Source organism: Culex pipiens, chromosome 3, assembly GCF_016801865.2.
Source record: "Culex pipiens pallens isolate TS chromosome 3, TS_CPP_V2, whole genome shotgun sequence".
In the NCBI taxonomy this organism is placed as follows: Eukaryota; Metazoa; Arthropoda; class Insecta; order Diptera; family Culicidae; genus Culex; species Culex pipiens.
This window is the reverse complement of record NC_068939.1, coordinates 13,755,353-13,827,441: the sequence shown is the minus strand read 5'-3', so window position 1 is coordinate 13,827,441 and position 72,089 is coordinate 13,755,353. Positions and strand designations below refer to the sequence as shown.

The 72,089-nt window shown below is 36.0% G+C and overlaps 3 protein-coding genes across 8 annotated transcripts in view; 2 read left to right on the top strand and 1 right to left on the bottom strand.

The window, feature by feature from the left end:
- Positions 1–15,865, top strand: part of LOC120419503 (mitochondrial folate transporter/carrier) — a 20,882-nt gene extending 5,017 nt beyond the window's left edge. The window contains exons 2-6 of one of the 2 annotated variants that reach the window (XR_005605732.2): positions 9,213–9,366; positions 9,435–9,678; positions 13,840–13,953; positions 14,028–14,349; positions 15,127–15,204. Coding sequence is in view for 1 of the 2 variants with exons in the window: in XM_039582201.2 (XP_039438135.1) it covers positions 9,213–9,366; positions 9,435–9,678; positions 13,840–13,953; positions 14,028–14,173; positions 15,127–15,310 (842 nt within the window). In the remaining variant the exon portion in view is untranslated. Of the gene's footprint in view, positions 1–9,212; positions 9,367–9,434; positions 9,679–13,839; positions 13,954–14,027; positions 14,350–15,126 lie in introns of both variants that reach the window. The other variant, XM_039582201.2, reaches the window with a different exon arrangement.
- A 10,526-nt stretch (positions 15,866–26,391) lies between these two features.
- On the top strand, positions 26,392–44,843 carry LOC120419500 (ras-related protein Rab-32). 5 transcript variants are annotated; one of them, XM_039582196.2, is made up of 5 exons: positions 26,392–26,873; positions 43,860–44,076; positions 44,141–44,322; positions 44,384–44,527; positions 44,591–44,843. In XM_039582196.2, exons 2-5 carry the CDS (start codon positions 43,866–43,868, stop codon positions 44,699–44,701), a joined length of 648 nt encoding a protein of 215 aa, XP_039438130.1. In that variant the 5' UTR covers positions 26,392–26,873; positions 43,860–43,865; the 3' UTR covers positions 44,702–44,843. The 5 variants fall into 5 exon arrangements, with proteins under 5 accessions (XP_039438130.1, XP_039438128.1, XP_039438126.1 ...); XM_039582194.2 differs by having other exon boundaries at positions 26,395–26,869; XM_039582192.2 differs by lacking the exon at positions 26,392–26,873 and adding an exon at positions 27,007–27,289.
- Positions 44,844–60,391: 15,548 nt separating this feature from the next.
- Positions 60,392–71,902, bottom strand: LOC120419513 (protein brown). The gene is made up of 8 exons (XM_039582213.2): positions 71,643–71,902; positions 71,533–71,581; positions 71,286–71,469; positions 70,853–71,226; positions 70,577–70,795; positions 66,356–66,467; positions 65,896–66,271; positions 60,392–60,884 (listed from the first exon to the last, which is right to left on the bottom strand). Exons 1-8 carry the CDS (start codon positions 71,824–71,826, stop codon positions 60,475–60,477), a joined length of 1,908 nt encoding a protein of 635 aa, XP_039438147.1. The 5' UTR covers positions 71,827–71,902; the 3' UTR covers positions 60,392–60,474.
- Positions 71,903–72,089: the final 187 nt, after the last annotated feature.

Here is a 72,089-nt window from a genome sequence, read left to right as displayed (position 1 = left end):
ACAGCTTTGGTCCATTGTGGTGCCCTACCTAGCAAGATATGGAAAGTTTCCACCTATGTGGTTAATGCCATTTTGCAAGCGTCCGGGGGAAACCCCACCTAACCATGGGCTTGAAAGTCCTCGAGATGATTTTAGATACTTAAATCGCACATCTGTGTTAGGGAAGCTTGACGCCATCGAATTCAGTTAGCGAGTACCAACAAACGGGTAGAGTGTGTGTGTGGAAGTGTAAGTACGCTCATTTTCAATTCTCTCTCCCTGAAATGCACGAAATTCTAAAACGCAAAGTTTGATACCCATGTTGAGGCAAATTCCTAGTTTCGGAATATCCCGGATCTCAGCTATTCCGGCTACCCTCTATCGGTTTGGCGGCTACTTGCCTTCAGGTCATCTGCTTTTCGGCTTGGTTTAGGCTACTAAAGCTTAACATTTTTTTAAATCTGTCCCACCAAAATCAAATGGCCTTTGAAAATCTTGAAGTAAAATAATGTTGCTGCAAGTCACAGGGTGGCCACTCAAGTCGGGAAATCGGGAAAGCCGGGAAAAAGTCGGGAATTCGCCAAAATCCGCAAAAAATCGGGAAAAAGTCGGGAATTTATGATTTTTTGTCAAAAAGTCGGGAAAAGTCGGGAAATCTAAGCATACTTGTTTGAAAATTATTTTTTAACTTATAAATAATTTTGTATTATTTTGTGCAATTTTCAAATTGAATTCACTCAATTCTGCTTTAGTAACTTACTTTAAATTTAAGGTTCTTTTCACTATTTCAATATATTTGAGTATAAAAAAGCTGTTTAAGACTTTCAAAATCTTATTTAATATTGGAGTCTTTGACACAGATCTTCACAACATTTTTTTTATTAATCATATGATCGCTATTAATTTTTGTTTATCAAACAAGAGGTAAAGTTGACAAACTAATATAAAAATAGAGCCTGATGGCCAGCTTGAAGTTATGATTTTATTTTGAATATTTTTTTAATTTTTTTTAATTGTCTGACTAAATTTATTAAGTAATTTTAAAAATTGTTTTTTTTTACGTTTTGAAAACAAAAAGAAATATTGAAATTGCAAAAAATAATAATTCAAGAAATTTAGAGTTATTGCAAAACTGTTTAAAAAAAATTGTCTCTTCGAAAACTTTGCCTAAAATAAGTAGGAAAACATAAAATCATATCAAACTGAATTTTCATTGAAAAAAAAAACAGTTAAATACTGACCACTAGATAAATTAACATTGATTAAAAACAATATCAAAAATTACAAAATTAAAAAGGGAACATGGCAATTTTTTCATGAATTCCTTGACATTTTTCTAAATCCTTTAGCATTAGCATTAGCATTTTAGGACGCCCTATCCACGGATGGCTCCACAACGCTTATCCCACTGTTTGGTCTGGTTGTGTTAGACCCTCATCCGAACCAATAATCCAACACGGGAGATACCATGACATTTTTCTAAATCCTTTCAATAAATAATATCAGCAATTATGTTTTAATCATTCTTTGATTTAAAATGATGATGAAGTTTAAAAAATAGGAACGAAATTTTATGTTCAGTTATCATTAACTTTTTGTCATTTCCAGTTGAAACGAAGTATCAAAAACTATACTTTTGATAATTTAAAAAAAAACATGGAAGTAAGAAGTATTGTTGAACTTTCGATATTTTATTCAAAGACACAGTTCGTGTTTTTACTGTGAATCATAATAATGAAATTTCATTTTAGAAGTTTTTTTTATTTGTTGTTTAGTTTCTGTATTTACAAAAAAATGTCTATAATTGGTTTTTTTTTCAATACATTTAAAAAAAAATCGGTGGTTAATATTGACTTTCTTATAGAATGTTTTTTGTTTGAATTCATTCTTTAGATCAGAAATGCGTATTATTTGAGCATTCTGGAAAAGTCTGGAAAAAAAGTCGGGAAAAAGTCGGGAATTTGAAAATGGGATTTGAGTGGTCACCCTGAAGTCAGATTTGGCCAAAACTTTCTTTTATAGAGAGATCAAATTGGTAATGTAGATTTCTTTCTTCAACTCCGCCTCTAGACCGGCTTCGATCTAAAAATTCGCAAAAAAAAAATCATTTTTCTACAAATTTAGGATTTTTCAAAACATCTTCTAATTTTATTTGAAAAAAAAATTGGTTGGATGTATGACTTGTTTTATGTGACTTAGCCAATGTTTTTAGGATTTTTTTTTCTGTGGTCAAGTTTGGCTGTGTTTTTTACTATCATTTTCTTTATTTTATATAAAAATTTAAAAAATGCCTAATCGCATTTTAATTACAATGCAAACGGTAATGGTATAATTCTATTGTAGAAAATGTGAAAAACAAACAAACAAACAGCATGAAAAAATGGAAAAAATAAAAAGGCAAAAAGTAATGAAACTAGGTGGTAGAATAAGCCAAATACTCTCAAAAACATACATAAACTAAACAAGATAAAAACAAAATTGAAAAAATAACAGGAAATAAAACAAGGAAAGTAATGCTTTACGAAGAAAATTACCTCTTGAACATGAACAAATTAATAAAATTCGAAAAAATATTGTGCGGTAGAGAATTTAAAAACACAAAAACTCAAAAAATTGAATCCAAAACTTTAAATTACCCTTAACTATTTGAATTAAATTCTCCAATTTTTAAATTCTTAAATTCTTAAAAACTTAAATTCTTAAATTCTTAAATTCTTAAATTCTTAAATTCTTAAATTCTTAAATTCTTAAATTCTTAAATTCTTAAATTCTTAAATTCTTAAATTCTTAAATTCTTAAATTCTTAAATTCTTAAATTCTTAAATTCTTAAATTCTTAAATTCTTAAATTCTTAAATTCTTGAATTCTTAAATTATTAAATTCTTAAATTCCTAAATTCTTAAATTCTTAAATTCTTAAATTCTTAAATTCCTAAATTCTTAAATTCTTAAATTCTTAAATTCTTCCATTCTTAAATTCCTTTTTTTTGAAGTTATGTTTCTGGTTAGAGATTTTGAAATTTTGAGAAGAAAATAATTTAACCCTCTACTGTGTTCAGGAGGTCATTTGGAGCAACTTTTGTTCTACGTAAAACTTTACTTCTCTTGTTTTATGTTTTTCTTGTTTCATTTTTAGTATTTTAATTTGCATTTATCTTGTTTTGTTTATGTTTGTTTTTGGTAGTATTTGGCCTATTCTACCACTTAATATAATTACATTTTGCCTATCTAATTTTTTCACGTTTTTACAGTTACTTTTTCAATTTTTTGCTTGTTTTTCACATTTTCTGCTATACAATGGCACCATCATAATTTAAATTGCAAAAAATGCGTAGTTTGTGACACTAGAAAAAATTACTGCATACTTTATTGTACTGAAAATATAGGAAATGTTAGTAAAAACACAGCCAAAGTTGACCCCTAAAAAATAACATTTTTAAAAACATTGGCAAAGTCACATAAAACAAGTTAAACTTCCAACCCTGAAATTTTCTAAAATTGTATAAGTTCTTCTTTCTAATGCTTTTTAAAGATCAAAATTCGGTTGGAAAATTGATTTCTGGCGATTTTTTTTAGATCGAAGCCGGTCTAAAGGCGGGGTTAGGTTGTAGAGGGTTAAATTTTGGAAATGAAATTTCTTCCGGAGTAAATCTTTAGCGAGGATTATGGAATAAAAACTGTATTAAAATTAACAGAGTTTCGAATTTTAAAATTAAATCATGTTAAGATTTTAGATTTTGGTTTACTTTTGAGCCAATATTTTTGAAATAAAATTTTGTTTGTTAGATTTTTTCTTTGACTTTTCTGTTTTAGTTCTTCTTCATGTCAAAAAAATAAAATTTCTTGAATGTATGGCGCGTATTTCGCGTGGATTGTAACAACCCTGAAACCGCAAAACCGCAACAGTTTGCAGTTTATTAGGTACTCTTATTTGTGATCATTTTGCTATACAACAGGTAAACAAGGCAAAATGATTCGTAAAACTTATGATTATGTGTAAAAAATACTTGGTGGGACCATTACGCGTAGAAGTCTAGCGAGGGGACAAACAAACATGGTGTTGTTTTTAATGAGTTTCCGACATAAGTACCGAATTTTATGGGGTTTTCTTAAAGTCAACGACAAACATAAGGGAAATATGTCCTTTCTAATCAAACACCTGAGCAGTTCTCTCAGATTTCGGTCATTCGATTTTTTTTTGTATTTTTTTATCCGACTGAAACTATTTTGGTGCCTTCGGTATGCCCAAAGAAGCCATTTTGCATCATTAGTTTGTCCATATAATTTTCCATACAAATTTGGCAGCTGTCCATACAAAAATGATGTATGAAAATTCAAAAATCTGTTATACACGGTAAAACATTTTTACTTACCAGTAAAAGCACCGCCTCGAGTAAGCACGCACTTACTGGCCAAAAAGATCAAATTTAATGCACTTTGGTTCAAAATTTCTATTTTGCGAGACCATTTTTCATCATTTTGATTGCACACACATCCACACGCAAAATGAGAGCTTAACTGCTTAACGAAAGTCGCCAACAATAGGTCTTTTCCCGTACTTGCAGAATTGCATAATTTCTGCAACTTCTGCAGAATTCTGCAGCCAGCATAAGTCACTTTTTTGCAGCACGTTCCCGTACTTTTCAGTTCGCTCTCTTCATCTTTCTCTTTTGCAGAAGTTCTGCAAGAAGAGAAATCGCAAAACTTTTGCCTGTGTAGCGCGTTCCAGGATTTACTCAAATTGGGTATTAAAGTTTTTTAGTTATTTCAACATATTAAAAAAATGGTTCACAAAAAAAGTAATTGAAAGAAGTTTACCTCTATAACGGGGATATTATTTTTTATGCAGTACAACGTTTTATTTAAAAAATCAAGGATGTATTATTTATTAAGTAACTAGAAATTAATTATGCTTAGGTAGAAATTAATATTAGAAACAACTCAAATTTTGTACATTAGGTAAACAATTTTACAAATTAGAGTGGCAGGTACGTTTAATAAATATGATTAAAAAAAGACAAACATAGGTTTTATATAGAAGGGACCAAAAACACATGTTTTAATCGCAGAATGTTTGAAAGATTATTCATAATAACATAAATAAATTATAACTGGATGTCACATGAAAGAACAACGGTGACGCAGCAAAATTGTAAAATTTGAAAAAAATGAATCAACAACTCAAAATTTTTGAAAAACTTAAATTAAGAAATCTGGAAATTAAGAAATCCATAATTAAAAATATAAAAAAAAATATTTTCAAATTGAGAAACTTTCAAAAACATAAATCAGATATTTGAGAAATTTAAAAATGCAAATAATTATATCAGAAAAATATAAAAAAGAGTAATAAATCACAAATTCAAAGCTTAAAAATTCAAAATAATTGTAAACTAGATATTTCAAAATGTTTAAAATTTCAAAAGAATCTTGATTTTGAAAATTCAAAATAAAAAATAAAGGTTGAAAAAAATCGAAATAAAAAAAACAATAGTTTGAATATTTATGAGTTCAGAACACCAAAATTTTTTTTCAGCAATAGTTAAAAATAATAAGAATGAAAATTAAAGAAATTATTATCCAAAAATAAGTAAAACTAAAAAATTCTGTAAACCAAAAATTTTAAAACTCAAACATAAATAAAATAGATACAGTCCAAATTTCCAATCTCTAGATCCTCTAAATTTAAGTTTCTAACCTAAAATATGACTGAAAAAATGTGTGTTTTTTATGATTCAAGATTGCGAAGAATTTGAGAATTTAGGAACTTAAGAATTTAATAATTTGAGAATTTAGGAATTTATGAATTTAAGAATTAAAGAATTTCAGAGTTTCATATTAGTTTTGACAAAATTACATCAATTTTTTTGTTTATATAAGAATACAAATTGGTAGCACCGTTAAAGGTACAATTTATTATTTGCCAATTAAATTTACATATTATTTCAACACTACTAAATATATACTAAATTCAAAATCAATTTAAGATCAAAAGTTATTCCTAAACAAATATTTATTTGAAATTATTAAGGCCGATGCAAATATTTAAAAAAGTTTTTGTCCCTCGGCCCTGGCCGAGGTCAAGGGGGGGGGGGGGCAAAAAAAAAATATAAAAATTTAAATAACAAGCCATAGTCTTCACATTTAAATGAAAAAAGTGTTTTAAAATGCATTTTACACTAGTTCAGTTGTTTTGCAATCATTAGGTTTCAAAAAATCTAAGATCTGACAAAAACAAAAATTGTATCGAAAAAAAAGATTTTGCATCGAAAATTTTCAAAAAATATTAAGATTTTTTAATAAACCCAAACATGCTAAAAATGATTTTAAACGCAGGAGAATGTATTTTAATTTGATTTCAGTTGGTTGCACTTGAATGTTCATTGAAATTTTGAAGTTTATTGTAAAAATATTTTTTTTGCCCCCTGATTTTTCGGGCCAATTTTGAAGGGGGGGGGGGGGGGGGGGTGACAAAAACTTTTAAAAATATTTGTACCAGCCTAAACTCAAAAGAAATGTGTCTTTTAAAAGTTTTTAAAACAATTTGTTTTTATAGTACATTTTGTTTTGTTGAAGTACTAGCCGTTTTTATCAGTTAAAAAAAAACACTAAAAAAAATCGCTTTATCATTTACATGAATGAACTAAGCCTGAAATCGTAAACATAAAAAATCGTTTTCAATAAAACCAGACATAAAAAAAACTACCCCAAAATAAAATGCTTGATTTCACCCAACTTGCAAATTTTATGTAAGCGTGTACTCAACATCCATCACACCAAATTGCAGTAACTTTTCAACAAGAAAAAGAAGAGAGAGCTTGCAGAAAAGTACGGGAACGGTTTTGCTGCAACTTCTACCTCTCTCACTGCAGAAGTTCTGCCTGAGAGAAAAGTTACTTTTGTTGCAGAAAAGTAGGGAACGCTCTGCTGCCGTTTTTGTGCAGAATTGCAGAATTCTGCAGTACGGGAATAGACCTAATATCTCTCACTCACTTGGAAAATTATCCCGAAATATGTAAATAATTAGCAAGCACCTGGGACGGGACGGCTGGATAGAGTTTTCTTTTTGAGTGTTTACGTTTGTATTCTTCTTCTGTTTCTTGCAAGAAAATTCGTGTTCGAATACAAATTTCAAGCAATCTGTGATTCAGATAGCTTGACAATTCAAATTTTCTTGATGATGTTTTTCAACTCAGTGCTCAAGCATGCAGATGACTTTTCCTTTGTTTGAAATGTTGTTTAGTTTTTCCTCGCAGATTTTTTTGAATTTGGCTGTTAAAATTTGCGGTTGGACGTGGGTGGAGAATCCTGAGTTTATGTTCCATCGTTTTACTGTGGATCCGTTCATAAGGAGCTATCGGTAACAAATCACTAGCAATGGTTGGCAAATCAAAGATGACTCGTCGTCACGCTCGAGGTAATTAAAACGATACGATCACTTACTTCAATCTAAAAAAAAATCTAAAAAGCCTACAAGTAATTAAATGGGAGGGGAGATTTTTTCTTATATCTACTCCTGTCCTTGTCCCGTTACGCAAAGAAAGTAAATAAATCTTTCCCACTTCCCCAAAGAGGAGCACACTTGAAGAGTATCGGGGCAAGCATTTACAAAGCGAATTCAGCGGCAATTTTTACTCAACTAATGTTGTTAGTGCAAAAGTTAACATTCCATAGGTCGCAGGCCCTAAGGTGTCAGAATCGAAATAAATGGCCAGCAAAAATTCAAATTTGTAACAATTCATTCACTTCAAAGAGTACAAAGTTTGGTATTCAATTTGTGGCAACGTGTTGAAATGAAAATGTGCCAAAAAATCAAATAGGCTTAACTGTGGCGATTTTTTTCGTTTTTAAATCCAGTTCTACGATGTTGTTCCGTCACGCCACATTTTAATTTCACGGGAAGCACAGGTTTAATATTGTTCAATCTAGATGACATTTCTATGTAACGCGCAAAAAAAAAATAACAATAGTTTCAAATGGACAAAAGAATCGTCAGTTTATGAAATGTATTGCATTTTAAAATGAAAATGCAGATAGTTCAACATTCGGTGTACGTAGAAATAAATTCCTTTCAATCGAAAATATGTTAATCAATCTTTTAATTCAATTTACAATTATTTGTGATTGAATTAAAATTGTTTTTTTTTTCAACTCAAATTACAATACTTCTCATTTTCTCCTCATAAGAAAGGACTGGTTTAGGTTGACAGAAGCGGCCATGTTGAAAGTGGTTTAGTTTGACAATAGATTTTTTTCTCTTTGTTTATCCCATCCCAGGCAAGCACCATAAAAAAAACAACCGCGCCAAGCCTTTTGACGTTTGACTTTTGACGACCCATTCCAATCGAATGCTGAAGAAAACCGAGCGAGAAGCGAAGGCAAATAAATAACAAAGGGTGGCCACCAACACCACCAGCAGCGCCTGTTGGAGTGACCCAGTGGTGCCAGGAAACTTTCCCTATAAATGCTACTTTTCGTTAGTGTTTGCTTAAAATTTCATCAATTTTGGCAGCACTAACCAGACCCAAAAGAGCGCTCAAGGAAAAAAGAACTAAGCTAAAAATAGGAAAATGGGCGTGGCTCAATGCATTCTCGTTTGATTAGAATACATTTGGGAATTTTTTTTTAAATGCGTGTAAAAGGAATAGAATAAATTTTAGTAAAAGTGAAAATAAACGGAAATGTTCACAAAAAGTTGCTCTACTCGTTGGTGTACTTGGTTTTAGTAAATTTCAAGGAACACTCCAGATTATCCAGCATCATTCAAACACGATCGCTTATTAGGCTTAAAATGGGTATATTTTCCCCTTACTTAACAAATATGCGTGAAACGGCAGACCTTTTTCCGTGAAACTCACACGAAACTTGACTTAATGATTTGTTAAACATTGATGGAATTCTATAGCAAACGGCAGAGTTTGACACATTTCCGAATTACTGAATCCAACGTCCCAAATATATGCAATCTCTATCAAGAGAGTCTGGACAAATTAAATTGAATTGTTTACTTGACAAAGCCCGAGTTCGCTGCTGGGAAGATACGCCACTCGATCGAGCCGTAAATCTGTTTACGCGAGATACGACCATATTCAAAACCTGTAAACAGTCAACAACAAAGATAACCGTTGCGGCTGGTTGCGTTACTTGGAAATGTAAACATCTCAAATTGCTCACCTTTATCGCTTCGCATAGAAATCTGCTAAACTGCTATTCTTTCGTTTTATGCCTTTACAGTTAATGATGGCCGAACGGCAGCCGTACCCCAGTATCGCGGCCTGACCGGTGCATTCCTCACCATCTTCCGCCAGGAGGGCTTCCGGGGACTGTACAAGGGCGTCACGCCCAATATCTGGGGCTCGGGCAGCGCCTGGGGATTCTACTTTTTGTTGTGAGTATCAAATTGTTTTTTTTTTTATGGTAAAAGAAATTCACGATTGAAACTCTGCGAAATTTCAGCTACAACACGATCAAAACGTGGATCCAGGACGGGAACTCGGCCCAGCCGCTGGGACCGGCGCTGCACATGTTGGCCGCGGCCGAAGCCGGCGTCCTGACGCTGGCCATGACGAACCCGATTTGGGTGGTGAAGACGCGGCTGTGCCTGCAGTGCTCGGAACGGCCGTCGGCCCACAGCTACGCCGGCATGGTGGACGGGCTGAAGAAGATCTACCGGACGGAGGGCGTGCGCGGGTTGTACAGTGTAAGTAGTTTGGTTTGAAAGCATTTGAAATGACGTAAAATGGCTTTTTAATGTTTTGAACAATTGAAAATTTGTTCCCATCAAAAGGTCGTTAATTTAAATAACAAATTAATATAGCACAGAGCTACTGACATTTTTTTCTTTAAAAGCACATCTCGCCAAACCAGATCATTAATCTTTTAGCAAGATGTCCCTCGTGATTCGCGTTATTCTGGTAGTATTGGCACTGTCCCTACCTCCCAGAGCCGCCGGAAGTGCTTGTCATATTAGCGACTGCTCACTTCCATCGAGTTCAAATTGTTCGTTGAATCATAATATTCATGGTGAAAACTACATTCCAGTAAATAATCTATCGCATACGTCTCCACCAATGGACGATCCTGGGCACCTCTTCAATTTACTTCAAGATCCGCTGGAAGAAGACTGTGTTTTTTTGGGACTTCACAACAGTAACATTTCGGGAGAGTTCATCTTTTCGCTGGCAGTTTCGTGCAGATCCCAAATAGGTATAAGTTCAAGGATTACTTTTCAAGTAAACTCCAACAGGTCCTACAGTGAAGCCGCGAATTCCTGCTTGGAGCGTGATTCCAAATCGATGAAAAGGGCGAAAAAGTGTGGAATCTTTGCGAATGTGCAGTTGAAACTGACCTTCCTGGGCGATGACGAAGATCAGCTGCTGTTGGAGGACTGGTCCGACAAAGTTCCGAGCGGAACGTCGTTGTTGCTCCGGAAGATTGAATTCGGCAGGGAAAAGCGGTGCAGCTGTCGGAACCTTACAATGTTTTGGATCAAAAAACAAAATTGCATGCAAAGTGCATTGAAAGAAATTGTTTGATGATGGTCAACTAAAATAAATAAATATTTTGATGGTGATTTTTTTTTTTCTGAAAGGAAATAAAATTGTAATTACTTGCGGAAATGTGTGAACAAAGAGAAAAGTTCAGATTTGGAAGTCTTTTCGAATGAGTCTAAAAGATTAAAGAACTGACACCCATGTCTTAAGATATTACCACTTGAGACACTTGAGACAGGGTTTTAGGTCGTCGGTTTTAGACTCATTTCAATCTTATTTCTTTTTTGTTTTTGATTAATTACAATTACAAAAAAATAGTATCCAAAAAAGGTCATTGGTTAAAAAATTAAATCATCGCAGTATTAGTGCAAAATGTTTTTTTTTTGTTATTGACATTTTTCCGTTATTTCGCGTGGTGCATCAAAAACCACCGTTTTTTATTTTTTCAAGCAATCATATTTCGGGATCCTGTTTTAAGAACCTCTCAAATTTTGTGTATATTACGCAAAATTTCCCGAGGAACCCGAACTTCCATATGCAACTGCTGAATATTCGAAAATCGGTAACCTTTGAAGGAACTTTCTGATCGGTTTGGTGCCTTCGGCAAAGTTGTTGTTATTGATTCTCAGAAAAAAATGGTAAAACAAAAAAGCAAATATATTTCAATATTTTAATCAGCTTTTTGCCTTCCTCACCTTACTGAGGGAAGGCTATAAAATCACTCGAAAAATGAACTTCTTTGTTTGACCTCCTAGACCCACCTGCACGTGTATATATCGACTCAGAATCAAGTTCTGGGCAAATGTCTGTGTGGATGTGTGTAGGTATGTGGACCAGAAATCACATAAGACTCTTTTTAAAATCAGAACGTTTGGTTAAGTATTTCAAAAGTTCTTGACTACCTTCCGAAAGGTTGTAAAAAACGTAAAAATGAGACTAAAACTTCGAAGATCTGACAACCCTATCAAAATTGGCCCAAAAAATCAGGGGGCAAAAAAAATATTTTTACAATAAACTTCAAAATTTCAATGAAAATTCAAGTGCAACCAGCTGAAATCAAATTAAAATACATTCTCCTGCGTTTAAAATCATTTTTGCAATTCCGTCGTGAAACTACTTACTTTTCCTGTCATTCTTGAACGACGAAATAGCATACTTTTCTGTTCCAAAAATAACAGAATCGAATAGCAACACTTTTCAAAATAAATGCTGAAAAGTTCTACTATTGGCCGCCAAAAAAAATTGTAATTCGATTATCCGAAGTTTCGATAATCCGAAGTGGAATTTTTGTCGAAAAGTTTAGAAAATTTCCAAAATAGTTGCCTAAGAAACATTTTTTTATTCTTAACTTATTTTTATTAGGTTCTGTTTAGGTGCTGTGACCAGGTTAGGTCAACAACTTATTACATTGGCCTCCGTCCAGAAATACATTTGCTCAGAGAACGGTCGTTTGACATTCTACCGAGATTCCGATCATCTCTCCCATGATCGCATTCAAATGACTTCTGTCACCACGCAAGAAACAGAGAGACGAAAAACGAGAGAAAGAGCACGTTGTCTCTATCGGGCGGTTGCTAGTGTGGTGCTCATTTTTCGTTCGTTTCGTCTTTTTTTTCTTAATTTGAATTTTTGTATTCTTTAATCCGGCTGAAACTTTTTTGGTGCCTTCGGTATGCCCAAAGAAGCCATTTTGCATCATTAGTTCGTTCATATAATTTTTCATACAAATTTGGCAGCTGTCCATACAAAAATGATTTGTGAAAATTAAAAAAACTGCATCATTTGAAGGAATTTTTGGATCGATTTGGTGTCTTCGGCCAAGTTGTAGGTATGGATAAGGACTACACTGAAAAAAAATGATACACGGTAAAAAAAATTTTGGTGATTTTTAATTTCACTTTTTGTCACTAAAACTTGTTTTGCAAAAACAACACTATTTTTAATTTTTTCATTTTCTGATATGTTTTAGGGGACAATAAATTGAACTTTTCCAGAATGGGCAAAAAATCTTCGACCGAGTTTTTGAATCAGTACTGATTTAAAAAAAATCGAAATACTGGTCGCAAATTTTTTTCAATTTCATTTTTAGATGTAAAATTGAATTTGCAATGAAAAAGTACTGTAGTGAAATTTTGATAAAGTGCACCGTTTTCAAGTTATAACCATTTTTAGGTAAGTTTATTGAAAATAGTCGTAGTTTTTCATTTTTTTTAAATAAGTGCCCATGTTTGCCCACTTTTGAAAAAAATATTTTTGAAAAGCTGAGATAATTCTCTTTATTTCGCTTTTTTGAACTTTTTGTGAAATTTACCGATGTTTTCGAAAAAAATATTTTATAAATTTTTAAACCAAGACTAACAATACAAAACGGCATAATATTTAATTAAGACTAACATTTCAAAAGGGCCAAAAATTTAATATTATGCCGTTTTGAAAAGTTAGTCTTGGTTAAAAATTTTTGAAAATATTATTTTCGAAAAGATCGGAAAATTTCACGAATGTTTAATATTTTAACATTGTAAATCGGACCATTAGATGCTGAGATATCGACATTGGAAAATGATGGGTTGTTATGGTGAGACTTTAAAAACGTCAATTTTCCTGTGTATGGCAATATCTCAGCATCTAAGGGTCGGGTTCAACAAAAGTTAAAAAAGCAAAATATAGAGAATTTTCTACTTTTTGATTGCAAATTTGATTTTACATCGAAAAATTAAGTTGAATGATTTTTGCGACCAATATTTCGATTTTTCGAAAAATTCAGTATTGATTAAAAAATTCATAACTCGGTCACTGATTTTTTGCACAACCTGGAAATTTCTGAAAAGTTGGCATTTGATGTCCCCTAAAACATATAAAAATTAAAAATAGTGTTTTTTTTTGCAAATCAAGTTTTAGTGATAAAAAGTTAAATTAAAAATCAACAAAAAATTTTTACTGTGTATCATGTTTTTTCAGTGTAGTCCTTATCCTTACCTACAACTTTGCCGAAGACACCAAATCGATCAAAAAATTCCTTCAAAAGATACAAATTTTTGAATTTTCATACATCATTTTTGTATGGACAGCTGCCAAATTTGTATGGAAAATTATATGGACAAAATAATGATGCAAAATGGCTTCTTTGGGCATACCGAAGGCACCATAAAAGTTTCAGTCGTATTAAAAAATACAAAAAATCGAATGACCGAAATCTGAGAGAACTGCTCGTATGCGAAAGACTTCCTGCGAGTGGCAGTGCAGGGGAGGGAGGATGCGTGGACATACCGTACCAAACGCTTGGGTTATTGAAATTTTTGATAGTAGCACAACTGTAATGAAGTATCAATGTATTTGAAACGGTTCTTTTTTTCATTCTCCTTTTCCAGGGTTTCGTCCCCGGCATGCTGGGCGTGTCCCACGGCGCGCTGCAGTTCATGACGTACGAGGAGATGAAGAACCGGTACAACCAGAACCGGAAGCGGCCCATCGACGCCAAGCTGGTAAGGATTGTGAATTGAGTGCGATGTTTTAAGGTTGAGTTTCAATCTGACTGATTTTTTGTTGTTTTTCTCAGACCACCGTAGAGTATTTGACGTTCGCGGCCGTGTCGAAGCTGATTGCGGCGGCCGCCACCTACCCGTACCAGGTGATTCGGGCCCGCCTCCAGGACCACAACCACCGCTACAAGGGCACCTGGGACTGCGTGAAGCTGACTTGGAGGTACGAACGAGTGTCTGGGTTTTACAAGGGGCTCGCGCCGTACCTGGTGCACGTGACGCCCAACATTTGTCTCGTCATGTTGATCTATGAGCAGTTTACAAAGCACTGAAATGGATGGGCGCCCTCCAACCGCCCCGTCCCGGATCAATCAATCGCCTCTCAACCCCCCGTCTTAAGTACGTGCTAAGAAATGCGTGGTTGTCCCTTTTTTTGTTACGTTTTTTTGTCCCGCTCCCTTTGTCCTCTCCCCTCTGTCGCTAGAGAATAAGTTCCCCGCGAAACTTAACTCATTTATATTATTACTATTATTATTGGTAGAGTTAGGTCAGGATAGTCTTGTTTCAAAACAATATTTATGAATTCTTCAGGTTCAGGGTTCTGTTCTCTATCAACGCAACTCAACACTTTTCGCTCAGTCCAGAACACTTAATTATTTTTGATACTCTTTTGCAGCACTAAGCTTCTCGAAGTGGCGATAAGTTCTTTCTATTTTTTTTAGAATCACACACACTCACACAAGCTCGCGTTAGCAGCAATTCCCAGCGATTAAAAAGTAACGAAAGCAAGGACAAATAACTTTTGTAGTAACGTTAGTTGAAAACATCGCTTGTTTTGTTTTCTTGTAAGCACAAAGTTAGGCTCTAGGTTTCTGTTCAGTACAATTTAGCTGCGATTGGAAAAACGCACCCTCCCCAATTCCATCAAATTTTGTTAGTTTTAGTGCGGGAAAAAATGTGTGCAAACCAACTTGTTGTGTGAAAACGTGAAAAAGAATAAAATATTTATAAAAATATTCAAAAAAATAATCAAAACCAAAAAAAAATAATCGCATAAAAAATCCCAAAAAAAAGTAACCGATTGTTTTCTTTCTCTTTCTCTCTTTTTCTTTCTTTCGGTTTTCTTTTGCCCCGGGCCTCGGGCAAAATCAAACGAAACGAAAACCCCACTTGCAGGTACGAATCGTGGCGTGGCTTCTATAAAGGGCTCGGTCCGAACTTGTTGCGCGTGACGCCGGCGACGATGGTTACGTTTGTGACGTACGAAAATGTGTCGCGCTATCTGTTGGACTTGGGCAAGGCGGGGGCGCCAGCTCCAGGGTCGGCCACGTCGTCGTCGTCCTCCTCCTCCTCGAAGTAGGGATGATTAGCTAATTTTTTGACTAAAAGTTGTTCCTGCAGGGGAGAGCCGGCCAAGCCGGGAAGAGTTTGGAGCTTTGGAATAGAACCAAAAGAATAGAAGAAAAGCAGCTAGGAGATAAAAATAAGAAATTAAGGTTTTGCCTTTGCCATGCCGTTTAACGTTTTTATTTTTTTGCGAATAAGATAAGTTAGACTAAAGTTAGTTAGAAATTGACGGAATTACAGCTTGAAACGCGCACAGTCACAGGAAAAGTAGTTGGAAAGTACTTTGAAGCTTTGGTTTAAATTTTAAGGTACAGTAACATCACTTATAAAGTAGAATTTTGTTCCTCCCGCAGTGAAGCGTTAGATTAGGATTGATGAATAGTTTTGCTTTGCGTTTTGTCAACGTCGACCAAAAACAGCGTTGAAAAATATTGATGGAGTTTTGTCAGCTGGTTCGCATAGCTCGAATTTCGAGTTTCGACAACGATATGGGATACATCAATTTTCTTCGAAATCGTGTTGCATTGACATGCTGTGGAAAATAAAAGAGACTTTTGAAAACATCCTACTTATTTGTTTCTTTTTTCAATCGTGAATTATAAAAAAATACTGAAGAATTGACAAACCCCATCTTAGAGTGAATTGTTTTCTTTTAACACAGCAAGCTGAGAAAAAAAACAAATGCTTTGTAGAGCTTTGTAGAATTCAGTTCCTCAATCCTTATGTCAATGTCCATCGGAGTAAGCGGGATACACTCAATGTTTAAATTTGTTTTTAGAACCTTATCTTACAAAAAATGCAATTGAGGATTTTCAGACCAATTTGGTATCTTGAAGGTTGAGAATTGGACTTTTCCAAAATAAAAGTTTTTTATAGTTTTTGATTTTTCATTTCATTTGGAAATGGCAAAAAGTTAAAAATTACAAAATAAATTTCGGTTTGATTTTAATTAAAAAAGCTTAAGACATGATCACTGTTATTAATCTTTCAAAGAATGTACAAAAATATCTAAGAATTGGTTTTAAAAATGTTTTAACTACACAGTAAAAAAAATCATGGTAATATTACATCTGGGAAGGGGTACATATTTTATGTCAGAAAAAATGTGTAATTTTTCCTCTGAGCATGTGTAATTTTACTACTTTTCTGGTGTAATGTCACTTTTTCAGTCTGAATTGAGGTAAAATTACATCATAAAGAGGTAATTTTTTTTTGTTCAAGCTTCCAAAATTACATCTTGCAAATTTACACAATTCCTTCTTAACATTAAAAACTATGAAATTTTGAAAAAAATTAACAAAAAAACTATAATAGTTGAAATTCCAAGCCACCATTTCATCAGTTTAATGAAAAAAAAAAAAAACCATAGGAAAATGAATTTTAAACCGGTACAGTTGATATGCAATCATTTGTAAAAAAAAATGAAAGATTAGACGAAAACAAATTTTTAGCGAAAATAACCTTTTTGCATCGAAAATTCATTAAAATTCAACACATTTTTTGAATTAACCCAAACATGCAAAAAATGATTCTAAACGCAGGAGAATTGATTTTCGTTGATTTCTCTTAAATTTCACTGAAAATTTGATCGTTTTTGAAAAAAATATTTCTTTTCCCTTGATTTTTTGGGGCGCGGGGGGGGGGACGGAATGTTTCCTCTTGTTTGATGAACAAAAATTAATAAAAAAATCTTTAATTAATAAAAAAAAAACATTAACAAATCTGTGTCAACTGCATCAAATATTTATAAGGATTTTAAATTTTTTAAATAGACTTTTTATTCTGCAATAGACTGAAATAGTGAAAAATAAACTTAAATTTAAAGGAAGTCACTGTAAAAGAAATAAGTGAATTTATAGTAAAAATTGTACTAAATATTACAAAATTTTTCAAGAGTTACAAAAATAACTTTGAAACAATTATACTTGAGTTTCCCAAATCATTGATAAAAAAAAAATCACAAATTCCCGACATTTTACCGATCTTTGGCGGACTTCAATTTTGCATTAAAAAATATCATCAAATTTGTTTTAGCATAAAATTCCGGCTTTTTCCAAAAATCATCATTTTTTCAAAAATTCAGAACTCGGCGGCAGATTTTTTGATCATGTTTCTCTTTGGCTCAAAAGTTGCGGATTTTTGTCCCCTAAAACATATCAAAAAATCTCGAAAATCAAAAAATACGTATTTTTGGAAATTGAGTTTTTGTGAAAAAAAAGTTGATAAAAAAATCTGCAAATTTTTTTTCCGTGTACCTATTTTTTTCTCAATAGTCCTCAACAATACCTACAACTTTGCTGAAAACACCAAATTGATCAGAAAATTCACTCAAAAGTTACAGCTGTTTGAATATTTACATACCATTTTTGTATGGACAGCAGCCAAAATTGTATGGAGACTTGTATGGGTGAACCAATGATGCAAAATAGCATATTTGGTCATAGGGAAGGCCCCCACAAAGTTTGAGCCAAATCAAAAAATACAAATAAAATCCATTTCCGGTTTTGGTAGAGAATTGCTCATGTGTAAATCATTATTCCAAACAACCTGTAGAAGGAATTTTGTCAAAATATTGAAATTTATATCTTTGAACGAAAAACCATGGCAATGATGGAAGTCTTCACGTTAATGTCTTATTTTTGATTATCGAGCTCATGCCCCTTAATTTCAATGAAGTTGTGTAGTATTCTTGGTTCCATAATTTCGGTGATAAAATATAGAAAAAAGCATTTGGTGATTTTTGAGGGCAATTAATGGGGTTTGTGAATTTTCAAGATTTTGCGGACAGCGGGAAATTTGTGAAATTTGAAATTTCCCGTGAAAACCCGTGAAATTTGACAATTTCAAAAACCAATACTTAGAAATAACAAAATTCAACAATCATTTCATCCACAAACCATTTTTAATGTAAATGTAAAGTTTTTAATTGAAAAGTGCGATATAAAGTATTTTAAGAATAATAATAATTATTGATAATTATTAAGAATAATTAATGAAAGGAAAACATAAATTAAACAAAATAGTAACAACATTTACAAAAAAATAATGCTACAAATTACATTTGAGACCATTTCCCATTTTCTTCTAATACTTACTCAATTTAGTCATGTTTAACATGACTAAGACTTAGAATTTTTCTTCATAATTACATTTTAATTTTGAAAATAAGGTCTTTTGAGAATATTTTAGATTTCTTCCTGAATTTGAGAAATTTTCACGAATTTTGATGACTTGGTTTGATGATCCCCATGGATATTGGAAATTTTTGTTTCCTTTGACTTGTTCCTATTATATGTTTGCTTCTTAAATGAAACTTTTGTAGGGGGAAATGAATAATTTGAAAACATATATTTAATTGAGCTTCAAAATGTCGAAGAAACTTCAAATTATATTTATCTTACAGACAAGACAAGAATGTAAATTCTTGTTTTGATTTAGAATTCAATATAATATAAAAAAGATAAAATATAAACGAATAAGAATATACTTTTCAGCTTCATAAATCGAATATTTTCAAAAATCATTGAACAAGATCAAATTGTTTTAAAATGCATATTAAAAGACTGTTACAATCTTACGTAACTTAAAATAACAAAGAAATTTAGGAAAGATTTTTTGTGTCACTTTAAAAATTGGTGAAAAAATTATTGTTGGTTGGAGAATAACATAAAGTAAAGTATATATAAAATACTTTCTGTAATTTTAACATGAAACTTTCAAGATAATTTTAACATGTTTCACGTTCTGTGAAATTTTGTGCTTTGCAACAATTGTTCCCGTTAAATTTCCCATGATGATTTAAGTAAGAAAGTTAAAAAAAACCACAAAACAATTTTTTCATGATTCTATAATCCGAATTCCCATACAAAGCTTCGGATAATCGAGTCTGAATTGTTTTCATTTTTTTAAACCTTTTCAAGTAATCTGATAATACGATCGATGTCCGATATCCTTGTTGGGAAATTAAAAATAAGGCTGTTGCACTTGTCGTTGCAAATCTTTTCCAAAGTCAGGTGAAAAAATAGTAGTTTTGCAACAAGTTGTAAACAGGACTCCGTGGCGCGGTGGTTAGCGGCTTCGGCAGCCGATCCCTCATGTATTCTGCGGGCCCGGGTTCGATTCCCGCCCATCTCCTCTGGGTGTTCTGTGTTTGTCCCGTTTAGTTAATAAATTCAGTCTGAAAAGACGGTGTGATTGTCTATTAAATATATTTTTTAATGCAACGAGTGCTGAAAAAATCAAGTTTTGCAAATACATAGTTGCTTACATTTTTTTTATTCCGAAAGAAACTTTTTGATTGGAATTTTAGGTCAAACATCCATGTGTTAAATAAATTTACCGTTCAAAACAACAAAAAATATTGAAAAGTGTTTCTTTTTGAAAGTAGTGATAAAAAGTTCAACAAAAAGGGCGAATCGTTCGCATTTCTGGCGTTGCGTTTCATTTCCAGAGTTTTTTTTTAAAAGGACCAATAAACTATTGTCTTTCATATGTTTATACTGCCCATGATCGCATAAATGTCCCATATGCATTTTCATCACTTTTGAGTTAATGATGCAGGTTGGTTCAAAATCGTGTGCTCTTTCTAAAGAGCCTATAACATCCAGTACTTTGTTCTAGAAATCGGGAGGAAATCCAGTTTTTTCGTGAAAACTGAACACGTAGCCTTATGTGTGGGACAAACTTGCTTTGCGTTTTTCTCAGCTTGCTGTTTTTGCATATGGGACATTTATGCGATCATGGGCAGTATAGGACCTATTCAAAAAAAACTCTAGATTTATATTCTAAACTGCGCTGGCGCACATCAACCTCCCCCTCCCCACCTTGTATCATCAACCCTCTCCAGTTGCGTACACACTCCCACATCTCCAAACAACTCCAAAAACAAACCTCATCTCTCCTTGTCGTGGGGCATCCCCCTGTGAAACTCACACTCACGCCCACACACATGCAACCATGTGATTTCCCTTCTGGGGGGTTGCTTAGCAGCTAAGCATTTGTCACCATCATCCCCCTCTTTCCAGATGAAGAAGGGAGAGAAAAAAGACAACAAATCTCTCTCAGACTGGCCATCTCGCTCTGTCGTGTTGGTTGGTTGGCTCTGGAATTTGCGAGATGTCTCACTGCCAAAGCAGAACAGTTCTCACGATATGCAGTTTGCGACTTATTAATTATTAAAACTGTTGTTAAATCTCCGCTGAATGTTTTAATCGGGTCAAGTAAGCCGTGAGGTTAGTGCACCGAATGGGGTTTTCCAATTTGCGTCCAAAAGTGTAGCCTACTGAGGTGAATTTTCCTGTGAGCTTTGTGATATCCGTCCTTGAAATTAAGGTGAGAGTGCATAGAATTTGGAGTGCGAAATCAAGAGTTATGTGAAATCAATGCAAGAAAGTTTAATTAGTGAAGATTGCAGGAGAAATAACATTGGAGGAAGCCCGAGCAACTCATGTTATAAGAGAAACTTTTGAGCAGTGGTAAGTATTTTAAAACTTCATGACTTTTAAATTTGAAAATAAATTCATTGTTTACGATTGAGTCAAGTTGAAGCAATGCACAGTGTTCGGAATGGCAAAATTAGGTGGAATAAATTGATAACTCCTTTATTTGACGTCCTAGCCAAATGGTGTCTTCGGAAGAGTTGTTGTACTTGATAAGGGCTATCTTTTGAATTTATTGACATACAGGGTGACGACCTTCCAGGGTGTCAACCAAAAACTAACTTTGTTGGATGACGTTGTAGGGCTTTGGTGTCTTCGGCAAAGTTGTAGAGGAGAAAATTTTATGAAAGTTTGTTGAAGGCGCCAAATTTGTAGCTCTTAATCTACTCGAGATATACGCCATTTTTGCAAAAATGGTCCAAAAATGCACTTTTTTGGTGATAACTCAAAATGTTAGCATTTTAGCGGCCTACTATGTTCTGAAGAGTTGTTTATGACATAAAATTACACATCTTTGCCGAAGACAGCAAAATGTTTTGAGCCTTTATTGAGGAGTTATAACCATTTTTATGTGATTTTGAGCCTATTTTCAAGTTGCTATGTTTTCAAAATGGCGCATTTTGGCGCAAAACCGAACAATGCACCTGAAAGTACACACTTTCAACTACATTTCCTGAAAATATCTCCGTGTCTATCCGTGTCTATTTTTAGATATCTCGATTTGAATTTGACGGTTTTTAATCAATTTATTTAAAAATGTTAATCGAAATCATATTGAATACGAGTTGAAAATCGGTGAATTGAATTGATCGATTTTTATGGAAAATACTTTGTTTATGAAAAAATACGACAACCTTTCTAAAGTGACCAAATATAAAAGGAAATACTTAATTTTAAATACGAACAATTATTTAAAATTTTAATTTGCATTATTTTTGGGCTAAACATGTTTTTATTCATAATTTTAGAATGTGTGTCATAATTTTAAGCATAAACAATGTATTTTCCATAAAAATCGATCAATTTACCGATTATTACCACGTTTTCAATAAGATTCCGCTTAAAAATTATAAATAAATTGATTAAAACCCGTCAAATTCAAATTGAGATATCTAAAAATAGACACGGATAGACACGGAGATATTTTCAGGAAATGTAGTTGAAAGTGTATACTTTCAGGTGCATTGTTCGGTTTTGCGCCAAAATGCGCCATTTTGAAAACATAGCAACTTGAAAATAGGCTCAAAATCACATAAAAATGGTTATAACTCCTCAATAAAGGCTCAAAACATTTTGCTGTCTTCGGCGAAGATGTGTAATTTTATTTCATAAACAACTCTTCAGAACATAGTAGGCCGCTAAAATGCTAACATTTTGAGTTATCACCAAAAAAGTGCATTTTTTGACCATTTTTGCAAAAATGGCGTATATCTCGAGTAGATTAAGAGCTACAAATTTGGCGCCTTCAACAAACTTTCATGAAATTTTCTCCTCTACAACTTTTCCGAAGACACCAAAGCCCTACAACGTCATCCAACAAAGTTAGTTTTTGGTTGACACCCTGGAAGGTCGTCACCCTGTATGTCAATAAATTCAAAAGATAGCCCTTATCAAGTACAACAACTCTTCCCAAGACACCATTTGGCTAGGACTTCAAATAAAGGAGTTATCAATTTATTCCACTTAATTTTGCCATTCCGAACACTGTGCAATGGTATAGTGACATTGTTGATTACGAAAAGACACGCGGCGTTTAAAGGGTGCGTTAAGGAATCGATAATCGAATTCTTATAAAAAATTTCATTTATTATACTTCGATTTTTAAATAGCTGAATCCATCGTTAAAAATTAAATACAGATTAAACGTTCAAATAAAAAGGTCTTCTTTTGTATATCCCAGTCATGAAATATTCTAGCAGAGCTGGTTCTGCCAGAATCCTATTAGAACGGTGGAACAATTCCACTAGAATGCACCAAAAAATACTGAACATAAAATTTGATAGCGTGTGCCGTTTTCAAGTTATAACCATAAAATTTTTAAGTTGTTAAAAACGTGATTTTTGTACCTTTAGAAGTCATGACCAAGCTTGAACACCCCCTAGAACACTTTTTTTTAAAGATCCGAACATTTCCAACAAATTTTATAAAATAGATTTAAGATTTGAACATTGGTTACTGCGATACAGCCTCTGAAACGTCACTTTTTACAAGGAATGGAGTAAGCCCTGTGTAAAGAGTGTGTCATTCTAATACTTATTTTGACAAAAGTCGGTGTCAAACCATCGGGGTTTCAGTGTATTCTATTCATAGATGGAGACGCATGGTTCTTGGACAATGTTTGATTTCCACCGGCTACGAGCACTTGCTCTTCGTCACACAATCGATGTTTGTTCATGGCAGCAACAATTCAGCAAGCTGTTGTTGACTGAATGCTGCTGCTGCTTGATGTATTATCCCTTGATAAGCCAGGTTGCAGCCGATAAGACGGAGAACTGTATGCGTGCGTGTCACCACACTCTTCATCGGAGTTTCTTTTTTCTTTCGCGTTTTCCTCCCTTTCTCTCTCTCTTTCTTTCTCCGTGAGTGATAAGATAGCGTTCGTCGTCGGCTGTCATTCACGGCGTGGTCGATGTTCTCGCTGTCTTATTTAGGGTTGAATTCCGCGTTTGTCTTTGTGGAAATATTTTGTTTTTATTTTCCTCTGAAGTATAGATAACCACAGTAGCTTCCTGGACGAAATCGGTTCGATGATGACTCAAAAATACCTCGGAACGACATCAGCCAAATTGGGTCTTGCCGGCGTCACCAATCACCAATCACTCTGGGGCGACAGTGGTTGTCAAGAAATTAGTTTTATTAAGTTGACTATTAATTGATAAAACAGTTAAACTCTTAAACTAAAAAAGTTTCAAGATGCAAAAATATTTTTTTACGTTGTATCTTTGAATATGTGATACTAACCTAAACTGAATTTTAGATGCAATATAACATTTTTGGTTTGGAATAAATCAATAAATTCGATCGAAGAACTTGAATTTGATGCAGAAAGTGAGAAAATAGAAGGATGAGAGATTCTCCAGATTTTCAGCCAAGGTCAATTTGGCTTTGTGGTCATTTTTTTATTGGTGAGTAATCAAGATACAATAAGTCCTTTGAAAGTATAAACAGAAGTTTTGTTACGTCAAAAACCATCTTTGTAATAATTATTTCTTCAACTAAAGCTTTAACAAGAGTAAGCAAAATACAATAAAAACTTATAAAAATTGGGAAGGAAAGGGATAGAAGAAGAGAAAGCTCAAAATTTGATCACATTTTGTAGAGGTGCAAAGAACTCTGCCAGGGTAAAAATCCCCGGTGACCTCTTGCTGAGCTGCATGACACTATTTAAAAAAAAAATCGAAAAGCTTTTTTTTTGTTTATGTCTAACTTGAAGTGAAAATGGTGCACTTTATTACATTGCATTACATTGACTTTACATTTAAAAGCATGGTCAAAAAAATTAGGGTGTTATTTATGTTTTTTTTTTCAAAAAAAAATTACTTAGTGGTAATTATTTTGGCCTTACTTCTCTATGACTCAAAAGTTGCGAGTTATTGTTCTGTAATTAACATATGAAATATTCTAAAATCAAAATAGGATTTTGGGAAACTGATTTTTGCAAAAAACAAAATATTGAAGAATCGGTATTTTTTCGAGTGCATTTTAAAAATAAATAAAAATAATTAAAAAAGGAAATAAAAGGCCACGGTTTCAACATTTGAATGGAAAAAGAGTTTTAAAATGCATTCCAAAATTTCTAAGCATCGACGAAATTTTTTTTTTCTGGAAACAAAAGTTTTTGCGGTGCTGTACACTGTAATTTTATAAAAGTTCAAATATTTTTCAACGAGCTCAAACATACTTAATTTGATTATCAATGCAGAAAAATGCATTTTAGATCAGGGGTGACCAAAGTTTGGCCCGCGGGCCAAACGTGGCCCGCGAGGTGATTTCTTGTGATTTTTTGAATGATCATGTCAAATGACCTGTTGACCATTTGTAAAGTGAGTTATTGTTTTTCAAAATTAAATTTTGCAAATATAAAACTAATGATTTATCCATATTTTGATCCCCATTTTACGAAATAAATATTTTGTTCAACAATCTTTTTATTGAAACAATTGCACACGTCTATTCAAAATTAAACATTTTTGGAAATGTTAACACCTAAACTCCCAAGCTCGAGAAAAAGGGGGAGTTTCCATACAAAATCCTAATTTTTTTCGAGCTTGGGAGGTTAGGTCATTATGAAACGTTCAAATCTTACTTAGGTAGAAAACTGTAATAATAGCAAAAATATAAGTATTTATTATGACTCCTTTTATAAACTGAGCGTTAAACTTACTTTGCACTTAGAAATCTTCCACCTCTGAATTCAAATTCATGACGGTTGAATAACAAATCTGATTGACTACCATCTGATTCAGGCAGACAAAATGTTGAAATTGGAGGAATAAGGCTGTTGCAAACATTCTACAAAGCTTTTGTCACTCCAACCCTCCCCCATCCTTCAAAATCGGATCGAAAAATTAGAAAAATCGCAATCCTAAAAAAAGCATCAAAATTTCAATGAAAATTTAGGTGCAATCATCAGAAATCAATTTAAAATGCACTCATCTGCCTTTAGAATCATTTTGAGCATGTTTGGGTTTGTTCAAAACTAATTTGATTTATCAAATTTATGATGAACAGAAGTATTGCAAAAAGTTAATTTACGCTAAAATGCTTTTTTCGTCGAATTCTTCATTTTTTGAAAATAATTATTGGAAATCAATTGTGCTATGTGTATAATACATTTTCTTAAAAAAAATATGGAAATGTAGATATTCTGGCTAGAGTGGAGATTTAAAAACTTTTTCAAATATTTGCATCGGCCTAATTGTTGGAAAATAATTTCGCATCTTTTCCCAATATTTACACTTAATTTAAAAATAAAATTACGCCGCTACGTAAATTGTTCAGATTTCATGTCACTGTTTTTAAAATAAAAAATATACTTTAAAATTTTTGTTTGCTTTTTAAAAAAAACGAAAATGTTAAAAATAGCAGAAATTACAAAATACTTAAACTGATGTAATTTTTAGTATATTTTAAATAAAAATAACGTAATTTAATTGTTTAAATAATCTATTCTGTACAATTGGCCCACAAGCTGTTTTGAGCTTAAAATTTGACCCGGCATCCAAACACTTTGAGCAGCCCTGTTTTAGATTGTTTTCAGTTGATTAGACCTTCATTGAAATTTTTAAGTTTTTGAAAAAAATTTAGCCCCTTTTTTTTAGAACCAATTTTGGGGTGACATAAACTTTGAAAAATATTTGCAACGGCCTAAGTAAAAAAGATGAAAAATAAAGTCTGTAAAATAATTCATCAAATAAAAATTAGGCTTTTTTAATAAAATGAGGAAGGCAAAAAAAATTTAATACCAATTATTTGATCATTTTCGTTGATTTCAAACATATTTTATGATAAATCGATGAGGCTTGACGACCACTGCCAGTCCTTATCACCAATCCAGTCCGCAGTGGCACACATTCTGAGTTCTGTTTCTTGGGCTTCTGTCCAGTCCCTTGGTTCTTGTACTCCCGATTACACTATACTCTCGCACACAGTCGTCCGGTTCGGTGTAACCGCGTATAACCGCGTAACACCCCGCGCTCACAGCTGAACGTGCGGTAGTCTATGTTACATCCGAGCTTTGCTACCAGTGTGTGGACTTTATTGTAGCAGTTTAGGTTTAGTAGCGCTTCTGCAGCTGAGGCTCGTAATCCGTCCGTCCTCACTTCCACCACCGCCGCACCGTCGCCGTTGAGTTCTGTTCTTCTGTTTACTAAGCTAGAGAGTACACACTCGGTTTCGTCGTATCGTATACCTTTGCATTGTTTATCCCAGCGCCGCGTGCAAACTCCGAGTTCTTGGACTGTGTGTCGTGTACAAATCGTGTCGAAGAAACGCCAGATAAGAAGACTGACTCAGCCCGAACTAGTTCAAAAAGGTGGTCCACGAAGCCAACCTGCAGTTTTTCGGCCGAATCTCCCCAAGAATCGTCAACGCGGGACGTCCGACGACTACCACCAACAAAAGGCAACAAGCAAGTAAGTAAGTTTGAACAACATCCAACTCTGACTGATGACTGATAAAACTGCACTCGGGGTTGACGTCGTCGTAATTTATGGTGGAGGTTCACCCGGCACCCGAGACTTGGGACATTGTATAGCCGCAAAGTGCTCTCAGTACCATTGATTTCGGGATCTTGGGCAGTCACTTTTGCTATGGTCACGAGTGTGATCGCGGTCGTTTCGGCGGCGGCATCCCGGGCGGCATCGGCCTCAAGAAGAGATAGCGGATTAAGTCGTGAGCTCGAGCTGGAGCTGGGAACGGTTAAGAATAGTGGTGATAGCCGGCGAAGGTCCTCGATACTGAAGGCCTGGTTCAGACAGCGGGGTGATAATAGCGGAGGTTACGGCACGGCTAGCATCGGAAGACCGTTGATCGCGCTGAAGGTACGGGAAGAGGCAAGTGTTGATATGGGGCCGATTTGCAGAGGAAAATGTGGTGAAGTTTGAGTGATGCCAAGACGCTTCAAATTATGGAATAGAAATCAGTTGATAATTTATCAGTAAAAAAAATTAAAAAAAATCCCTAATTTATCCAACCGGCAGTCGCATACGTGTACATTGTACACACTTTGTAAGGACACTTGCTATCGATAATTAATGAAAATTTTATAAAAATGGGTAGGAATTTTTAAATTGTTATGCTACAATTGAATGCATGAGAATGCAAACGAAAGAGAAAATGTAATCACACTGCAGTAGACTTTACTAATCCTCTGCATTTCTCTTATCTCATTTGAAAGACAAGATCTTGGTATATTGGTTCTATATCTCTACGGGTGACCGTACAATTTTCTCTAGTTCTGCTGATGTGGGAAAATATAAGAACGCTAGTTATTTCTCGAAAAAAAAACAAAACGATTTTAAGAAAGGATTTTTACACACCATCACCAACCTTATTTTCTAATTTTGAATATTTGTATCAAATCTCAATTTTTCAAGTATAAAATGTTTGAAATTCAGTTTTTATACAATGTGGATTCGTTGATTTGAAATAAATAAAACAAATAATTTATATATAATAATTTAATAAAATATTAAGAACTCAAACGTGAATACCAGTCGTCAAATTGATATTAACATTTATATCCCACAGTTCAACGACTTCCGAGCACGTGCTTCTAGCTTTTGGCAGCTGTTCTCATAAATTTGGTTTTTTATAGGAGTGAAAATATGAACTTTTTTACAAAACTTTTTTGATTCAACTAAAATTAAAAAAAACTGATCCTCAGTAAGAGACGAGGAACACGCATTTCGAAAAATGTTTGAAAATGACCCAAACTAGTACTATGTTTTGTTCGGAAACACAGGAGCAACTCTCTACGAAATCGGCCGATTTCGACCATTTTTATTTTTTGTATTTTTTGATTTGGCTCAAACTTTGGGGGGGGGGCCTTCCCTATGACCAAATAAGCTATTTTGTGTGATTGGTTCATCCATACAAGTCTCCATACAATTTTGGCTGCTGTCCATACAAAAATGGTATGTAAATATTCAAACAGCTGTAACTTTTGAGTGAATTTTCTGATCAATTTGGTGTCTTCGGCAAAATTGTAGGTATTGTTGAGGACTTTTGAGAAAAAAATAGGTACACGGAAAAAAAAATTGCAGATTTTTTTATCAACTTTTTTTTCACTAAAACTCAATTTCCCAAAATACGTATTTTTTGATTTTCGAGATTTTTTGATATGTTTTAGGGGACAAAAAACGCAACTTTTGAGCCATAGAGGCACATGGTCAAAAATCTGCCGCCGAGTTATGAATTTTTGAAAAACCAGTGATTTTTGGAAAAAAATCGAAGTTTCATACAAAAACAAGTTTGACATTATTTTTTAATGCAAAATTGAATTTGCAATCGAAAAGTACTTTACAGATTTTTTGATAAAGGGCTCCGTTTTCAAGATATAGCCACCGAAAGTTTGATTTTAGCGAAATATTTGCAGTTTTTCAATTTTTAAAAATAGTGACCATAAGTGACCATTTCTAAAAATATTTTTTTTGAAAAGTTCAAAAAATTTGCTATTAAATTGTCTAAGAGACATGAAGATTGGACCTCGGGTTGCTGAGATAGAGCCGCTTTAAGAAAAAGAAACACGAAAATTGAAGTTTTCTTAATCTCACCAAAACAACCCACCATTTTCTAATGACCATATCTCAGCAACTAATGGTCCAATTGTCAATGTTAATACATGAAAAATTCATGAAATTTTTCGATCTTTTCGAAAAAAATATTTTGAATTTTTTTTAAATCAAGACTAGCATTTTAAATGGGCGTAATATTCAATGTTTGGCCCTTTTAAAATGTTAGTCTTGATTTAAAAAATTTCAAAATATTTTTTTCGAAAAGATCGGAAAATTTTACGAATGTTTCATGTATTAACATTGATAATCGGACCATTAGTTGCTGAGATATCGTCATTAGAAAATTATGGGTTATTTTGGTGAGATTAAGAAAACTTCAATTTTCGTGTTTCTTTTTCTTAAAGCGGCTCTATCTCAGCAACCCGAGGTCCAATCTTCATGTCTCTTAGACAATTTAATAGCAAATTTTCTGAACCTTTTAAAAAAAATATTTTTAGAAATGGTCACTCATGGTCACTTTTTTAAAAAAATCGAGAAACTGGAAATATTTTGCTAAAATAAAGCTTTCGGTGGCTATATCTTGAAAACATAGCCCTTTATCAAAAAATCTGTAAAGTACTGTTCGATTGGAAACTCAATTTTATATTAAAAAATTTTTTTGCATGAAATTTCGATTTTTTCAAAAATCATTGTTTTTTCAAAAGTTTATAACTCGGCGGCAGATTTGTTGACCATGTGCCTCTATGGCTCAAAAGTTGCGGATTTTTGTCCCCTAAAACATATCAAAAAATCTCGAAAATCAAAAAATACGTATTTTGGGAAATTGAGTTTTAGTGAAAAAAAAGTATCAAAAAATCTCGAAAATCAAAAAATACGTATTTTGGGAAATTGAGTTTTAGTGAAAAAAAAGTTGATTAAAAATCAGCAAATTTTTTTTTCCGTGTACCTATTTTTTTCTCAAAAGTCCTCAACAATACCTACAACTTTGCCGAATTGGTGTCTTCGATCAGAAAATTCACTCAAAAGTTACAGCTGTTTGAATATTTACATACCATTTTTGTATGGACAGCAGCCAAAATTGTATGGAGACTTTTATGGATGAACCAATCACACAAAATAGCTTATTTGGTCATAGGGAAGGGCCCCCCCCCCAAAGTTTGAGCCAAATCAAAAAATACAAATAAAATCCATTTCCGGTTTTGGTAGAGAATTGCTCACAGGCCAAACATTTTGCTAAAAAAAAACTCATGAAAATGTGATTCCTATAAAAAGTTCTATAAAAAAATATTACAAAAATCAAAAAAAGGTGCAAAAAAAGTTTGGAAACTTTTCGATAAATTTACATAAATACAGTTATTTGCTGACAAATCACTATACATTCAGTGTCGCAACTCCAAATAGGCATCCATGACTGATTAAAAAAATAATTTGGATTGAATATAAAGTTTACTAACTACTTAGGGGTTATTCTCTACCAACTCACACGAAATCGGGAAAAGTTGCCCCGACCCCTCTTCGTTTTGCGTGAAACTTTGTCCTAAGGGGTAACTTTTGTCCCTGATCACGAATCCGAGGTCCGTTTTTTGAAATCTCGTGACGGAAGGGCGGTACGACCCCTTTCCTTTTTGAACATGCGAAAAAATAGGTGTTTTTCAATAATTTGCAGCCTGAAACGGTGATGAGATAGAAATTTGGTGTCAAAGGGACTTTTATGTAAAATTAGATTTTTCATCGAAAAAAACACTACATAAATTTTAAAAACTCTGCACTTTTCCGTAACTCTACTGTATTTTTTTGGAAAATGTCATTTTAAGGGAAATTTAATGTACTTTCCGAATCTACATTAACCCAGAAGGGTTATTTTTTTCGTTTAAAACAAAAATATTCATTTTAAAATTTAGTGTTTTTTCTAATTTTGCAGCGATATTTTTTAGAGTGCAATAATGTTCTACAAAGTTGTAGAGCAGACAATTACAAAACCATTACGAGTAATCACGATTTTAGGATAAAAAAAAGGATTCGTGATCAGGGATAAAAAGAGGTCGGGACAACTGCTGTGTGAGTTGGCGGAGAATTACCCTTAGTATAAAAGTTTATATAACTCTGAAAATTCTAAATATAACTTATCTTAAATTTATTTTGCAAACTTTTAAATACGTGGGTTTTATAGAAAACCTAGATGTTTGGGTATCAAAAGATCGGAAATTTTCTGTCCTTTCCGATGGCACATAGGTTGACCTGCGAATCGTGGATCGGTTCGGATGCCGGCGGATTTTCCGACGACGTAATTCCGGGTTGTTACGAAACAAAGACCCGCAAATGGTGTTATACCCACTCCAAAATGTTTATTTAGCAATTCTATGGTAATAAATTTACATTATTTGAATTAAAAGTTTGCAAAATTAAGTTTAGATAAGTTTTATATAGAATTTCCAGAGTTGTATAAACTTTTATACCAAGTAGTAAGTAAACTTTATATTTAAATCCAAATTATTTTTGTAATCAGTCAAGGATGCCTATTTGGAGTTGGGAGACTGGATTTATGGTGATTTGTCAACAAATAACATTATTTGTGTTAATTTTTTGAAAGGTGTACAAACTTTTTTTGCATCTTTTTTGATTTTTGTAATAGTATTTACACGGCGTGTTTTCTGGGCAACCTTAAGGAGAAAAAATAGTCATCGCTACTTTCAAATGTGTCTTATAGGAATTTTTCTCAGCTTTCCAATGCTTCTAAGAGCTTAATGTTTCATCGGGAAATTTCTGAGATATCTCTATTTTAAGCATTTTGTTTTAAATCCTTAATCATTTATTGGAAACTTTTAAATAACAGTCCAGGAAACTTGTCAAATTATGTGTTTCATGTGTCATTTACTCATCAAAATGTGCAAAATAAGACAAGAAACAACTTTGTAGAAGGTTGCAATTCGCTAAACATTAGAATAATGAAGTTTTAACCGGATTTTTGAAGATATGGGATTTATTCAGAAATAAAAATCATAAAACCGTATTTAAATATGATTTTTACAAGAACAAATAGATTATTACATAACTGTTGTGTACAAATAACACCGGTCTGCTCTGATTTAGCTTGTTCAACCGAAACTTTGGTAGGTTTTTGTGATTGATAGGGTATACCTAGATTTTTATGAATAACTATCATATTTCCTTAACCAAACATCAACCAGTTGCATGGATTCAAAACATGTTTAATATTCGAAATTGAACTGCAAACTACTGTTGCAAGCTTTAGGAGAAATACTTTTCATTAGTATGAAATGATTGTTTTAGCTTTTTTGTATTAAATGATCAAGGAATTAGCAATATTTTAGAAGTCTTATAAATCTCTTCCTTTTACATTTTTTATATATACCTTGATTTTTGTTCTAATAGTTTGGAAAAGAAGTTTCTGTTTGTTTTTTTTTTGTTAAAATAATATTTAATTTTTGTTCAAACAAAAAAAAAGTTTGTGACGTTGTTTTCAGCATTCTGAGTTGAAAGACTCGAGTTTTATGACTACTTTTAAGTGCATTTTTAACAGTAAACATTTTATAAAATTTCATCTTTATTTTAAAATCATGAAAATAAGACTTTTGAAGCTTGCAACAGTATTATGTAGTATATTTACGATTTTAAAACATATTTGTATTTATGCTCCTGTTTAATGTTTGCTTAAGAAAATATCAAATTTATTCATTAAATTTCAATAACACCATGAACAATCACAAACCTGCCAAAGTTTCGGTTGAACAAGCTAAATCAGAGCAGACACGTGATATTTGTACACAAAAAATAACCCAAACCAAAACAAAAAATATGTAATAATCTAATAATTCTTGTAAAAAATATATTAATACGGTTTTATGATTTTAAGTTCTGAATAAATCCCATTTATTCAAAAACTCAGATAAAACAAAATTTTCAAAATGTTAAGCAGTTTGCAACCTTCTACAAAGTTGTTTCTTGACTTATTTTGCATATTTTGATGAGTAAACGACACATGAAACACATCATTTGATAAGTTTTCTGAATTGTTAGTATAAATTTTCCAATATTATTAATACAGGAATTTAAAACAAAAAACTTAAAATACAGATATCTCAGAAATTTCCCGATGAAACATTTCGCTCTTAGAAGCGTTGGATAGCTGAGAAAATTTCCTGTAAGACACATTTGAAAGTAACGATGACTATTTTTTCCTGAAAAGGTTGTTCTAGAAAACACGCCGTGATTTGTTATTGAACTTTTTATAGAAATCATCTTTTCATGAGCATTTTGTAGCAAAATGTTCGGTATGAGTTTCTGAACAAAACGTGGTACTAGGTTTCTGTCAAACTTTAAATTGTTTGCATGTTTCCTCACAAAATGTGCATAGTGCCCAAGGGGTGTAAATACTTTTTTTACATACTTTATACTCAAAGCAATTTCTTTGAATTACATTTAAATTGCTTCCGAGAATATGCGTTATATGTCGTTTGGCCACCATCAAAGCCAATTCAATGAATCAGTACCCAACATAACCATGACCTCACTGTTAATTCATTCATAAATAAGCACTTATCAGGGTGGTGCGCATATTTCAAACCAAGAGACTCCAAATTGTCTCATTGCTTGAACGTGCTGATTAAGCATCATCCTCCAGGGTCGATTCACAAAAAAAACTTTTCCAATTTCACAAGATTACCAACTGATGTAACCATCAAATTCAAGGAGTTTGTTCTCGAAGGAATGTCGATCGATTTTTTGTGTGTAATTTTTAATCACCTAACCTTTAGCTCCATTCCGAAAAGCATGCACGCTCGTTTATGTTCAAACAGTCGAGAATGAGCAGATTAGTATATTCTTAATAGCCACTGAAAGCCAAATCGAAAGCAAACAAATTGTCGTTGATAAGTCTAGTCTTGTTGACTTCTTCGTATTTGTGTCTTCTCTTTCCACGCGCGTTCCACTTGATTACAGGTCCTTGCTGTTAAGGTTTGGCGCGAAGCGCTCACTTTCTTGGGAAAGAAACCACTCTGAACGTATTTTCATTGGCTTCCTGGCTTGGCTTGACTTGACTTGGACATTTTTTTTTTGTCTGGCGACAAGTTTTACCTTTTCATGTTCGTTTGATGGGTTTCGCGCGCAACCAAAAACCGCCGACCACCGCCGAGAAAGTCACTCACCTTTAGCTGCGGCAAATGAAATGGAATTTTGACTTGATTCTTTTCCCCTCTACTCTGGTTATTGCTTGAAACCGCGTAAGGGCAGGTGAGAATCACTTTGTGAAAGAAGTTAAACCAAATTGAAGTCCTTTAAAGGGGGATCATGTTTCTTGTACATTTGAAGTCAGTTTTGACAGAAAATAAAACCGGATTTAATGATTTTTCATTCAGAACTCATTAATAATTTGAAAATTGTAATTATAACAATATTCAAAATTTAATTAATGAGGTATGAATGAAAAATAACGTACAAGAAACATGTCCATTAAAAGACTTATATTTGGTTTAACTTTCTTATGATTTAAAAAAACCTACCTAAAATAACTTAAATAAAGCAAAAATATACTCAGAGCAGTTTTGAGTCACCACAAACTGTTTTAGAAATTAATTAATTAATTTCTTTGTAACCTGAATTCCAGCACATTAGGGGAAGGTGAGAATTTGAAGTCATAGCTGATTGAACACTCGGCTTTGAAAGTCAAGATTTCAGCACGTCACGCCGTCGTCGCCGACTGGTGGTGGAGAAGTAGGCTGGTGAAATTTGATCCTTTTTTTGCACTTGATTGCGTTTGCCAATGCACATTTGGCACCACAGTATTCTGTGAGGGAGGGCGCGCATTTATTGTGAGGTTTCACTGTCGCCAGGAATGTTTGTAAGGAGAAGGAGTTTCTGCAGACGTTCAAAGTGCAGCAAACGTAATTTGTATTCTTTTTTAAGAAGTTATTTAGTTAATGAATGCTTGCAATACGAGGCCTTCTAAAGACTTTGAAGTAGCTTCAGACAAACTTAAGCTTGTTGTTACCGAATATCCTTTTAAAATTTGAATTTAAATGTATTCCTAGCAGCTAAAAATCCGATACTAGAATTGCTTGCAAAAAAAAGGGACCTTCGTGAGAAATAGAACCGAAAAAGATGGTTTACATCAGGGGTGCTCAAAGTTTTTGAATGGCGGGCCAAATTTGAAGCTCACATGAGCTTGCGGGCCATATGAGTAAAAAATGTGTTTTTTTTTTATTTCAATCTATAAAACTAAAAAAAAAAACAAAATATTAGTAAACAAAACAAAAATACAGTTTTGTACAAAAATGTCTACAATCAATTGGTTAAATTTTATTAAAATAAGAAAATCAAAAAAAAAAATAGTAACATAAATATTATTCATCTGCTTTTCATTGCAACTTTCGTGCCTCAACTATCGTGATTTCACAAATATAATGAATGTTTTAAAGTTGTATTTCAATCGATTTGTTTTATTTATTTTTTAAATATATTTAAGAAGGGGTGACACAAACTTTGTAAAAGTGTGTAATTATTTTTTTAAATTGTATGCAATCTTAATTATAAATAATTGCTTGAAGATTTTTCAAAATTTATTCCTCCAATTTTAATAAAATTTCAATAAATATTTGATGAAAATATTTTTTTAACACAATATTTGTTTCATATAATCGGGATCAAAGTATGGCTTTTCGATACTTTGATCCCGATTATACAATTAGTTTTATATTAACAAAATCTAAAAAGGTTCACAAAATAGGCATAAACTTAACCTTAATTTCTAGGAATTATAAAATTACTTAAAAAGATGCGTTAAAGGGCCATTTTACATGATCATTCAAAATGGGTTCGGGGGCCATACTTTGGTCAACCCTGGTCTACATGTTGGGGTGTGTAATTTTAACACGAAGGCGCATATAATAATACCAATTTAATTTTACAATGAACTATTCTACACACATGCGACAAAATAGCTGTATTGCATCACACATAACGTCGACCGAATATTTATATTACAGTCCAGACTCGATTATCCGAAGGCCTTTGACAAATTTCACTTCGGATAATCGAATCACGAAAAAACTTTTTTTTTCGTTGTCTTATTTTTGATTGTTGAGCTTTAGTATGACCCTTAAACTACTCTAAAGTGATTTAGAATTTTTAAATCCAAGATGGCGGCCAAAATGATGATGATGAAATAATGAAAAATGCATTTTTAAATTTTACAGGCAATCAATCATTCAAATTTGACTAAAATGGGGTCGCAGAACTCGAATTTTTGTTTAAAGTAAGAAAATGAAAAAAAAAATGCGATTTTTTTTATTTGTTCGTGATTCGATTATCCGAAGTCCCATACAAACCTTCGGATAATCAAACTTCGGATAATCAAAACTTCGGATAATCGAGGCTTTGGATAATCGAGTCTGGAATGTATTTTATTTCTAGAGGTAAATTTCATTTCAATCTGTATTCTATGGTTTTCTACATAGATGAATTTCGAAAATCGAAAATATGGCCGTACAAAATTTCAAAAATTAATACAAGATGAAAGTCAAAATTGCAATCAAGCTACTACACATATTTTTTTCATAAATTGCACGGTTTTTAGATTTTAACATTTCTTGAATTGATAAGACAAAACTATATTATACAATTTATGTTATGTTAACTATTTACGTACAATTAGTCATTTGAAACATGGTAAAGCTAGTAAAAGCTGACCAAAAGTCAAGAGTGTCAAGAGATTTTGAGACTGAATTCAAAATAATTTGTCCTTTCGCCCAAATTTCTATTTTCCGAAGTCCTCGCACAAATTTCACTTCATACAATTCAGACTCGATTATCCGATGGCCACTTCACTTCAGATAATCGAACCACGTAATTTTTTGTTTTCGTTTTCTAATTTTTAATTGTTGAGCTACGCAAAAGTGACTTAAATTTTTTAAATCCAAGATAGCGGTGACGAAATATTGAATAAATGCATTTTAATGTTTAATAGGAAATCAACTATTTAAATTTGACTAAAATTGGGTCGCAGAACTCGAATTTGAACAAGAAAAAGGAAAAAAAACGAAACCTTCGGATAGCCGAAACTCCGGATTGTCGAAGCTCTAGATAAACGAGTCTGGACTGTATTCATATCAATTTTTAATAACAAAATATTTATATAACAAAATATACCTTAACACTCTTCGATTTTTTTTTTAATTTTTTTTTATTTGTTAATAAATACAAATTCAAGAAAGGTGTTGAAAATGCTAGTTTTTGGATGTCATATTTTATTTATTTGCAATTGAGGTGAAGCCGTCAACCATATTTAAAGAAAATTGATCATTGTGAAATTTTGATAAAGTGCACCGTTTGCGACTCATTGCCATCTTTTGAAAATAATATGTTCAATGACATTTTCTACTTAAAAATCAAATGAAGAAAGAATCAGCGAAATCAAAAATTTACAAAATTATTTAACCGTTTTTTTAAAGAAGAGCTATAGGAAATTTGAATGAAAATGAATATTTCCAATTTGGAACCACACTTCTGCACTTCGTTGGAAAGGTAATTGAAAGGTTTTTTCAATGAGTCATAAAAGGTAATCATCTGGCGTCATATTATGAGATTCTTTTATATTGTTATTAAATTTTAATAAATAGACAATGTTAACGCGAAGAAGGCCTCAAGAACCATAGGTTGATTGGATAAACAATTTCATCAACAAAATGCAAACAATTGGAAAACATTGTTGTAGTCCAGAAACAAACCTATTTTCAGTTTCAGGAGGCTTCGAGGCTACGATCTTTTGTAATAATTCCTCTTCAGCAAGTATCAATTCCCTCCCCGTCTGCTAACCTTGTACTCGAATCTGATATCTCCCACAGCATCCCTTCCTCCCAACCCTCTTTAACTGACTCCAACCATCTCGTATGGGCGTGTCCAGATCACCAGGCTCACAGAATTAAGTTGAAAGATACCCTCAGGGCCCGAGGAAGACCACCAGAAATCCCGATGCGAGACGCGTTATCTCAACTAGACCTTGATGTTCTCTATCCGATCTATCAGTTCCTCGTAGATTCCAAAATATCCATTTAGTTTTCTTCCAGTTAGTTTTCCTTCAGTTAGTTTTCCTTCAGTTAGTATAACTCGCCTTCACACAAAGCCGTCGTTTCTGGATTGCACCGGAAGCAAAGCAAGAACGCCCCAGCAGCTGGACACCGAGTTGCGGCTGAGGACACAAGCAAAGGCCAGAAGAGCCAACCAAGACCCCTACACAATCCCCCTTCCCATCCCACGCCTTGTCTTTAACATCAATCCCTTCCCTACTAACCCCGAGTAGGCCGCGGGTAATCGGCTCCCCTCCCACTAACATTTACACACAAGATCCTCTGTAATTATTAAGTCAAATGTAATTACAAAAGCCGACTCGGTCCTAACCAGGTCCCAGTACCGAAAAGGACCTAATAAAAATAATTTTATGAAAAAAAAAAAAAAAAAAACTGACTCCAAGCTACACGCATCATTAAGCACCAATCAAGTTACTTGACATTTTTTTGCCTTCCCCAAGGCGACATTCTTGCTTGCACGATCATTTCATCAAGCCGAGCTACAATCAATTCAAGAAGGATGCTCCACTTCCCTAGTAGCTATAGAAGCTGTTGATTAGCCAAATTCCACCGACTCTCTTATCAATTTGGTCACCGAATCCGAAAAAAAAATGGAGGCAAAAATACCGTTTTTTGTTTCGTTCCTCGATTGGTCAGGAAACTGATAGCCTCTGTGACTCCTTCGCTGGGCGCTTTTTGCCGAAACTGCGGAGCCGGAGCTTAATCAAGCGCGAGAGACTTTTTCGGCCCAAACGGAAGGATTCCACGCTCAGTACGGTCGGAAAGGTGGACGCATCGCGTCGTGTTGTTTTTCAGTTGTCGCCGCCAAGTGACCTTTTCCCGAACTCTAGAAACTAGCTTAACTGTCTGATTCCGCCTTGGTCGCTGGCGTTTAGTTTCCGAAGAAGACGACGTCGACGAAGGGGCGCGCGAAATTTGATCGCTCATTTGCCACAGCTCACATCAGTAAAACCAGTATCGTTCCGTACTCTGCGGTTCTTGGATGTTTCCCCCACCTGAGTTTTGTTATACAACGTTGTAATCGAATTAGAGAAGGGGAAACGAGGTGGAGAGGAGCAGCACGTGGAAGGGGGTTTGAGGTTAGGGACGCATCCGCCGTCGGAGCAAAACAAAAACATTGCAAAACGCGACCAGCTCAGTGTTTTCTGGCGCTCGGAACGGTACGGAACGGACGATGAACAGGACCAGGTCCGTCGAATCCGCCGAGGATAGTCCGGTCGAGATGACGGTGGAGACGGTTTCGCCGACGGCGTCCGATGTCGGCTCGATGTCGGACTCGCCGGCGAAGGCGGCACCGCAGAAGAAGAAGAAGCGCGGGCTGTCGTTCAAGAAGATCCGGAACAATGCCCAGCGGTTGATTCCTGGGCGGAAGAAGGAGAACAGCAAGGAGAAGGTTGAGGGTGGTGGGGGTGAAGAGGTTCCCGAGGGAACACCACCGCTGGAGTCACCTCCACCAACGCCGGTGTTGAAGGAGATGAAGTCCACGGAGAGTCTGCCGGCGATTAAGGAGGAGGCCAAGGAGGTTCTACAGACCACAAAGTCGATCGACGAGATCCCAAAGGTCAAGAAGACCCGCAAACCGAGTCGTGCTGCGAGTTTCGTTAAGAAGCTGGCAGGTCGTAAGGCTAAGGTGGCCCCGAATCCACCAAAGGGGGAGGACGAGGCGTCCGCGTCTACGACAGAGACTCCGCTCAGTATCAAGCGACGAACGCCGGAAGGGGCCAACTTGAGCGTTTCGGAGACCAGCCTGTACGAGGGGGACAAACCGATTGATAGCTTCAAGATCGAACAGCTCGAAAGTGAACCCAAAGTTGTGCGAACCATTTCACCCAAAAAGACCGAAATGAAAATTACCCTGATTAACAACGCCAGCACCGCCGAGGGAACCTCGTCGTCGTCGGCCGCAACTGCTAGGGCTTCCGGCAGCGGCGGCGGTGTCCAGTTACCAACCGCATCGGCTTCGCTCGGTTCTTCGTCGTTGTCGTCGTCGTCGACAACGACCTCCTCGACTTCATCGCCGACCAGCGGTGCTGATAAAGCCAAACCCGGCTCAGTCGCAAGTGTTGGTGAGCCCAAGTCGGACGCACTTCTCCGTAGTTCTGCCGCCCCTTCAACGATCGATTCTAAGCCAATTAAGTCAGCGATTACCACGGCCATCGACCAGGAGTTGACCATCAGCGCGCTCCTAGCCGGCGATTACAACCGCTTCTCCATCGACAAAGTCGACGAGGAAACGCCCGCATCGCCGCGGGAAAAGTTCTTCCAGCCGTTGATCAACGCCGTAAGTACGGACCAGGACCAGGACAACGCCGCCGAGACGCTCGAGGTCAATGACAACGTGGCCGTCGTCACCCCGCCAACAACGCCAACCTCAGAAGACCCTGCACCGTCCAACGCCGGAAAACTGAAAAACATTTTTATGAAGAAGGACGCACAGAAAAAGGCCAAATCTGCCGCTGCCAAGGCTGCTGCCGCCGCCGCCGCCGCTGCAGCTACCGCTTCGGAAGGTTCCTCCTCCTCAACCACCGCCAACGACCCCAAACCGGCCACCGTTCGCACCCAGGAGGCGGCCAAACCGTACCAACTCGCCGGGAACAACATCAAGAACCCCAACCTGCCCGGCTTCAAGTCCCTCGAACCCCCCGGCACCGAAACCATCGTGTTCAACATCGGTTCCACCGTCCGGCCGGATCGTACCGGAAGTGCCAAGAAGCCCGTCACCACCACTACCGCGAACCTTCTCCCGCCCTCGCTCGAGGGTGGTGCCGCCCTGTCCGGCAACTTCAACCAGTCCAAATCCCTCGAAGAGTACGGTTCCATCGAGGGCGGAGGTCCGGACAGCAGTCCCCTGAGCAGTGAAAGTTCCCGCCGAAGGATTGCGTACGTGGCGCAACCGACGGACTTTACGCCGGAAGAGGAGGAGCTGGTTTCGGGGCGGCCCTCGTTGTTGAGCAGCAGTGCCGGTGGTGGGGCGGGAAGTTCCAGCCTGGAGGAGTCGGCCGATTTTCTGGAGACCAGCGGCAGCAAGATGTCGCCGCACGGGGATTTGCTGCTGGAGAAGGGAGGGGAGCAGCTGGTGAGTTGGGTGGGGAGTGCTGAGGAAAATGGTGTGGAAATTTGCTGTGAAGTACGGCGTTTGAAGTGGTTTTGTTGAGTTATTGGTGAGCACGTGGTCGGGCTTTGAGCGATGGAGGCGCTTGGTGCTTTGTTTGACTTAATTGAAATGGTTGATATTTAGTGCAAATATGTGACAATACAGTGATCTCTTCCATGTTTTATACGTTTAGTGATGTGTTTCGTCACCCGGAATTAAAAAGTGAATTTGAAATGATAAATATCGTCTCAAAACTAATGTTCATTGAATAAGATGTTTTCCGAGCCGGAATCAAATTTGACGGATCGTTGGCCATTAGAAAGGAGACAATATGAAATGTGTTAGGCTGGTACAAATTTTATTTAAAGTTTTTATCCCCCCTCCCCTCCTACAATGTTGGCCCGAAAATTCAGGGGGCAAAAAAATATTTTTTCAAAAAACTTTAAAATTTCAATGAAAATTTAAGTGCAATCAGCTGAAATCAATTTAGAATGCATTTTTGGCATGTTTGGGTTGAATTTAAAAATTTTAGAATTTTTGAAAATTCTCGATGTTTATTATCGCAAAAAGTTTTTTTGGCAATTTTTTTTTTGTTTTCGTCAAATCTTAAATTTTTTGAAAACTTATGATTGCAAAACAACTGAACTAGTGTAAAATGCGTTTTAAAACACTTTTTCCATGCAACTGGTGGAAATATGGCTTGTTATTTCAATATTTATATATTTTTATTTTTTGGCCCCCCACCCTCGACCCCGGCCAGAGCCGAGGTACAAAAACTTTGAATAATATTTACATCGGCCTAATTTGCGGGTTTAACTCTCTACATCCCAACCCCGGTCCTAAGTGGGCTTCGATCTACAATAGATACTAAATCATTATATAACCAATAGATCATTAAAAAGCATTGAAAAGAAGAACACCTCGGATTGAGTTAAGTTTAACTTGTGTTATGTGCCTTTGTTAATGTTTTTAAAATGTTATTTTTAGAGGCTAAACATTGGCAGTGCTTTTTAACAAGCATTTTTCAATTTAAATAATAACGGTACCATTCTATACGCAAAATGTGAAAAATAGTGCGTCCATCCCGGGAATTCCCGGGATTTTTTTTTTCAAAATCGGGATTTTTTATATTTTGTCTCGGGAATTCCAGAAATTGAAAAAAAAATACAAAATTTGGTCTAAAAATTCAGATGTGGTTATGTTAGTAGATGCACAGTAGAATACTTATTTATCGGTAAAAATTTTAAAACATTTTTTTTTAGAAAGCTTCAAATAAATTTTTATGCTCTTGTTATAATGTCATATAAACAAATAAAAAAAATAATTTGAATCACATTGGACATTATTAATTTGAATCACATTACATTATTCAACTATTTCAAAACTGCTTTTTAGTTTTTTCTAAGTATAGATTATCACCAACCACCTGTATTGATTTAGTTCTATGATTTCAAGCTTGAAAAACTTAACAAATATAATGAAAATAAAAAAATACTTTTCCAGTTTCTCGGGAAATTCAAAACCCGGCAAAATTGGACACCCTAGAAAAACAAGCTAAAAGTATAAAAATATTGTAAAAATGGGAACAAATGTAACGGTGGTAAAATAAGATTAATACTATCAGAAACAAACATGAACTAAACAAGAAAAATGCAAATAGAAATACTACAAATTAAACATGAAAAACTTAAAACAAGACAACTTAAGTTGGTTGGTAAGGTGCTCAAAATGACATCTGGAACAGGGCAAAATAAAAAAATTAACAAGAATTAAAATTTCTGCGTTTGATGTTTACGTTGAATTCTACACGTTTTAGTATTTTCCTCGAAAAAAATCTGGAAAAAAGCGGTTAGAAAAATTCCGTTCATATTCTTAGAAAAAACTTTGATGATAAATCCAAAGTTTGCTTAAGATAAATATCATCCATTTCACGGTATGGTGAAAGTGTTTAAAGCAATATATAATTAACAAGCTTTTCCCGGCAAACTTCGTTCTGCCCTTTTCGGGTTTCCTGACGTTTTAGGCTTGTTTTCTTATTCAGCCTCCTGTGATCAAAATTTGATTTTACGCAGCTTTTCCCATACAATCTGCATCTGCATTTTCCGGAATCGGTTCCAGAGTGGCCTTAAGCTTTAGCTTACCCATAAACTACTCTCAAGTGATTAAGAATTTTTTTAAACGGCGGTGATGATATATTGAAAAAATACATTTATTAGTTTTTAAGTCAACGATTCAAATTTTACTAAATTGTGGTTAAGGAATTATAATTTGATGTTAAATGCAAGAAAATAAAAAAAAAACTGTAAATTGTCATGATTTGATTATCCCATGTCCTATACAAACTTCTGATAATCGAACTTCGGTTAATTGAAATTTCGGATAATCGAGTCTTGACTGTATAAAAACGTTACTTCATCCACCTTTAGGTGGTTGGTGCCTTCCTCTAATTTATAGTAAATGAAGGTGGGTCTAAGATGTCAAATTAAAAAGTCCATTTTCCGAGTGATTGTATAGCCTTTCGTCAGTGAGGAAGGCAAAAAATGTTTTTTTTTTTGTTGAAGAAAGTTAATTTAAAAATTGGCAAAATTTTGTTAGAAAAATGTTTGAAAATGTTTTGATAAGATTTCAAATCTAACAACTCAAAAAAGTACCAAATTAATCATAAATATTCCATCTTTTCTCCTTTGCACAGTCCAACATGTCCGCGGCGCCGACGGAGAAGCGCGAGCACCTGTACAAAATCCTGGTGATCGGCGAGCTCGGCACCGGCAAGACGTCCTTCATCAAGCGGTACGTGCACCAGTTCTTCAGCCAGAACTACCGGGCCACGATCGGGGTGGACTTTGCGCTCAAAGTGCTCAACTGGGACCAGAACACGATCATCCGGCTGCAGCTGTGGGACATTGCCGGTAATTTGAAGCGGATTTTCCGATGATTTTTCATTGAAATTGATTCTACTTCCGTAAAAAACAGGTCAGGAGCGGTTCGGTAACATGACCCGGGTGTACTACAAGGAGGCGGTCGGGGCGTTCATCGTGTTCGACGTGACCCGGAGTGCCACCTTTGACGCGGTCATCAAGTGGAAGCAGGATCTCGACTCGAAAGTGCAACTTCCGGACGGGAAGCCGATTCCGTGCATATTGTTGGCAAATAAGGTGAGAAAGATGATTTGATTCAAAAATAAGAATAACTCAAATTTATTTATTTTGTCCTCAGAGCGATCAACAGAAGCAAGGTATTGTCACGACGCCGGCCAAGCTGGACGAGTACGTGAAGGAGCACGGGTTCGCCGGCTGGTTCGAAACTTCCGCGAAGGAGAACGTTAACATTGAGGAAGCTGCCAAATCTTTAGTCAATAAGGTAAGCCATTGATTTAAAATGAAAATTAAATCAATAAAGCCACCATTTGTCATCTTTCCAAAGATCCTGACCAATGACAAGCAGATCAACGCGGGGGAGTTGATGGACACGGACCGGTTCGCCCTGGCTGGCGGAAAGACGGACCCGACTCAGAAGAAATCCTGTGCCTGCTGACCCATATGCCGCACCTGCAAGAAACATATGTCTCAGTGTCTTCTTTACTCGATATTTTATGTTATTGATTATTTTATACAAGAAAAACCTTATAATATATACAAAAAAACAGAGCATGAAGAGCATAATTATAAAAACAAAATAAAGCAAACAATAAAGTTCAACCGCGATGCACGCACGTGAGCAGAGTGAAACACACTTCCAAGTACCAAAAAACAAAACAAAAAAAGGATAACCTATTTTAGAGAAGCACGCGAGAGCGAGGCGAAAACAAAACAAAAATAAAGGTATCATCAGCTTGTATTCTTGCACACCTGATATAAAACACATGTGAATCCGATTCAGTCCCATACTTAACCGTCTGAGCTGTGTGTAGCTTTTATACTGGAAATTGTTAATATTTAAAACAAAAATGCCTGCTAATTAAATCAATAAAAAAGAGAGAGAGCAAAACAAATAAAATAAAAACCCGTTGGATATATTGTACAGCAAGGTGTGATGTTTATTTTTGAGAGAAATCCCTTGCTATCACAAGTCTCAAAATATAAATTTTCATCGAAAAAAGCATAAACAATTTTAAACCTCAGCCTTTTTTGTTATACACCAATATTTTTTTTTCTTTTGAACATGACATTTATGGGAAATTAAATGGACGTCGTAAGCGTGACAAAGTGTGACAAGGGGGAGAGCATAACGTCACGCTAGTTTATTTTCTTGCTAGAAAACAAAGTTAAAATTAAAAAAAAAATATTTCAACTAAAACTCGTAAATCAACCACGACACAAGACTTTAAGAATTTTTTTTTCATGATAGATTTAATATGGATAAATCTAAACACTAGCTTTAAAAAATATAAACCTTCTAGATTTTACTCCGAATTTAGAAAAATAACCCTACTTAGGCCATTGCAAATATTGTGTTCAAAAATGCATTTTAAACCAGTTTAGTTGTGTTGCAATCATTAGTTTTAGAGGTGGGCAAAACCGCTCATTTTTAGGAGCCGCTCATTTTCGTTCGCTCATTTAAACGAACCGCTTTTTTCAACGGCTCTTTCACTCTTTTTCAATGGTGTTATTTTTAAGCTATTTCACATTGAAATTATATAATTAATTTGGAAAAAAAAACTAAAAACGAGAAGATGGTCTTGAAAACCATAGGTCTGGATTTCTACTAGAACCTAAACGTATAAATAATTGAATGGCATATAAACTTAAATCTAAGATTTTACAGAAATTGCTATTAAAGTTAAAATTGCGTTTTATTCTGCCAAATTGAACTTATGCTGATATTTTATTTAGAATAATATTCTGTTTACTCTTTTCTACATGCTGATTTGATCGATAAAGTCAAAAAACGCTAAAGTTTATTCGGGCAAGAGGATTTATTTTTTTCCCGAAATCTCTAAGAAGGTTAGTAGATTATTGGTAATATTTTACAAGTCAATAAACTATATTTATAACAAGCTTAAAAATCATTCCATATGGGGAACAGTTCTTTCAAAAGATCGGATATTAAAAAAGAGCCGTGGTTCTGTTTTTATGAGACATGGTTCGTTCGCTCTTTTTTATGAACCGGCTCTTTGAGCGGCTCGCTCTTTTTTTGCCCACCTCTAATTAGTTTACAATAGATGATGAACAACAAAAAAATTGCGGGAAAAAAATATTTTGCGTTTTCATTACAATTTTATTTTATTTTTTTGGTTAACCAAAACATGCTGAAAATGTTCCTAATCGCAGGGGAATGTATTTTAAAAATATCAGCTGATTGCACTTACCACTGAAATTTTGAAGGTTATAAAAAATTGCCCGATTCTGTTTGTTGACAAAAACATTGATATTTGATGCAAAAAAAAATAAGCAGCTTTATCCAAAAATGGCGAATTTCCATTAACAAGATTTTGAGATATAAATTCTTGAAAAAATAAATTTTGGTACATTTATCAACAAAGCTCAACCTGGGTGCAGAATAGTGGTTCGCAAAGCGGCCTCAATTTAGAACTGTCAAAGCGGAACCAATTTACTGTTTGCAAAATGATACCAAGAAGTGGCAAGTATTGTAATCGATCTATAATTTATTTTGTCAGGATTAAAAAATTAAATCGAGCTTGACTGTTGGCACCTGTCAAACAATATTGAATAATCTTACTCCGATATTATCACTGCGCTTCAAAGATACATAATCTCTAAACTTTCATTCGGTTGTTCTTCTTATTCACAAAATTCCACCCACTTCTGACGCAATTTTTCGTCACGTGGAAAATAAAAAAGGCCTTTTTTGGCCGCCCATCGTTTAGTCTACGAACAAAAAATGCGCGAAGCACTTAATTTTTCAGCGAAAACTTTAACATCAACAGATCCAAAATGTTTCAAAACAAGTCACTTCAGCAGCAAAAAATATGTCACGCTTGAGCTTGAACAAAGCCTTCTACTTTGTTTATGTTTACAGCTGCAGTGCAGTTGTAGTAGTGAGGAGCAGTTGGGAGCATTCGAAAATCACGTAACGCATTCTGTCTTTTCAGCACCCAGAGCTCAACTAAGCAGCTTTCTTTTGCAATGCGGCGAGCTCAAATTGGTTTATCGGTTCCGGAGGCATGTTTGTTTTTAATGTGGTTTTTGCGAAACTTGTAAAAAAAACGTTATTTTGGACCACCCTATTTCGGATAGGACCACCCTTATCGAAAAGCAATCAAAAATACCAAATTTGAGATAAATTTGAGCACTGGATGAAAACCATTAAAATACATTACAAAATTTGGAGTGAGGTCAAGGTTATCGGTTTACATTATAACTTTTTTCTCCAGCCACGTATTGCCCCAGTCTTTCCTTCAAATTATGACAATTGGGTACTAAAGCCCTATGTCAATTTTTATGTACAACGGTAAAAAACACGATTAAAAACCATTTCTGATCATATTTTTTTTTCATTTTAATGCAATTTTTTTTTTTTTTGGCAAGAAAACATTTTTTCGATGGATCAACTATGGTCCCCTTGGAACGAGCTGTCAAGTAGGAGCTTTTCTGTCAAGAAGGACCGCGAGGTTAATTTTTAAAAATTGATTTTAAAATCCACTTTAAACTCTTTGTGGTCGTACAAAGGGTCATTGTACTCAGAAAAATAAGCTTTATCGCTGTAAACAATAATATCAGCAATCTAAGCTTCATTTTAGGACCCAATTATTGTTCTAGAACCAACTCTGCTGGAATGCTGAGCCGTTGTATCTTGCTGCAGTTTGAAAAATGTTTTGCATTTTTGATAAGACGTTTACATATTTTATTTCAAGTTCTTGACCCCCTTAAAATTTCCGTAAAAAATTAGGATTTGCCCAAATTTAAATTTTGATTGAAAATACTAGTAAAATCTATTGTAAACTATTCAGAATGTATTGTATAATTCTTAAAATAAATTTTCAATCAAATAAAGCCTTTTTATGCTTTTAACAAATTTTTAATTTGGGACCACTCAGCAAAAAATCCGATGGTAAAATCGCATGCAAAAGCATGCACATCACCTTTGTGAGAAAAAGCATGTAATATTGTATGTGTCCAAAGATCAGTAAAATATGTAACAGTTCCAGAATTTTTTTTTCGTATATTCATTGATATTTTGTAAAGTTTTGAAGCATAACTACAATGATGCCTATACCTCGGATAAAGCCGAAGGACAAAACATTTGAATAAAATTTGTATCAGCCTAATTTAATGCCAGATAAACTTCAATACAAGTGTAAATAATTAGACATTTAATGAAATTAACATGAATTGAACTCAGCTTTTCAAAACGCTTCTGTCTTGACGCAATTCCAAACTTAAAAACTTTACTAATTAGTCTAAATTGTTCCCAACTCTCAAAGTGTGTCTCGATTTAGCCTTTCATCGCGTCCTAAGAGCAATCAAATCAGTAAAACGGCGGGCCATCGCTCCGCGGCCAGCTGCGATTAGTGCTGTTGTTGGTTAAACATTGCAGATCAACGCCGCGCCATCACAATAAATCGAAAAGCATCTTTCAAAAGGGCGCTAGCCGATTTACGGCGAACTCAAAACGATTAGCAAATCATTTTAAACCCATTTACCAATATTTAGACAGTAATTGCAGCATATCGAGACGGCGATGCTTTTAGCTCAAACCGCGCTTAGCAGCTTGCACTTATTTGCCGCAAGGCTCAAGGTAGTAATGGAACAGGGCGCAAAAAGCCACCCCAAAAGCATGCCCGTGATTACGTGATATCGCGATTGATTTTCACGGACGAACTTGGAGGCGAACGCGCGCGCGCGCCTTTTCATTCATAAGCATTTTAGCAGCCTGCTGAACCATAATTTCCCTCGGCTTAAAAAGTGTGAATGAATTTGTTGGGATGGAAGAGGGGATTGTGCGTTAGTAATTTTTTTTATCGCAGTGTTGGTGCGAGTGGCTTCCAATATAATTGGCCATATTTCTCTCTTATGCCAATAATTGTTTTCTCGTTTGATGCTACTCCATTTACCGCACGAAAATGGACGGTGTTGATGGGTGTTGACCGTACCAGCTTTTGCATGTTGATCAAGATGTTGAGACTTATGTTACGGTGAGGTGTGTGTGTGATTATGAGTCAGCAACGGAGGAGACTGCTCTAAAACAAGTGACGAACGGTAAAGTGTAACTGAAGCAATGTTGAACTTTTATTTTGACTAGATGAAACTATTTAGTTTTAAGCTTTTGTTTAGTGGGTCATCTTGCAATTACTATTTTGTTCTTATTTTTAGGTTAGGTTTTGGCTTTCGGTCTGTTTGGGGAATCAAAACACTTGTATGTTCTCTTCATCCGACGTTTCGACCCGTTTTGGGCCTTTTTCAAGGAATCTAGGGGTAGATTTATTGGGTAAGGCACAAAAAACATAAAAAATGTACACTTATGCTAGGCTTACCGAAATGGGAGTGTTTGTCGTTAGGGGATGCTCCGTCAAGCACAGAACTGTCTGGTAGCGGGGTAATCTATAGTTTCAGAAAACAAATAAATATTTCTAAATCTACAAATATTTTTCTCTCCGTGCACTCACGTTTCAGCGAAACTGGCCGCTATCCGGTATTCGCTCGTCATACGGGTTCGTTTCCACACGAAACGCGAGAATTTTTGGGGCACGGATAAATTCGACACTCTTTCTACCATTGGCGCGCAAACTATGGCAATAAAACTCATTCTAGTGTGTGAGTGTGTTAAGGTGTTGGCATTATGTGTTAGTGTGTGTGTTGTCCCTACTGTTATTGTTTTTATTTATTTTGTTTTGGTTTTTCTTCCTTGTGTATATGTTCTTAATCTCGTTCAAAATCCCGGCATATGCAGCATGCAGATTATCCGTGTCTGTCCGCTTGTTGACAGTATGTTGTGTGTTTTTAATGTGGCAACTCTCCAGGATCGGTAGATTGGCCCCCTTCATTGACCGATCTACAATTCGTACGGAGTCGATCCCGAACGAGTGGTCCATAGCTGCTACGTGACTCGTCAACGCCGACTTCTCTTTTGCCCAGCTGATCTCTGCGTCTGTGTTTGTGTATCCCTTCGCTTTCAGTTCTTGTAGTTGTTTTACATTTGATTTGTGTCCATACATTCTTGTTTTCAGTTTTGTTGTTGTAATCCCAATATAGCAGGCATCACAATCGTTGCATGGTATAGCGTACACAACGTTGGATTGTTCTTGTATTGGTGTTTTGTCTTTGACCAGTGGTAGGAGGGAAGCTACTGTTTTTGTGTTTTTGATGGCTATTTGTATGTTTGGGTATTCCTTGTGAAGTGTTTTTGTTATTTTCTGGGTGAGCCCATAAATATTGGTGAGCGAGTAGAATATTGGTGTGTTATTCGTACTTGCGTCCATAGCTGTATCGTTCTCACTATTGTCTATCACTGTGTTGTTGTTTACCTCCTCAAACAGCTGATTTTGTGGTGTTCTGGAAATGACGCGGTTTATTAACGACTTTGGGTAGTCGTTGATCAGCAGGTGCTTGCGGATGATGTTTGCAGCGGTGTTGTGTTCCAAGTTTGTTGACAACATCTTTACCCGCTTTGCGAAATTGAACGCGACGTTCAACTTGTGGTGTGGGGGGTGGTGCGAGTGGTAGTTGAGGAACCTACCCGACGCAATCGGCTTCATGTACCATTCTGTGCGGACAGTTTGGTCTTCTTGCCTAACCAGAGTCATGTCTAAGAATGGGAGTTTTGTAGGTACGTAAACACACTCACACTACCAAACAGTCACATACTGGTATCGTTCGACGTCGTAGCGCTGTTCACGTCTATACCACTAGAACTCGTCACGAAGAGCGTTATCAAGCGATGGAACAAGATCAAAGAGCACACACCAATTTGTTTGGACATGTTCTGTGAGATCGTAGAGTTTTGCGTCAACCGTAGCTATTTTTCTTTCAACGGAGAATACTACATCCAAAAGTTTGGAACGGCTATGGGCAACCCGCTATCATCGCCGATTGCTGACCTCGTAACCGAGGAGTTGATTGATCATGCCCTCGAAGCTGTTAACTTTCCAATCCCTCACATCAAAAAGTATGTTGACGACATGTTTCTGTCGCTCCCAGCTGATAAAATCGACTACGTGAAAGAAGTTTTCAACAGTCAGGACAACAACATTCAGTTCACGGTCGAAGTTGAGCAAAACCGACGGCTCCCATTCTTAGACATGACTCTGGTTAGGCAAGAAGACCAAACTGTCCGCACAGAATGGTACATGAAGCCGATTGCGTCGGGTAGGTTCCTCAACTACCACTCGCACCACCCCCCACACCACAAGTTGAACGTCGCGTTCAATTTCGCAAAGCGGGTAAAGATGTTGTCAACAAACTTGGAACACAACACCGCTGCAAACATCATCCGCAAGCACCTGCTGATCAACGACTACCCAAAGTCGTTAATAAACCGCGTCATTTCCAGAACACCACAAAATCAGCTGTTTGAGCATGAGCATGAGCATGAGAGACCACCCATGGTTGTCCTTCTCCGTTGCTGAACAGGACCGTAATATCCCATCAGCACAACTGGTCACACGCTTCAACGATCAAATGATGTTTCCCTTATCAACAGCATGCATGAATGCGCTGAAAAGATAAAACATCACGATCATCAAAACTAGAGCCGGTGCGAATAGGAAACAGTCGTTGGCCACCAACGGCGCCCGCCATGTCAGTTTGTAGATCTCGAGGGGATGGGACGGGAATGTTAGTTAGCACAGGCTGCTACCAAGGGTGGGTTCTATACGATATCCACACCCCCGCGTGTGCCGGAAAACTACGTCTACTTGGGATTTTGTTAGTGGGAAAGGGTAATGGCCAGGATTCATCATAGAAGATGATGATGTGGCCCAATAATCAATGAATTTTGTTGAATAGGGTGATGTATTATGTATTCTCAAGGCAATCAATCGGATGATGCGGATGAGACCATTCCCGGTTATTTGGTGTTAAATTTAGCATAAATGATTCAATCTTAGACAGCCGGCTGTGGAAAGATAGGATCAAAATAATTTGTGATTAAAAGGTGAAATATTAAACTCAGCGTAACATATTTACGTAGAGTTGACCTGAAACTATTTATACTTTTAAATTATTATAAGATGAGCGACTAATTAATGACTGATGAGTTATGATGTTATCTGAAGGGTTTGAACAATCGCGTTGAAACAATATTTGTCGCCGTGATTCGCGGAAAACGAATGGTCGAATTGAATGATAATTTATATTTTGCTAACGCAATTTAAAAAGAATCTTCCCGTGAAACAATTGCAAATCATAGAAAAAAGAAATCCGACTGTGATGTGTATCAAATACAAGACTAACGAGAAAAACACACCGACGACGATGGACGAAAACGGAACGCGAAAAAAAATGCGTCCCGACGGACAGGCACCGCGAATCGAACTGGCTCAGCTCTGCTGTCATCGTGACAACCAGAGCTAGCCGCACCTTCACACACACACACACACGCACGAACTCACCCGAAATACACACCGACGACGATCGACGAAAACGGAACGCGAATCAAAATGCGTCCCGACGGACAGGCACCGCGAAACGAACTGGCTCAGCTCTGCTGTCATCGTGACAACTAGAGCTAGCCTCACCTTCACACACACACACGCACGAACTCACCCAAAATACACACCGACGACGATCGACGAAAACGGAACGCGAAAAAGAAAAAATGCGTCCCGACGGACAGGCACCGCGAAAAGAACTGGCTCAGCTCTGCTGTCATCGTGACAACTAGAGCTAGCCGCACCTTCACACACACACACACACGCACGAACTCACCCGAAATACACACCGACGACGATCGACGAAAACGGAACGCGAATAAAAATGCGTCCCGACGGACAGGCACCGCGAAACGAACTGGCTCAGCTCTGCTGTCATCGTGACAACTAGAGCTAGCCTTACCTTCACACACACACGCACGAACTCACCCGAAATACACACCGACGACGATCGACGAAAACGGAACGCGAAAAAGAAAAAATGCGTCCCGACGGACAGGCACCGCGAAACGAACTGGCTCAGCTCTGCTGTCATCGTGACAACTAGAGCTAGCCGCACCTTCACACACACACACACACGCACGAACTCACCCGAAATACACACCGACGACGATCGACGAAAACGGAACGCGAATAAAAATGCGTCCCGACGGACAGGCACCGCGAAACGAACTGGCTCAGCTCTGCTGTCATCGTGACAACTAGAGCTAGCCGCACCTTCACACACACACACGCACGAACTCACCCGAAATACAAACCGACGACGATCGACGAAAACGGAACGCGAAAAAGAAAAAATGCGTCCCGACGGACAGGCACCGCGAAACGAACTCACCACAAAATCAGCTGTTTGAGGAGGTAAACAACAACACAGTGATAGACAATAGTGAGAACGATACAGCTATGGACGCAAGTACGAATAACACACCAATATTCTACTCGCTCACCAATATTTATGGGCTCACCCAGAAAATAACAAAAACACTTCACAAGGAATACCCAAACATACAAATAGCCATCAAAAACACAAAAACAGTAGCTTCCCTCCTACCACTGGTCAAAGACAAAACACCAATACAAGAACAATCCAACGTTGTGTACGCTATACCATGCAACGATTGTGATGCCTGCTATATTGGGATTACAACAACAAAACTGAAAACAAGAATGTCTGGACACAAATCAAATGTAAAACAACTACAAGAACTGAAAGCGAAGGGATACACAAACACAGACGCAGAGATCAGCTGGGCAAAAGAGAAGTCGGCGTTGACGAGTCACGTAGCAGCTATGGACCACTCGTTCGGGATCGACTCCGTACGAATTGTAGATCGGTCAATGAAGGGGGCCAATCTACCGATCCTGGAGAGTTGCCACATTAAAAACACACAACATACTGTCAACAAGCGGACAGACACGGATAATCTGCATGCTGCATATGCCGGGATTTTGAACGAGATTAAGAACATATACACAAGGAAGAAAAACCAAAACAAAATAAATAAAAACAATAACAGTAGGGACAACACACACACTAACACATAATGCCAACACCTTAACACACTCACACACTAGAATGAGTTTTATTGCCATAGTTTGCGCGCCAATGGTAGAAAGAGTGTCGAATTTATCCGTGCCCCAAAAATTCTCGCGTTTCGTGTGGAAACGAACCCGTATGACGAGCGAATACCGGATAGCGGCCAGTTTCGCTGAAACGTGAGTGCACGGAGAGAAAAATATTTGTAGATTTAGAAATATTTATTTGTTTTCTGAAACTATAGATTACCCCGCTACCAGACAGTTCTGTGCTTGACGGAGCATCCCCTAACGACAAACACTCCCATTTCGGTAAGCCTAGCATAAGTGTACATTTTTTATGTTTTTTGTGCCTTACCCAATAAATCTACCCCTAGATTCCTTGAAAAAGGCCCAAAACGGGTCGAAACGTCGGATGAAGAGAACATACAAGTGTTTTGATTCCCCAAACAGACCGAAAGCCAAAACCTAACCTAAAAATTTATTGATACGGTCGAATAAACAGCAGGACTATTTTGTTCAATAATCCAAAATTTACTAAGAAAAATTGAAATGCAAAAACTTGCATAGTTTAAATAATATAAAAATAGTCACATCTGTGTTACTCAAAATTCTTTAATTTTTGTTTCGATTAGTCCAGACTCGAATTTCAATTCGACTCCGAATTTCAATTCGGAAAATAGTTTCATCACGAGTTTTTTTTTTAACTTTTCAGGAATATTTATTGTTTTTTTTTGGTTCTTGGGCCTCTATTACTAAGCCTGAATGATGTTCAGGAAAAGACACAAAAATCTCGTAACTTTTTTTTTGTATTTCTACGAATGTCGCCAACTAATTTTATTTTTCAATTTGCTGTTAAAAATTGTGGCTAAGAAATTTGCAAAACCAAATTTGAACAAAATAGAAATACTTTTGAACTGGATTCTGCTCGTTAACGTGGAACCGCTGTACTTCCTCTGTTTTTTTTTATTTGATAAATTAATGTAATCCGGACTAGATTATCCAAAGGAAAATAATCACTTCAGAAAATCAAATCTTCGGATAACCGAATCTGGATTAGATCATTGTTGTCTTGTTTTGGGTCGCTGAGCCGAGGGGGACGTCACTTCGCGATAACACACTAAAACGCACAAAAACGAGCTCGAAAAGCATCAACGCTACTCATCGTGCCGAGTTTTCACATAACGCCACCCTAAAACAAGTTATCGCAAGTTAACGCGCGTTAAAGCGAGTTAAAGCGGTCAGCGTCTGCTCGACTTTTGAACCAAACGAATCGATCTTGCAACCTTGCTGGCTTAAGTCGAGTAGTTTTTAATCGGTTTGGCAACTCGGTATTTGTTTTGGTTTTTTCCTGCAGTTTCGGGAAAAATAAACAAAGCAATCAGTGTGTTTTATTTTTGCCCACTCGGTGGTGAAATCGCTGCTGGTTTGTGCCGCTAGGATCAGGTGAATTCGTCTCTTGTTGTGGCGCCGACGGTGAACGTGATAATCTACAATCCGTAGTACACCGTTTACACCGATGGCGGGTCCGGCGAATCCGACGGAGCAGATGCGGGGCCGAAAAATATGCTGACAAAGTTTGTGGTGGCCGAGTGGAGATGGACGAAACGGACGGGAAGACGGAAGATTTCTGACTGCAACTCAAGGAGGAGAAGGGTAAGATTTTTTGAGGGGTCGAGTTAAGATTTTAATTGTTGATTTTGTTGGCAGATTTGTGTGATAAAATGCGCACCACATCCTGATGGACATTTATATTTTGGTGCAACTTTACTGAGGAGATGGAGCAGGCTTGGAATAAGCTTCATCACCCGCCTTTTACGATAACGAGCACCAAGCAGCGATCGCGGAAATTCTCGAAAACCTCGGTGAATCAAACACTGAAGTTAACAATTTCGAAGCTGAATCCCAACGCCTACGGGCTACGCCAGCATGCGCGGAAAGTTACCGTCCTCCAGCGAATCGCCGAAACGTTCGCCAAGAAACTGAAGAATTTCCTCAAGAGCTCGGGAACGCTCGCCAAGGCCAAGGCGATGCGATGCGGCTAAAGATCAGACAACGATGAGCCCAGCATAATCTAGGAACGGCGCGGATGCGGAACGGACCCCGCAAGCCTTGAAATTACAGGAGGAGTTGGACGTAGATATAGAATGCCTGCCGGAAGACGATCGGCGTAAGCTGGAGGCGCATTCTTGAAGGGTACGCGCAACCTAACCTAGCTGCCTTAATAAGCAGCGATTGTCGGGCCGGGAGTTCAAGGGTCGTCTGTAGCGCCGATGCAAGAGGTGACGGAATCACAACAACAGCTGTTCCACGGTGACAATAACGAGGGAGGTTGCTTAACGATGACCAGAACGAGTTCGCAGAATGGGAGGCAGATGGAGGCGGAGTGCGCGTCGCGATTTGGAGAATCGGGGCCAGATGCAAGATTGCAATGAGAAGATTATCAAAGGGGCTACGGCAAGTTCAGGAAATCATTTCTGGAAGTATAATCTGGAATAAATCGAGCAGTATAAAATTAAATCAAATAAATTATTTAAATTTATCTTTATTGTGTATTTCATCGCTATAAGAACAATTTAAAAGCTGATTATGATTCCACGACTTTCTCTCCGCACATCGAACTTTTTCGGAACTTGTGTTCTCGAGGTAGTTTTGCTGGTGTTCCGATTGGTTCCGGTTGAGCAGCTTCCGTTTCGTCATTTTCTTATCGCATTTTTTTCAATCACGGTTTCAGTCTCGGTAACAGTGTCCCGTCAGACATCCCCGGTAAAGTACTTGGCAGGATTCCGTGGGGCACTTCGGTGGTTGGCCCTCCGGATGTTCATCGCCGTACAGCACAGCAGACTCATCATACCCAACCCCGGTCAAAGCGTGCGGCCCGTTTTCATTAACATTTCATCCGGAAGCTGCTTATTCGCTGAAGCCGGGCCAGCTTGCGTTGGATGCGGTTGTTTTGGGTGGGTATCATTCGACCCACCTAGGAGGTTTGATCGTCTTCCGGAAGACCGTCCTGGTCCTGTAACTTGTTGTAAAATATATGCAGCACGGAATTGTCCTGCTTGGAGGCAGATTTCGCACTATGATTGACGCGTAACTTGGCCAACAGGTGCTTATCGATGGATCCCTTCCGCGTATGGTCCATTATCACGTTGCACGTGGAACACATGAATTCCCCGCAGTCCGGATCGTCGTGAAGCGTCCCTTCCGGATATTGCCTGAACCGTGTCTCACACGACACGTACGGCGAAACTTTTCTCGGTGGACGATTCGATTATTCTTTTCCCCACACATTTTTCAAGTGCATCTGCGCCTACCAGTGCTTATCGATTGAACCTGTCCGGGTGTGATCCATCACGACGTTGCACCGGGAGCAAAGCAACTCCCCCCGAAACCGCATCGACGCGGATGCGTGTCCCCTTCGATCATTGGCGTTCTCGTTCCTGGCAGGTCGTGTTAACGGCGGCTTTAACGATAATGTTCAGGTACTTTACTTTTATGAGAAGAGGAAGATGGTAGAGAAGAAGGAACTTCCTCCTCCTCATGGTCGTCGCGGTTTCCGGCGACGGGATCCGGTCAAGATTTTCGGTCGCTGATGATCGGTTCCAGCAAAACAAACTGCTCGACTGATTTGACAACGAGAACTGTCATATGCGTTTGACAGTTCTCGCTGTCATAAAAATCGAGCAGTCTGATGCGTGAACGAAACAAAACGCATGCCAAAAAGCGAGTTATCGCGGTTAACGCGAGTTAAAGCAAAATAAAGCGGGAAAGCAAAAGTTAGCGCTGCAAAGGTCTGGAAAGGGAGCTTTATCGCTCGGTCAACGCAGGAGTGTCATCCCCCTCGCGCTGAGCTCAAATATAACCCCAAGTGCTCAAAAGTGACTAAGACTTGTTAAACCCAAGATTGGCTGCCATGACGCCAGGCGTTAGGGTGGTTTCATACGGTTTTCACTTGAAAATTAGACTTTTTCAAATGAAGATATCTCGAGTTTAAAGAAAAACACTCTTGAGATTTTTTCACCATTTGTAGTGCTAGATCTCCTTTTTCCTGGCAACCTGGCGCTTAAAATTTGTCTTGCGCCTTTAAGAGAAATTTAAGTTTTAAATTTGCATCTTTTTTACCTTAAAATCGCTGTAACTTTTGACCCTTAAGTCCAAATTGACTCGTCAAAAAATAAAAAATGTTTATTTTTTAGAGCTCTAAAAGTGCCCAGAATACCACTTTTCTCTAAAACTTAACCCTGAATTGTCACATTCAAAAAACTGATTTTTGAAGGTTTGCTCAGATGCTTTCTATAAATTTGGTCCTAGAAGGCGTAGATTACGAGATAAAATTTTGTTGTCTTGGACAAAGTTGCTTGGATTGGCAAGCCCAACAACTTTCTAGAAGACGAAAAAAAATCCCAAAAATATTCGTGAAAAGTTAGATTTTCAAAATCACCCTAATAATGAACCACCCTTATTTCCAACCAAACCAAAAGATGCCCCTTTCCATATGCAACAACTCTTCTGAAGACACCAAAGCTCCAAAACTTCATCATCCACTTAATTATGCGATCTGGACCACTGTGCAATGGCGAGGATAAAATATTCAAAAATAGATTTGGTAAAATTACAGGCAATTTACCACTCAAATTTGACTAAAATGGGGTTGCAGAACTTGAATTTGACAGTACATGAGAGAAAATAAAAAAAAATACGAAAAATATGTTTTTTTTTTTTTCATTAAACTATTATCTGAAGTTTTTGAATAACCTTGCGGTAATTTAGTCTGAACTGTAATAAAATTAATTTAAAAAAAAACTAAATTTGCAAAAAGTGCAGCCAAAAAAAAAAAAAAGATTTCAATAACTTGTTTAAAAAATTAGGAGGATACTCAAAATATCAATGTTTCATAATGAGTTATAGTAGGAAGGCTTTCAAAATCATTTCACTCAAATTAAATAATATTTGAATAAGTTCAATTTTGTTTTCTTAAATTTGTTTTTTATTTGATGTTTAATATTTTCTCTAAACAGCTATTTTAATTTCGAAATTATTTTTACAGGATTGGAAATTAGGTTCTAAAATTAATCTTAAACTGGTGATTATATTGTTCACTAGGAAAGGGCGTAAAAATCCATCTAAATCCATCGTAAAATGTTGTCTTGCCAATTTATTTTCTTGCAAAACAAAGGGAAAAAGTTATCAAAAATTGTTTTTAAACGTGTTTTTTACCGTTGTACATACGAATTGACAAAGGGCTAATGGCATGAAACTTGATAACAGTATTTCGCATGATTTTTTACATAATTGAACATTTTAGACAGTGGTCCAATTATGGAATATACTTCTGAGTATTTTGAAATATGTTTTTTTCAGATGAAAAGAAAACAATTTAAAAGTTTTTTTTGCCTTTCTTACAAAAGAAAGGTTAAAGGTTTGCTTTTGGAAAATAAACGCTCAACTCAGAAATCTTTGAAAATTCGTGCACGTGCAAGTTTTTTATAAATATTTTTTATGATTATGAAATGGTGTGGAAAATAAAGTTTTTTTTTTATTTAAATTTGATCTCCTTCCATTTCATGCTCCTTGTTTGCGTAAGGAGGACACGAAATCCTGAATCTTTCGTTTGATAATGTGGACTGTAAATTAACTACAAATCTTTTGTTACAAATCACAAGAATATTGTTCGGTGATATCACTTTCATTTACATTTGTACAGGCCAAACATCGAATTTCAAGTATAATTGCGAAAAATTACAAATTTTAGGAAATTTCCCTTACCCTATTTATTGAGAATGCCATGAAAAAACCAGAATAGGTAAAAACGAACCTAAATCTCTTTGTTTGCAAAGTCCAACTTACCTCTCACTACCCTACACAGATAATAATCCTCTCCGTCTATCATAATACATGTAATCAAAGTTAGTCAAAAGCTCGAACTCGTGCTCGATCGCTCCAACCGATCAAACGGCAATAGCAACACCAACGGTCAAATTTAGACCGACGAGCAACTATGTAATTACCGCGTGGTCCAGACTTGCGCGGCTAGTTTCGTGGCTTTTCCAAGTCTGCGGTCTGGCACGTGTTTTTTCACACCACAACTGGCTTTCTTTTCACTTGCTTCTGAAGGAAACAGGTACCTGCATGTAGAAAAAAAAATTATATTTTCACCCTTTTTTCGTTTTCTTCCTGAATCTTAGATAAGCCCAAAAAAGAAGGGGTTCGTCCTAGCCAACAACTAGTAAAATCCGGCCTTCTTAACGAGTCTCCGCAGGCAGAAATAGGCCAGCACGTGAACGGCCACAATTTGACCTGCCATCACCAGATAGTTGAAGTACACCACGTCCAGCGAGGTCCCGTAGCCGGTGTCCTCCAGCACGGCCAACCCGTCCCGCAGGCAACTGTGGTTGGTGGCAGTTCCATTGACCGCCGTCGTTTCGTCCAAATCGCACGGAATGTCCAGCACGGTTCGCCAGTAGTAAACCGAGATGCCCTCGGCCGCGAAGAAGAAAAACGACAGGTACTTGGCCACCGGGAAGGCACGGATGTTGAGGTACAAACCGCCGAGCAGTCCGTACAGAAGGAAGATTAGGTTGGCGTACTCGATGGACAGTTCCATGGAGCCCGAGAGGCACGTCAGCAGGTAGCCTGCGGGTGGAAGAGCACATAAAATATGGTGTGAAAAGTATGAAATGAAAAGGATTTCAGGGCGGGACAAATTGGGAAGTAAAGTGCAAAACAGAGTGACTAAAAGGGACACGTTTAGGGGGAGATTTTCAAGCAGGTGGTAGAGCAGGTTTATGGCTTTGCGCTGTGTGATATCGGAATTAGCTTAGTTTGGAGAGAAGGATTTAGAACTTATATGGTTCCTGGGAAGTACATGTTTTTTTATTTAGCTGAGTCATTAAACTCAGTTGGATTTAAACTATGCGGATATAAAGCATATACATGTTATTTTATATCATATATTGTTGATATTTATGATGACTGAACAAAAAAATCAATAAATCAAAATACTTTTCAGTTTGATATTCAATTCAAAAAAACATTTTTTTAGTCGTTATATAAAAAAACACAAAAAGAGTGTATTTTGCTCACTCCTAATGTAAGCATCCACTGACTAGCATCAACCAAAAAACGTTCGATGAAACTAACTGTCAGCAATACAAAGAACTTTCGTTAGTTATGGTATTTTCTCGTGGCGCAGGGGTAGCGGCTTCGGCTGCCGATCCCGATGATGCTATGAGACGCGGGTTCGATTCCCGCCTTATCCACTGAGCTTCTATCGGATGGTGAAGTAAAACGTCGGTCCCGGTTTCTCCTGTCTCGTCAGAGGCGCTGGAGCAGAAATCCCACGTTAGAGGAAGGCCATGCCCCGGGGGGCGTAGTGCCAATAGTTTCGTTTTTTTTTTTCGGTATTTTCTTTAAAACTGATGATAAAAACTCCAGTTGTAGTGCCTTCAATTACTTAATAAAAAGATAACTTCAAAACAATGCTGGTTTGGTTTATGTCGTTCCCTTCAAAACCGGTCCGAAAAACCAAGAGGCAGAAAAAATAAAACTTGCCGCGAAAAAAAAAACTTCAAAATTTCAATAAATAGAAAACTTTTTTTTTAAATATTTTTGCCAATTTATGACAGTACAACTGTAATCATTACCTAATCATGGTTTCGCTCGCTCCAAATTTTAGAGTAATCAGATTAAAATCAGTTATTTAGTTTGGTTTCTTCCTCCATACCTCTGATATGGCCAGAGCCGAAAGACGACACTTAGATTCAATAAAAAAATTAATAGCTATTGTTTTTTTAAAGGACTTGGAATTTTTCGGCAAGTTAGTTTTTCTCTTGATAAAATTCGGGATTTATTATTTAATATGAATACCGACTAGGCATTTTAGAATAAATTCGAAAGAACGAAATTCTATGACTGTTCAATTTAAAAACTAATCAGTCAAAAAAGCATACATTTAGTCATGAAACATAAATTTTCTACTAAATTATTTAAAATAAAATTGATCTGTAAGTTTTTGAGATGCATCATAAATTCATGTAAAAACACAAAAAAACTCTCTTTAGTATCCCATAGGAATGTTGTCCGAAAACGCGACCAAAATTGCCAAAAAAATAATTTTTCAACCAACACCGTCGTTTCCTAAAATACAAAATTAAAAAAAAAACAAATTTTAGGCATTTTGTAAATATTGGTGCAAAACTGTTCACACAATTCTTAAAACAATTCACATTTTTTCATATACTGGAAAAGTTCAAGTTGTGTTATTGACAGGAGGTTAGAACTTGTTATTAAAAAAAACCCAGTTTAGCTGTTATTAAAACACAAAGACTTGTTCAAAAAATAACTCATTCTGTTATCAAAAAATATTATAAGAAAATTCGATAAAAGAGAAAAAAATGTTCCCGAAAACTCAATTTGTTATTGATGATGTATGGTTTTTTGCGCTTTTTGCGATTTCTTTTTATTAACTAATTATAAAATTTTAATATTATTGCTTGGTTCCAATCAAAAATTACATGTTTTTAAATGCTGAGTAAAATCAGAAAACATTGGCTGACAGGTTACAAATCTTATTCAACATGTAAAAAAATGTTAAATTTAACAGACACAATGCAAACTATCAAAGTGAGCAAATAACCAATATATGAAATTTGAAAGTTCTAGCAATAAAAAATGATAATACAATATTTTGTTATGCACAACAATTTCGATCAAACCGTAGAATTTTTTTTCAATCATAGATAAACCAATAATTAAAGGAATATTCCACTATCAATCATTAGAAAAACTTTCAAATATTTCACTATTAAAAAGAGTTGTGTTACAAAGTCCACATTTCATGGCCAAAATAATTTCCTTAACAAAATTGGACAACATTTTCCCATATTTCAAAGTTTAGGTCGCCCCCTCCCCTTTCTATTTTTGTCAAAAAAACTTGGGAGGGGAGGGGGGGTTGGTATATCAATAATTTAAATAAATCAACTTAAATTTTTTCACCTTTTAACAAAGTTTTGGTACTAAGACCACCTTTCATGTCCAAATATTGTCCTTGGAAAAATTGGTAAAAAATGTCTCATAATTCAGCCCACATTTTGTAAAATATTAGGTAACAACAAATTGGGTTATGGGTAAGGTTAGTGAATTTTCACGATTTCGCGGACAGCGTGAAATTCGTGAAATTCAAAGATTTCCGTGAAATCCCGTGAAATTTATCAATTTTCTCAAATCAACTCTTTGAAATAATATCATAATAAATATTTCATCTATAAAGACTTTTTCAGTGAATTTCATTAGTTTTTAATGGAAAACTGTGCTATGAAACATTTAAAAAATTGTTAGCAAATTAACATAAATTGTAACAACATTTACTGAGAAGTGAATGCTGCGAATACATAAATCATGTTAACAAAAATCACTCAAAGTAAAAATCATATACTCGGAATCATCAAAATATCACAAGGGAGATAACTTCAACTTTTTGATTCCAGTTATTCTCATACCAAAAAGTTTAAATTTTAACAAATGTTGACATTTTCAACCAAAACTAGTTAAAATTGCCTAAACAAATATATTGTGATAAATTTTTGAATAGTTGTAAAGATTTATTTAAATTTAATTGATTTGATTTTGGAAATTTAAGATTTTTCTGAGTCCTGTTTAATTTAAACGATATTTGTTTATTTGGGTGCATTGCTTCACGTTGATGTTGAAAAATACCACTTTTTTTGACTGCTGTTCTGATTTTGAATAAAATTTTGGAGATTTCGTTACTGATTAAATTAGTTTTGCCTATTGATTTTTAATTTAGTTTTTGAAAAGTGTGATTAAAATCAAAAAAAAAAATATTGTTAACTGTGCAAAATGTCGCAGAAAATTCAAATTAATTCAATCTGATATGAAATTCAATAAAATGTTAAAGATAAAATAGATGCAAACCAGGGATTTTGTTAAAGCTCTGTTAGTCGAATAATAAAAAGCAGTTCAGTAAATGAGAATACGTATGCTCTACATTTCGTTCCAAAATATATATAGAGCATTCCTTAAGACACGTGAAATTTTGTTTGGAAATCAGAAAAAGTTTTTTTTTCAGTAAAGTTTTGTTTTAGATTATTGAAGATTAATATATAATGAAACATAAAAAGTAGTTTCTGTGATGTAAACATAAGTTTTTAAGGGTTATTTTAACATTTTTCACGCTCCGCGAAATTTTCGTGAAATTTTGTGTTTTGAAATTATGGTCCCCGTGAAATTTGCAATTTTTAATCGTGAAAAATCACTAAGCCTAGTTATGGGTAAGGCTACCAACTCTTGCTGAGCCAAAATCCGTATACTTTACCGATATGACACCATGGTACAACAAAAACTGTCAAGGAATTATTTAGTTAAGTTTGGAATTTGGGAATTAAAAATATTTTTGTTAAACCTTTAAAAGTTTACGAAATGTCAGGTTTGCTTTTACAAATAATATCGTTGTTAGTGTTTTCACGAAAACATTTCTAGAGTTTTATTGGAAAGGTCCTATAAATACAAGCACAACACAAGGTTTTCACAAGCCAAAATTTGATCTTTTATTCAAGAAATATGTTTCGTAAGGAATTTGAAAACAACAATCATTGACAATCAAGTTTGAACTGAGGAAAACCCGGAAAATTATGCAAGTTTTCCCTTTAAAACAAACTGACAGTTAAATAAAAATATCATATTAGAGAAAGCTTTGGCCTGATTAAAAAGCACTGATTTTTTTTTTAAAAGTTGTTAAAATTCCGTACAAATCCGTATTAAGCGAAAAATTCCGTACAAAAATTCCGGCCTGTTAAAAATCCGCGGAGAAGGTTGAATATCCGTACGATAAGGAAAAAATCCGCACAGTTGGTAGCCCAAGTTATGGGATATTGGTAAACAAAATCCCAGAGTTAAAGTAAAATTCAACAATAAAAAATAATAACAAATTAGGTATTGACTGATGATTGTTTTTTTTTAATGGGATATAACATTGAATAAACGACCTTCGTTTTGTTATTCCCACCTGCCCGGGGAAGAACTTAGATACTTAAAAATCATGTTTCATCTTCAGACTCTAAGACGATTCTTCGTCAATAAATGATGGAAGGAAACAAAAAAAATCTGCAGTGGAATGTCTTTAAAATAAAATGTCGGGAATTTTGAAGCTTAAGTTAACTTAAGTAAGAATTAAATAAAATAAATATGTTGATCAGATTATACATTTTGAAATTCGAGATCAACTATAAACCAAAATGCTACCACTCAACCGCACCATCATCACCAAACCACCCACTTCCGTTCGAAACAAAAAAAAAAGTTTCGCTTTTCCGCGCTGGTGAGATTTTGATAGTCGTTTTCGTGCGCATTAAACTCGTACGCGGAAAATCATGCCATGCAGAGAAACTAAGTGCTTAGCCAAAGCCATTTCTATTATCATATCTATCCACGAGTCGATATATGTATTAACGGTGTTCAGCGGATATAATCATGTCAAATCGGCAATCCATTTGCAAGTGGCGGCCAACGCCGCGCCACCGTGGCTGCCAGATTGAGCTCTCCAATTGCTGGCCAATTGAGAAAGATGAATGAATGAATGAAATGCACAAAATGATAACAGGAGTAGAAGGAAGAAGAAGATCTTTACCGTAAGCGACGGCGAGCAGGCTGGCCACGGCAGACACGGTGGCCATTCCGACGTAGGTGGCGGCCCCGGCCACGGCCGTAAAGCGCACGCATCCGTACACGATGCCGACGAAGAGGAACGACTCGAAGAAGGCTTTCGGCACGGTCAACAGGGCCCGGTGCGCGTAATAGGCCGACAGGCGGTATGTCCGTTCGCCGACCTCGCGCCTCACCAGCGGCAGATCGCGCGGGAACACGTAGAACACGGAGTAGCTCAGGGTGTACAGCAGTTCGCACACCACCAGGAACAGCGCCCCGCGGATGTCTTGGATCGAGGTTTGACCGCCGGTGGCCGGATCGATGTGAAAGTACAGCGCCGAAATGGTGATGCTGGTGATCTACATTTTATGCGCGGGTTTGGGGGAAAATGATGATAAAGATAAAGCTGCCGACAGAGAGTCTACACTGGCTGCGGTGCTTACCAGAAATAGAAACGTGACTATGACGTACTCCCGCAAGTTTCGGATGCTGTCGAGGATGCCGCGGTGGAGCAGGAGGTAGAGCTGGGAGGGCCAGCAGGCATGGCTGGTGTTTCTGTAGGGATAATGCAAACATTAGTTGCTGTTAATTTGTAATTTTATTCTTAATTTAATAAAATAGTCGAATAGTTATTTAATCAAAACTGATATTTTGACGATCTTGCAATATTCTGTGAAAATAAAAACGTCTCGAATTCATTTTTTTTCCTGAGTATAAAGCCGTTGCAAGTATTTTTCAAAATTTATGTCACCCCCCCCCCCCCCTTCAAAGTTGGCCTGAATAATCAGGGGGCAAAACAATATTTTTTCGAAAAACTTCAAAATTTTAATGAAAATTAAAGTTTAATCAACTGAAAACCAGTTAAAATGCATTTTCCCGCGTTTATAATCATATTTAGCATGTTTGAACTCCTTTGAAAACATTTTAAATTTTCATGAAATACCAATGTACAGTCCCACGAAAAGTTTTTTTTTTGCGAAAAAAAAATTCCGTCAATACCTCGATATTTTCAAAACTAATGATTGGAAAGCAACTGTACGCCTGTAAAATGCATTTTGAAACACTTTTTTCATCCAAATGTTGAAACCTAGGCTTGTAATTTCAATTTTTATTTTTTTTTATTTTTTTTGCCCCCCCCCCCCCCCCCTTTTGACTTTGCTCAGAGCCGAGGGACATAAACTTCAAAAAAATATTTGCAACGGCCTAACTAATATTCAATAGTTTTAGATTTCCTCTTTCACGTTCACAAGATAATAAGATATTTACAAAAAAAACTTTTTCGTATGGAGCGTGGAAATTCGCTAAATTTGAAGAAATTTAGATATTTGAAAACACAAAAAAACGTGTTCAATCGATTGTTAACTACAGTACAGACTCGGTTATCCGAAGCCTCGATTATCCGAAGGTTTGAATGGGACTTCGGATAATCAAATCACGAACAAAACAATTTTTCAGTATTTTTTTTATTTTCTTTTTTAAACATCAAATTCGAGTTCTGCGACCCCATTTTAGTCAAATTTGAATGGTTGATTGCCTGTAAAGCAGGGTTACCAGGTCTGAACAGAAAAAAATCTGGCAAAAAATCTGGAAAAAACCTGGCAAGCCACTTTTCTCAAAGTAATGTGCAACATTGTGTTCAAAAATTGTGTAATTTCACTTTTTATACATTATAGCTTCACAAAATAAACATCTTACATCAATTTAACTAAGTCAGGAAGAAATAGAATTTTTTTTTTTGCAAATTGTCACTCAAAAAATCTGGCAACGCCAGATTTATCTGGCAACCTGGCATCCCTGCTGTGAAGTTTAAAAAATGCATTTTTCAATATTCCATAATCGCCATTTTGGCCACAATCTTGGATTTAAAAATTCTAAATCACTTTAGAGTAGTTTAAGGGTCATACTTAAGCTCAACAATCAAAAATTAGACAACGAAAAAAAAACGTATCACGATTCGATTATCCAAGAAATTTTCGAAAAATTAGGCTAGAATACTGATTTTTTTTATTGAAATTTAACCTAAAAAACCCAAAAACCGAAACTGTTGAAGTATTTTGACCAAAGAAAATGTTTGGCATTATTAGCTCGCTGATAAAAGTCTCCATTCAATGTTGGCATCTGTCCATACAAAAAAGGCTTTTAAATTATTCAAAAATCTTCATCACTAAAATAACTCATTAACTATGCGTCCGATATTCAATGCCAAAACATTTTCTGATCTTTCGAATGAAAATATCTACAAAACTTTCAAATAAAGCCTTACATTTAAAAAAAGCAAATAAACCTCGCAATAAACACTTATTTTCAACGCGTCCAATTTTCCCGGGGTTTTGAATTTCCCGGAAAACGGGAAAAATATTTTATAAATCCCGAGAATTCCTGGGATCTCGAGGAATTTTTGAAACAGTCATAAAATCTATGTTTTCATAATAATTGTTATGTTTTTCTAGCTTCAAATCAAAGAATTCGCTAAATTTTAGTTTTTGGTGACAATCTACACTTCAATCTAAACAAGGATAGCAGTTTCTGGATAACTTAAACGAAATTATTTTTTAGTTTTTTGTTATGCTTTGGATTTTAAATGTACCACAATTTCTAGTCCAATGTGACTCAAATTAAATAAGTATCTCATAAATATTTTTTTGCAGTTCCGTCAAGAAACTACTTACTTTTCCTGTCATTCTTGAACGACGAAATAGCCTACTTTTCTGTACCAAAAATAACAGAATCGAATAGCAACACTTTTCAAAATAAATGCTGAAAAGTTCTACTTTTCAGCACTGAAATGGGTGCTGAAAAGTTGTACTTTTCAGCACTTGTTTCGAAAAGTAACACTTTTTAACATTTTTTAATGTAAACGATTAATTGACAAAATACATGCAAATTTGTCTTAAAATTTCACTCAATGGGTGTTTTTCGGAATTGCAAAAAAAGTTGTATGGAACTCGTTGCAAAACTTGATTTTTTCAGCACTCGTCGTATTTATCCAACTCGGTGAACCTCGTTGGATAAATGTACGACTCGTGCTGAAAAAATCCTCTTTTTGCAACTTGTTGCATAAACTACTATTTTATTATTGTATGACTAGAAAAGCTTAAAAAATCTTTTAAAATGTCTTAACAACAAAAATGGCAACAAATAAAATGATACCAGCCAATGTAAATTTTACATACTATAAGACATTCATGTTTTATATTTTAAAAAAACTTCAAATTGTATTTAAGTCACTACCGCCAACATGGGAAAATGGGAACTACAGTCTGAATAGGTGCAAGCGATTTTAGAGCAATAAATTTGTTTTGTTCTGTTCCTGTTTTAAGCGAAATCAATTTAAAAAATATTATGCAAAAAAATGCTGTTTAAATTCGATACATTTGTCTTGAATTGTCGTGTTTTTTTTAAGTTATAAAATTAAATAGAAAATATTTAAAGCGCTAAGAATTTTAAGGATCTGTAAACTAGAAATTTTATAATGTCCCTTTATAAGCCAAATAAATGCTGATATTTTTTTAATGCTATACATTTTTTATCGAGTACTGGGTATTCAACTGTGTATCTATTTCCACAATCAAATCTGAAATTTCAGACTAAATCTGAATTCCCGGGATACGGGAATTCTCGGTTTTGGAAAAAAAATCCGGGAATTCCCGGGATGGCCGCACTATTTCAACTACATCACATACAACATCTACAACATTGAGACCGAAGACACTAAATTGATCAGAAAATCCTCTTAAGAAACAGATTTTTCTAAATTTTGACTAGGCTTTTTGAATGGACTGCCAAAATTATATGGAAACTTGTTTGGACGAAATAATAATATGCAAAATGTATTTTAAGGCCAAAGAAAAAGTAAACAAAAAGTTTCATCAAAATATAGACAATAGATTTTCAATAAATTTGCTATTTTTTGAGAAATTGCTCTCTTGCATCATTAGTTTTTTCCGAACAATTTTGATCATACAAAATGACCATGATAATATTCTGTGCTAGAGTTTAGGATGCTGTAAAATCTTGAATTATTGAAAAATGATGTAAATCGAACTTGTTTTCATACAAAATATAAAAATTCATTGAACGATGCAAAATTAAATTTGCATTCGAAAATGACATTTAAATTTTAATATGCACTATTTTCAATTTATATGCACTTTTAGGTTTAATTTGCTTAATTTTTTTTTATTTTTTTCATGAAAGAAAAGAAAACTGCATTAAAAACAATATTGCTTCTTTTGTTCCAACTCTCCATTTTTTTCTGAATTAAAAAAAAAAAATAAAAAAAAAAATAAAAAAAAAAAAAAATAAAAAAAAAAAAAAATAAAAAAAAAAAATAAAAAAAAAAAAAAAAAAAAAAAAAAAAAAAAAAAAAAAATAAATAAAAAAAAAAAAAAAATAAAAAAAAAAAAAATAAAAAATAAAAAAATTAAAATTGACAATAACTAAAACGGCAGTCAGCGTCTCAAACATTAGCACTCAAACATTTGGCTCAAAATCTAAATGTATGTTGTACAGCTGTGTTACAAACAGTTAGCGGAATTCGCAATGAAGACAATCCTTAATGTTTATATTTAGGATTACAAATTCAATATCTCCAATTCCATATGAATATAAAAAAAAATATAAAAATAAAATTTGAATTTTGAAATGCGAAAAAAAAAACTCACCTGCAAAGCTTATCGATCACATCGCCCTGCTGGTACGGTCCCATCAGGCTCTTCTTGGCCACATTCTCCCGCTGACACTTTCGCACAATCTCTTGCCTATTCCGGGACTCTCCAGCTAGCGCTTCACTAGAACCAGCACTATCGTAACTGTCACTATCACAAACTAGCTTAAAGTAGTAATCCGCTGGATTGCAGTTGATTGGAAGGGGGAGACTGATGCTGAAATAATGTTGGTTTTAGTTAATTTTATATGTTTAAGCTAAGGATATGTTATACCTCTCGAAGAAGCTAGTGGCCTCAACCGTAGGTCCCTGGTAGTACGTCCTGCCCCGATTCAACAGAATAACATCACTGAAGCACTCGAAGATGTCCGACGTCGGATGGTGAATTGTGCAAATCACGGCCTTCCTACTGTCCACGGCCAGCTTCCTCAGCGTGTTGATCACCGCCAGAGCACTGAAGCTGTCCAGCCCGGTCGTGGGTTCATCACAGAATAGAACATCTGGTTCAGTTAGCAGTTCCCCAGCCAGGTTGACCTTCTTCCGCTCGCCACCGGACAGGTGAGATATCCTCGTTGAGGCGCACTGTTCCAGGTTCAGCTCGTTGATCACGGACTCCATTTGGGCCCGGCCAACGCCCTTGAGTTTGGCCTGAAAGCGTTGAAATGGTTCAAATATAAGTTCTATCTACGCTCAAATAAGTGACCTACCACAAATGTGAGATGTTCACGCACCGTCAGCGAGTTCAGCGCGATTTCAAACTGTGGAACGAACCCCGCCAGGCGCTTCATCTGGGTTGGATTCACGAACAGACCGTTGATAAGGACGCTGCCTTGAACTTCTGCCGTTAGCCGCATCGACACCGCGGCCAGCATCGTCGTTTTGCCGGAACCACTGCGTGGGAAAACCAAACACTACTGAGTAAACATTTTCCCTCCGTGCATCGATCGAACTAACCTTGACCCCATGACTGCCACCAGATCGCCCGATCGTACGGCTCCGGTAGCTGGAACGAAACATTCAAAGCGTTATTCACTCTTTTTGATAAGAAATCACACTTGCCGTACCATGCTTCAAAATGTACGTGGAATCCGCCGGCTTCTTCTTGAAACTCCACGTCCGGCCACTCCCAATCCGCACCGAAAGGTTCTTCCACTCGAGCAGAACTGGTGAGGACGCCGTGATCGTCCCCTCCTCGGCGGCAGGTTTGTAGATCCTGATACTGTCGTTCAGCTCAAAATCGATGGCCATCGTTCAGACGAGGGGGCATTTGAACACTTGAGAGGCTTCCTTTGCGGAAGATGTGAACACGGTCGCGTTAGTCGAGCTACTGAAAGGGACGACGCTGCTGAGTTGGTTGAGGCGATTAGCCGGGGCTACGATTTGTCTCAGTTGGGTTTCCTCGCGTAGCTGATAAGAAGAGATGACGGGAGGAATCAATGGAACGTGCTGAGTGAAAACTCCTGTACCTTCATCATCGGTTCGTTTGAGTTATGAGGAAGCGGAACGGTTAC

Coding starts and splice junctions, on each gene's coding strand:
- LOC120419500 (XM_039582191.2), top strand. CDS start 39,248: ATGAACAGGACCAGGTCCGTCGAATCCGCCGAGGATAGTCCGGTCGAG. Junction 44,077..44,140: donor GCAGCTGTGGGACATTGCCG/GTAATTTGAAGC, acceptor CGTAAAAAACAG/GTCAGGAGCGGTTCGGTAAC. Junction 44,528..44,590: donor CCAAATCTTTAGTCAATAAG/GTAAGCCATTGA, acceptor ATCTTTCCAAAG/ATCCTGACCAATGACAAGCA.
- LOC120419513 (XM_039582213.2), bottom strand. CDS start 71,826: ATGGCCATCGATTTTGAGCTGAACGACAGTATCAGGATCTACAAACCT. Junction 71,582..71,642: donor CACGTACATTTTGAAGCATG/GTACGGCAAGTG, acceptor GTTTCGTTCCAG/CTACCGGAGCCGTACGATCG. Junction 66,272..66,355: donor TAGTCACGTTTCTATTTCTG/GTAAGCACCGCA, acceptor CATAAAATGTAG/ATCACCAGCATCACCATTTC.